The following is a 60,948-nucleotide window of genomic DNA, read 5'->3' on the forward strand; positions in this document are numbered from 1 at the left end:
GTATTGAATCTATGCTATATGCCTATGATTTATAATGTTCAATGCATGATTTGATAAATGCTTGCTTTTATATGTGCAAAAATGAGATATTGTGTTTGAATTTGTGAACACTTTGCACAAATTAATCACCAAGCTACTTGATAGAATGTGTCTTAAATTTGTTAAAAATACTTGGAATCATTAATATTCATGCTTAGTTCTTGATTGCTTTGATTAAAGTTTTAATGCATGAATATTTGGTCAATGTATGAATTCTTGAACATGAATATGAGTTAAATTGATTGATTTCTTTGAACATGTTCATCGATTAAGAATATTGAAATAGCATAGGCCACATTATGTCTAAATGTTTGTATCTTTATTGGTATATTGCTATATGTGATTTGGAATATTTTTACATATGCTTGTATGATTTTGATTGAAATATATATTTAGATACTTGCATATGTTAGATTAAGTTCATTGCTATGCATTGAAATAATTTGAAATATATTTGAATAATTATACTTTTATTATTTCTTTACTATAGCTTATATGCTCATCATGTTTGGAAAATCATGCTTATATAGTCTTTGTTATGACATGATGATAATCGAACCTTATTGCTCATTAGTATTCATGCTTTCTTAAATCCATATGAGCTTTTGGGTTTTTGTTTGGATAGGATAGCTTATGAAAGATTACTATTATCATTTATGTATGTATTAAATGAATCTCTCATATGCTTGAAGTATATGTCCTCTATGAAAGTTGTTGAATAAAATTGCTAACAATTGGTAACAATTAATATAAAAATTGCTAAATATTTTTTTAAAAAAAACTTTCATAGATGCTTATTTATGTATCTATCCTTAATATAGCTTGTACATTTCATACAAAATTGTGTGTGCCTTATATTGATCAATCCTTATTTTGAAAATGAGGAAAAATTTTAGAATACAATTTTGTTTGATTTGCTTTGTGATAACAATTGGTATCTTTGTGATAACATATCTTTAACAATTGGTATCCTTAACAATTGATATGAGCTTGTTTACATGTGCTTGAATTTATGGTTAATTGCTATTGATGTTTTAGGTTCTAAGCACATCTTATCCTAATATGATTTATGAGTAGATTGCATATTATTCATTATCCTTTGTTCATAAATTTCATGTAGTGCATTTAATGACTTGTGCTAAAATATTAAATTTTGGATACACTTATACTTTTGTGCTTGAATACATGTATATGAACTTCATTGTGCATATTATACTTGATTACATGTATTCAAAATACTCTTGATATTATTGGTATCAAGCATTTTGTCCCATGCCTTGAATTGATCTCTCTTTCTTTTGAAATGACAAAAAGGGGGAGAGAGTTTAGAGATATTTCTTCTTATATGCTTATAGCAATTGATATAGGAGCTTAAACATTTGGTATAAAGAACATAAACAAAATGGAGGAGAAATATTTCATGAATATATTTGTTAATGATGCATCTTTGTGTTTATTTGCTTATTAATATGCTCATACATTTTTACTATGACAAAAAAAGGGAGCAATATCATATGGACAAATTTGCTTGTGCTTGACATGCATATATTTGATTATGCTTATTTGATATATATGGTCTAACATATGTTTGGTGAGTTGTGTTAGATTAGGATGCATAAATTAAGGGGGAGTTTTGCCATGCGTTGTTTAAGGGGAAGTTTTCCAAAATGTCTTTCAAAATCTTAAATGTTTCAAAGAAAGTTTTTCATCAAGCAAATTTATCTTTAAGTTTTGTCATATCAAAAAGGGAGAGATTGTTAGCCTTGAATTGATACTTATTTTGAAATGACAAAACATTAAGCTAAATAAACTTGATCAAGATTTTGAAAAAGATTTATTTAGTACATGTTCTTAAGTTTTATATTTTGGTACTAAATAAATAATATGATTTTCAAAGCTTAAAGAAACCTTTCTTTGTTTTCGTATTTCTCATACCAAATCTACCTTTAAAGATTATTTATTTGAGCTTAAATGAAATTTCAATTGTTGTTTTTAAAGTGAACTTATTCATTTTGGACTTAATACAATTTTGATAATATTGGTTTTGAAAAAAAGATTAACTTAAGAAAGTTGTTTTACAAGAACAAAGTTTTTCAACATTGAACTTATTTTATTTTTTTGTATTAATTCACAAAGTTTTAATATTTGAATTTTATATGGTTGGAAAGCTCTTTGAGTCTACTTTCTAATGGATTAAACAAAATTAAAATCCAAATTTTCTAAGAAAAGATTTTGAATTTTTACTAGACATTCTGCAGTTGTCAGAAAAACTGCACATGAGGTAAATTTGAAAATTCACTATAATTCTTACTTAATGAATTAGGTAATGAATTTTATATGGATAGAAAGCCCTTTAAGTCTAGTTTCTAAATCTTGAAACGATTTGTGATTTAGATTTATATAACTCAAGATATGATCAAATTAGTGAGTAGAGTGCAAAATAGGAGATAACTACTAGCCACTGACAGGATTGATCCCCTCATGGAAGGGATCAATCGGGTTTGGGCAAATACATCTCCAACGGCTATTTTATCAACCATTCAATGGCTACTTTCATTTTTTAAGCATTCCCAATGGCTATTTCCTTAATTTCTCTATAAATTAGGCATTCCAGCACACTAAAAAAATTGATGAAGCAAGAAAGCAAGTACTAACAAGTTATATTTTCATTTTTTCTTAGAATCAAGAGTTTTTAGAGCTTAAATTCAATATCCTTTGTATTTCTTGTATCCAAAATATTGTTGTGTTTCATTCATCATTTTCTTTGTACTTCATTAGGCAAACACTCAACCTTGAAAGGTATTTTAGTTTGCAAAAATTATTTTAGTTATCTTGTAAGCAAGAGGTGAGGTATCCTCTTGATATTATAAGGGTAGAAGTTACTATCTAAGCCTTGAGAAAAAAATAGAGATTTAGTACAAGATATGTTTGTATCCTATAAGAGTTTTTTTTTTAATAGTGGATTAAAGCCGACAACCAAGAAGAAAAGACGTAGGTGCCTTATGGAGAAAGATCGAATCTCTATAAATCATTGTATTTAATTTCTCTATCCCTATCTCCTTATAATTCATTGTTGTTTATATTTGATTTTATGTTCATTAATTATTATTGTTTATATTATATTTTTATCAAAAGTGCTTATTGTTTTAATTTTTATTCAATTATATTGAAATCATTTGTTTAAGAAGAATTTGGAGAGATCCAATTTACCCCTCTCTTAGATCACTATCTCACCTAAAAAGCTAACAGAAAATTATTTATAAAATTTATTTTAAGAAAACTCATTAAATCTTCCCATAGTTTGGTAAAATTTAATTCAAGATATAAATTTTCTAATAGTTTAGTAAGATTTAAAAAATAATTTATTTTTTTATAAAAATTAGGTTATGAAATTCTCTAATAATTTAATATGATTCATAAAAAAATTCTAAACTTATCAAAATCTTCCAATAATTTGGTAAGACTCATGAGTTTATTTTAAAAATAAAATTGTTATTATCATCTTATATATTTTAAAACATTTTATATATTTTAAAACTTCCATGATCAAAATAAATAATAAATAAAAAAATAAGATAAAAAATTGTACTAATTGTTGGTCCAAGTCAAAGTTGAAGTCCAAAAAAAAAATTAAACTTGAAATGGGTCCATGTAAACTCTTAATCCAAGCTTAAATGAGGCCTTGATGACTTGGGTTCGCAAATGGGCCTAAGCTTATTCAAGATGGTACACGGGCTTAAGCAATTGGGCTGACACCAGGTTGGGTGAGCTAAATGCAGGTTATTGCAACTGGGCCAAAATGGGTCAAATGCACTTGGGCCGGGTCTATTCAAAAGTAAAGCAAGTTTTAAACGGGTTAAAGGAACCAAGTTCCTTGGTGCTAAAAATTGTGCCGTTTTTAGCTTACTGTGAAACCCCTATTTTCAACCTCATTTTTCATTTCTGCCCATTAGCTTTCTCTCTTTAAAAGGCATCCTCTTCTTTTTCTCTAGCCAAAACCCATTCAAAAACCAGAAATTGGTGATCATCGGCCCTTCCTACCATTAATCAATGCCAGAAACCATCGTCGATCACCAGGGATTTCTTCTATCTTTATCCCTTTTTTCAGCCAAACCTCAACAACTTATCCCAGAAACCTCCGTCAGTTAGCCATCCGTCGCCTCTCACCGTTCAAGATAACCAACGATTTCACTAGGTTCCTTCAACTTTTTGTCACCTTGCAGAGACAAAATCCACGTCGTATTTGAAATCTTATGTGGAAACCTTTCTAATTTTCTGCCCAAAATTGAAACCTAGCTGCAACCCAAAAAATAAAAGACCTGAATATTGTCACCTATTTTCTAGAATCAGGCGAGCTCACTGTCACCTCCACAACATTCCTTTGCACTTGTTCCTTCCCTTTAACTTCTTTCTTTTGTGTTTTCTCTACACACGAAGAATGAACTCCTTCAATCACAAGTCAGAATCCAACTGAACAAATCCTTACCCAAAATTTCCTTTTCCCTTTTTACTTTTTGTATTTGGTTGCTGCTATTCTTGTTGATTGTGTCCACTATAGATTGTGGTTGTTCTCTATTTATGGATGGGTAAGGGTTCTAGGCATGGGTTGATTTTCAGCTTGCTAGTTCTGTCTGAAGTTTTGGGTTGTTTGGTTGTATTGCTTTTGTATGAAATTCGGGAATTACTTCCTACTATGTGATTTTCTAGATTGATGGATTTTGTTTCTGTCTTGGGGCTTGAAATTGGCTTTGGAGTTTTCTGGGTTTATTGCTGGATAATTGAGATTTCTCTATGTCTGGGCTTTGCCAAACCAAAAAAATTGCATGAATGTCTACGGCTGAATTACTTCCTTGTGATTGCTTGTTGATTCTATAATTGCTTGATTTAATTGAACTTTGCTACGCAAAATGCCATTTGCTGGAAATGGCCAATTCTATTTTGATGCTCGTCTGATTGCTCTTTATGCTGAATTCCTTGCTGCGTCTTTTTGTGTATTGTTTTATGATTTTTGTCAATCAAGCTTTTCCTCTAGAAATTGAGCTTGTAATTGCTTGATGCTGAAAACTACTAATTTGCCCCTTTGAAACTTTGCCTGAAACTGTCTCTTCTACTGATTGTCTATTTTCTATGAGGCCTCGCCATATGTGTTTTATGTTCAGGAATTAATCTCTTTTTATTTGGAAAGACTTTAATTCAACCAAGGATTTTCTGCATTTGATTTTATTTGATTTGGTTGCACGAATTAAGCCCAAAAATAATCAAATCATTGATTCTTTTTGACCGTATCCATGATCATTAAGCTAATTCTCAATGTTTTTCTAATTTTTTTTATTGACTTTTGACTAGAAATGATAAAACTAAAATTAAAGACCAAAAATCAAAATTAGAACTAAAATCAAATTAAAAGCAAAATTAAAGCTAAAATCAAAATTAAAAATTTTCAAGCCTTTAATTCTTTTGCGCTCAAAAAATTTTCAATCGGGCCCATTTTATGGTTGAAGGTTTAATTTTTATTTCAAAAAAAGTTTTAGATAAAATGGGATATTTATATTATTTAAACATAATTATTTAAAATATGAATAAAATTAATATAAAAATTAATTTTACTCATTAATAATTAAATTTTTCTATTCAATGTGGGATGCATCACATTTTAAATTACCAATAATGTTTTACTAGTTTGAAATGTTAGTGTTTAATCTTTAATTTTTCACACAAATAAATATTATAAATACAAGAAAATATATCTTGATTTAAATTTTCAATTAGTGTATATATTTTAAAAATCTAATGAACTTAATAGTGTCCATAGATTAAACTTCAACTATTAGTATTAAAATTGAAGATATATCACACATAATACTTATTTATTCTTTTATCCAAGGTTTATAATTGCTTTAACACTATTATGATAATGTGTTTATCTTATTTATAAATATTTATAAGAGACCACAATTCTTCTTATTAAAGCGAAATCACTTTTATGTTTATTTAGATAAAGTTTTCATTATGTCTCTATTATTTTAGACATTTAAAACTCCATTAAGAGTATAAAAACTCACTCTCCTCATGCAATGGATCACATCAGTTTTTAAAATTTAAATGGATTTTACTAGTGCTTAACAGACACATAATAATAACTTGTTTTTACTTGTTAAACTTTACAATTAGAGGTTACTAATTTAAAGTTGAGTTCTTATTATTAGTGTTTAATAGTAAGGGTTTAAATCCATTCAACTTATAGTACTTCTAACCAAATATCTTAGAATTCAATTTTTTTTATCGTAATTATCCCCACTTGAGATTGAATATATAATATAATAATTTCAGGTTAATATGTCTAAACTTTTTATTTTACATATCATTTATATGCTCTAGACATTATTGCTTTATTCTTATCTTTTTAAGAAATCGTTAGTATTAGTTGTGGTTACAACTCTATGTTTGTAAATTTTAACCATTTTATTTTCATATTTTTATACATCTTTAATACAATTATATTTCTAGTATAATTGGATAAACTCAATGAATAAATCAGATTATTTTAGTCCTTTTAAGATTTTTAAGGACTTTTTTATCATTTTAATTTAATAGGTGCATTAAACTTATTAGCTTATATAATTTGCTCATAAAATTATACTAAAATCTTATAACACTATGGTGGTAATTTTTATTTCTTTTGATTCTTATCACCCCCATCATGTGCAAATATGCATTTTTTTATTAAAGAATGTCTCATTCAATTATCAAGATATCATATATATTTAATCAAGTTTCCATTTCATTTATCTTTTCACAATTTGGTGGTTTTTTTTTTTTAAGTAAAACGCCTCCAAATCCACTCTTAGTGAAAAATAACTAGCAAGTATCTTAATATTTCTATAAAAGTTTCAAAATTTTTATATTTTAACTCAATATAAGAGTTTATATCAATAAGCAGATTTTAAATATAATCATGCTTCTATAGTCTCCTTTGAAGACTTTTTATGTCAATTCATAAATACTTATATGAATATATTTCATCATGGATACTATTAACAATTTTTATTACTATCAACAAAATCATTTTCATCACCCAAATGCATCAAATAGCATTTTTTTTGCTAATACAAAAGTTTTGATATTCACAAGAACTTTGAATCACTCATGGCTTTCAAAGTAAATATACTTTAAAATTTTCACTATATAAAGCCATAAATGATAAATCATTTGTACAATTCATAAATTAAATCATATATATAAAAAAAAATTACCACAACGTGATTAAGATTGTAGCATCAATTTTGGTTATGGCTATTCTAAGCTAACCATAATAATCCACATCATACCTACAAATCATGTAAATTTGGCTATTGAAATTATCTTATTTATAGTGATGGCTTTTAGTGAAAATCAACTATCTCAAATGTTATCATGAGTTTCCAATACATATATTAATTGCTCAATGGCCAATTTCAAATTCATGACTATTGAAACTTCTAAACTTGATTTTAAAATTTTATAAGAACTTTATTTCTCCACCATTGTGCAGCCTAAGTATATATCTCTATTATTTATCACTTTTAATTGGTCATAACATTTTTCGATTATAATAAATTAAACTTTACTCATATGATCAATATGCCTATGTACAATAAGAGTCCATAGTATATTTAACTCCAATTTTAAATACTTTCACAATCATTTTGTGATCAATATGTTCATATTTAGATCACCATATAAACGCAAGTCATGAAACACGAATTGAAAGAATCATTTTCATAAAATAGCATAAATAATAATTATAATATGAATTATACTCATATTTCATGCAAAAACTTATAATAAATTTGCATTAATTAAATCATTGATTGGCTAACTCTAAGTCTTACAATTTTCACAAGCTAATATTATTATCTAAGCTAATATGTTAATATAGTGTATAACCAGTCACACACTTGCCATTGTCATGAAACTATTGAAAACCATGGAAACTTGTGCAATTTTCATTTTAACAGCCTATAAAAGGTTATTTTTTTGGGTACAAAGAGAAAAAATGTCTTCAATGTCTTTAACGAATAATTTATTAATTGAATGATGACATTTTATCTCCATAGTCCATATCTTTCTTAACATATAGGAAAGAAAATTCTATCCCAGTCATTTCATTTTCGTAATATTTGGCAAACTGTACCAATGTTCTCTATGTCATCACAAGATGGCATTAAATACATGTATGTACTGGTGCCTTTGGAACATTGAACTTGCATGTTCTTCTCTAATTTATAAACATGGTTAATTTAGACATTGATGAGCATCCTTCAAAATGCTAATAATTGATAAATACTTCAATATTTTTAATGACATGCCTTTTCTTTTAATCAGTCATCTAATTATTACAAATTGTTGGCCAAAATTTAGTTAGTGATACTAAAATAAAATTTACAAAATATAGGGATGCTATAAATATATATACTTAATATATTTTACATTACCACCAGCCCCAATTCTTTATGAAATTATATATTCATTGCATATTACAAACTTGCATTAACTTATTACATTATAAATTCAAACAATTTATAAATGCTATCATCAATGAGAATAATATTTCAAAACCTAAACCTTTATAAACATTATAGTTCTAATGTTTGATATTTTCTTTTTAAACAAGCATCTCTTTAATCTCTTACTTTTTGTAAGCCAGTTTCATCAATTATAGCTATACAGTAGGAACATTATTATTCCAAATTCTTGAGTTTATCTGTCTTACTTGTTTTGGCCAGCAAACACAAATTAAGTTGTATTTTAAACTTTTTTTTTTATGATTGTTTACAATGAAATTTTATTTTGTAAAATCACATCTAGTATAATACACCCAACAAGTAAAATACATGTTATATTGTCCATGTTTCTAATAATAACAATTATTTGGTTTATTATCCACCAATTAATTCATAAAACACTAAATCTTAATAATAATTATTCACATATATCAATTTAATTTTAATTGGTTTTCATGAAAATTAAACACTGGTCAAAATTTGAACTAATAATAAATTAAAAAAAACCAACCTTTGATTTATAAATGATCAAAAAATATAAAACCATGCAAATAGCTTGACTTAACTTATTATCTCAATTTTGGTATAATGATTTAAAAATAAAACTAATATTGCAGCCAAATCTTATTTTTTACATATATTCTCTATTTATATCTAACTTTTCATGGTAAATTTCTGTACCAATTTTCGATTATTTTCATAAGAACCATGGGACAATTTGCCTGTTCTATATATAACATATAACCAATACATGACAATTAAACAACCAATCATTCCATTAGAGTCCAATTTAATTCGTTACTTAATAACAAGTGATAATTCTTTTGATCATAGATTAATTCATGTCTTTCTCTTTTATGTTTTCAGACTATTTCCCATCCCAGTGTTTATAAGCATTGATTTTAAAATAGATATAATACAATTTATTAAACCCAATCATGGAGCCAATTTCAAAATATGTATAAACTTATACTATGTAATCAATATTTTGCATATTGTATTTTGATTTGACACACTAATGAAATTAATTGTTAACGTATTTATCTCATTCAATCAATCTTCTTACCAACAATTATGCAAAAATAAAATGCATACCTCTAATGAAGATCTTTATGAAAATTAACATTTTGATTCATGAAAATATTAATCCTTTGACACATTGAGCCTCCTATAATATTGATCTCCAAATCATACCAATTTTTTTCTTATATATTCCTCATGTAAAATATAAATTTCTTGTAATTGCATTTAAATTGCTAGAAAAAATAAATAAGAGAATAAAAAAATATAAAAGAATTTTGGCTTTGAAGGGCAAAAAAACACTTTTTTAAAGGCAATTATGCTTTTAGGATACAACAAAACCTCAAAACTCTCTAAGAAGAAGTAATGAAAATGGTTATACTAAAAGATTTATTTATAATGAATGAATAGACATAAACTTCTATTCAAATGGTTATGTGTTTTTGTATAATAATGACTTTTATGAATAATAATCTATTTATATTCAAATAATTATAACCATTTATTATATGATCACTACAAGAAAATGGAAGATTAGTGACAGTTTTGTAATAGCGTTTCACTTACAAACATCGTTAACTTCTGTGTTTTTATAAAACTTAAGGCATTTATTATCAAAACACCACTAAATATTCAAATAGGATGTTGTTACTTATAAACGTCACCCAAGACTTGATATTAGCGGCGTTTATTGATAGAAACGCCATGCATAATCTTGTTTTAAATTTTTGAGTGAAAACTAAAGACATTTTTGGCAGAAAACGGCTTGAATAATCCATTAAAAAAATTGATAGGAAATTACTGAAGGCATTTTTGGAAGACAACGCCTTTAATAATCCCCTCATAAAAAAATGTATGTGATTATTGAATGCGTTTCTACAAGAAATGTCTTTAATAATTCCACGAAAAAATTTCATAGGCATATTGAAGGCATTTTTGGAAAAAAAATGACTTCAATAAATATCCTATCAAAATTTTAGGATTGTACAGATGTTAACCATAAGGTGTTAGGTTCGATCCCTCCCTTTAGCCCTTTTTGGATTTTTACAGAGATTATTTGTAATTGATTATTCAATGTATTTTCTGGGCAAAAATGCCTTCACCAATTGATTTAAAAAATTTTGGAGAGAATATTGAAGGCATTTTTGGCTTCAAGAATCAGTTTCATATTTTTCTTATAAATTATTAAGGGCATTTTTGGCAAAAAAATGCCCTTAATAATTTATAAGAAAAATATGAAACTGATTCTTGAAGGTGTTTTTGGTCGAACTCACCTTCAATAATCTAATTAATAAATTTTTAGTTTGGATTATTAAAGGTGATTTTTGTCAAAAATGCCTTCAATAATCCATACACAAAAGTTGGAACAGATTCTTAAAGGCGTTTTTGACTCAAAACGCCTTTAATATTTCACACAAAAAATTTGAATGGTCAAATTATTGAAGGCAATTTTTGTCAAAAAAGCCTTCAATAACATTTTGTTAGGGATTATTCAAGGTGTTTTAAAAAAAAAAAAAACGCATTTAATAATCCATAGGAAAAATGCCCTTCAATAATCCATTCAATTAATTTTTAGTTGATATTATTGAAAGCGATTTTTTTTTAAAAATGTACTCAATAATCCATACAAAAAGTTAGAACAGATTCTTAAAGGCGTTTTTTGGTCCAAAACGCCTTTAATATTCCACACAATAAAGTTTTTAGGTGGAATTATTGAAGGTGATTTTGGTAAAAAAACACCTTCAATAGCATTTTGTTATGAATTATTCAAGGCATTTTCTTACCAAATATGCCATTAATAATCCATAGAAAAAATATATAACGGATTCTTGAAGGCATTTTTAGGTGAAAGAGCCTTCAATAATCCAATCAATAAAATTTTAACATAGATTATTGAAGGCAGTTTTTGTCAAAAATACCTTCAATAATCCATACACAATATTTGAAATGGATTTTTGAATGTGTTTTTGTCCTAAAATGCCTTTAATATTCCACACAATATATTTTTAGGTGAGATTATTGAAGGCGAATTTGGTTAAAAATGCCTTCAATAATTTTTTTTAAGGATGATTCAAGGTATTTTCTTGCTAAAAATACCTTCATTAATCCCATCAAATAAACATTTTTGATATTGTATATGTCAAGTCAGTTGTACGTTTATGCCCAGAAAATATTTGAAGTTAGTTGTATATTTATGCCCAAAAAATATTTGGTTTATATATGTGATACCATGAATTACATTTTGAAATTTACATAATAAATATTATTGTTTTTCAATAAATTGACCATACATTTGAATTTAAAACTGATAACGTTGCTATATTAATATACTTTTCTAAAATAATCGTACTCAATAATATATTAAGTACACATAGTGTATTTATATAAAACAAATATATACCAATAATATTAAACCAATATCCCAATCTACAAACTTAAATTTTCCATTCAACATGGCATGTTAAAAATATTATAACAATTTGTTCCTCATATATTTACATTCAACCAACAATGTCTAACCTCAAGGTTTATTAGTATTGATAAATGATAATACATATTCACACCATTCTTTATGGACTTTATCTAATTCCTCTACTGTGAAGCTTTCTTTACTCTTCCACTAAAAAAAATATCAGAAGTAAATGTTAATAAATGAGAACATAATTTAGCTTTTTATTTTTTTGAAGATATAATGAGTTTATGAAATTTATACTGACCTTGAATGGTGTGGTCATAAAATCATATAAAACTATCTCCCGCATAAAATGAATGACATAATATCCACATTCAGTATTACAGGGTTGACGAGGTACCTAAAAATTAAATTGAATGGGTTTAGGAAACATTTATCTACACAAACTCAGCATAAAAAAATAAATTTCACATTTACCGATAACGACACCATTTTCTATTTCTTTACTTTCTTATCAAATGCAAATATTATCCTGTATTGATAAGAAAAAAATTACTTAATATATAAATAAAATTACTTATGAAGAAATAGAAGATATATAATATAGTAAAGTGTAATACCTCTTTATAAAAGTTTGAATTTCAGGGTTTGACATCGCCATTGGATTAACTAAATTAAGTATGTATGGCGTGAAGGATTTGGTGTCAATCACGATAAACACCCAATGATGACTGCAAAATAAAAACAATAATGTATCCAGATTACGCATCATATCAAATTTGGGTAAGGTTGGAATAATTATTTGTATGAATATAATTTATTGCGCATTATACGAGAGCAAATAATAATCAGTCAATCTTTCATGCATTCAGTCACATGATTAGAATGATAAGCGACAGTGTCACTTTGCTCACTAATAAAGTTGGGGTCAATGAATCTAAATCTGTTGGTCAATTGTTTCCCCTTGAGCTTTTCCTTTGAGCTCTCTATATAGGAAGCTACACGATAATAATCAATAATACTTGTTATTATAACACCGTAAGATACATTAATACATATTGAGTGTGCATATTTATATTTATAAGCTAACCTCATATAAGGAACAATATCAATAGCTGATAATTCATCCAGTTCACAAAATTCTTTAACCTCCTCCACACCAATGTAAGAAAATGATGGTTTATCTAATACCCTTCCTCAGACTCAATGGTTATGAAGTTTCCTCTGAATAAATGCTCCAGCAAATAATTAGATAACTCATCCATGGTAGCCTGAGCAAGGGTCATATTCTGAGTCCTAACATCCTGCTAAAATATTTAATGAAATATAAGTATTAAAACCAAATCAATAAAATATAATAAACAAATTAATATTAAACTTATAAACAAAATCATACTTCATGGGTGGTATCAGAGGTTGGCTTCACTGCCTGACTTGCAATGGAAGCTTGTTTTACGTGGACGATGCTATCCGATTGGCCTACTGGCATGCTATGCTGCATTGCTACCAACATGGCATATAAAGCAGCGAGTCTTTGTTGTTGCTCATTAAAGTGTTGCTCTTGGTCATCAATTCATTGCTATTGTTGCTCAATGATTGCTTCATATTGTGTATTTCTCATTCACGGGATTTTGGGTTGATTACTAAAGAACTTGATGGTAAGACAAATATACCAACCTCACGAACCTGACTAGGCCTTTCTTTAACGCCTAATAATAAAGACAGTGGCTCTTCATCATATTGGGTTGTCAGTTCACCATATTTGACTTTGACAGCATAATCATTTTGAAAGATAATAATAATAACAAATCTATACAAGTTAGTATACAGTCATGCATACAATCACAATGCCAATCATACATGATATTAAAAAAAGAGTTATACATACAATCTTTTTTACCATTTCTTCATTTACTTCATCTATAAATAAGCCATCCTTCCGTAGATGTCCTTGTTTCCAAACATCCCATCTGAAACTTCGATGATGGAGCTTGCTAATTCCTATTAAATTACCATAATATAAGAATCAGAATGTATGAAATGAATGCTCATAAATATTCATTAATGAGTATAAAATAAGTGTACGAATGCATATAAGCTCATACTTCACATTTGCATATCCCTTTCTCACTATCCGATGGTGATATTATTGTTTGGCCCAAATGTTCCGTTGGTTTTCTTTGATTTTCTACAAAAGAAAGAAATTATGTCAATCACATATGAAGATCATAAGATATACTACAAAAATACTTATAAACAATTTTTTTGGTAATAGGTTTGCGTACTGAGAAATATTTTAAAAGTCGATATCAAATATAATTTGTCCAATCTTCAACACTTATTACATCTACATATGACGCAGGTGGAACAGCCAATACATCACCTTGATCAACCAGCGGTAAAATATATTAGGTTGTCAATCTATTTTTGAAGTCTCTAAATACTTTCCCAGTAAATTGCAACATAATCTTTTTACAGTTAATTGAGATGTCAAACCGTTCCTAAAGAATTTAACACAATTAGTATGAATTTTAATTAAATGATCATTTAACAAATTTTACGAAATAGTTGAACAAACATATCACAACCGACTGCCATATATCATCCTTGAGATTATCAAGAACTTGTCACCAATTGGTGTACGTAATTGAAATCCTACGATGAACAATTGCTCTAATATAAGTAGCTAACTTGGCAGTGCCTTCAGACACAGATTGCCCACTTTGATTAAAGTCAACGTGAATTTTTATATCACTTACTTTAATTTATTTATTTAGGCCCATTCCTTTTTTTTTTGTGGCCTACAAGTATGTCTGGTGCATGTTCAGGAGAAAGAGAATTATGTTGTTCAGAGTTCATAATACCTACGATTTTGATCATAATTATACGAATTACACAAAATGATCGTCTAAATTTAACATTGTACGTAATTAAATACAACCAATACCATACTACGTACAGAAACACCATTCAGCAAACTAATCAGCAATGTGTTTAGAAACACCTTTCAGCAAACCATTCAAAAATACTATTTAGCAAACCATTCAGAAACACCATTTAGCAAACCATTCAACATACGATTCAACATACCAATATCATACAATATCATTCAGTAAAATAATATCACACAATATTATTAAGCAAAGCACAATATTTAAAGAAAACTACATAGAAATGTATACATGTAATGAAAGGTGATTGGATGACTATGCTTATAGTGAAATTAATAAAAATATATATGCATATGTAAATAGTAAGGAACAAAAAAAAAATCTCTATCAAATAATATAAATAATACAGTAAATAAAAAAAATAAAGGCATATCGATAAACGCAGAGGTGCGCTATTGATTTGTTGAAGGTCAGTGGTGACGATAGGGATAAAAAACCAAAAGTCTGATAGAAATGTGTTTACGATTTGGTTTGGTTGATTAATACAGGTTTTAATCGTTCTCTGTACTAAAAGTTTGTGATTCTGATGTTTAAGACAGGAGAATGAATATAAAAATTATTAAGGAAGGCATTTTTTTGGAAAAAAATGCCTTCAATAATCTCGTTAAATTTTAGTTGGAGATTATTGAAGGCATTTTTCACTAAAAGACGTATTTAGTAATCCAAAAATTAATTTTCAAAGAAAATTATTAAAGGTATTTTTTCACAAAAAACACCTTTGGTAATACTAAATAAAAATTATTAAAAGGTGTTTATAGTAGAAAACAGCCTTCACTAATATTCTCATGATAAAAATGGAAGAAATTATTAAAGATGTATTATGCAAAAAACGCCTTCAATAATTATGAACAAAAATTATAAGGAATTAGTAAAGGCATTTTCCTATTATAAACGTCTTTACTAACTATCATAAAATTTGAGTAGTGAAATATTTAAGGCATTTTTCACTAGAAGATACATTTAATAATCCCAAAAATTTTTAAAAGAAAATTATTGAAGGCATTTATTTTCAAAAAACACCTTTAATAATTATGAACAAAAATTAAAAAGAATTAGTAAAGGCATTTTCCTAGAATAAACACCTTCACTAATCATCTTAAAATTTGAATAGTAAAATATTGAAAGCGTTTTTTACTAGAAGACGCCTTTAATGATCCTAAATAACTTTTAAAAGGAAATTATTGAAGACACTTGTTCTAAAAAAACGCCTTCACTAATTATGTACATAAGTTAAAAGCAATTAATAAAGGCATTTTCCTGGAATAAATGCCTTCACTAACCATCTTAAATTTTGAAAAATGGAATATTGAAGGTGTTTTTCACTTGAAGATGCCTTTAATAATGCCAAAAAATTTTTAAAAAAATTTATTAAAGGCATTTTTCTAGAATAAATACATTCACTAATTATGTACATAAATTAAAAGGAATTAGTAAAGGCGTTTTCCTTAATAAATGCCTTTACTAACCATTTTAAAATTTGAGTAGTAGAATATTTAAGGTATTTTTCACTACAAAATACCTTTAATAATCTCAAAAATTTTTAAAAGAAAATTATTGAAGTCATTTGTTCTTAAAAAACGCTTGCAGTAATTAGGTACATAAATTAAAAGGAAATTTTAAAGGCATTTTCCTAGAATCAATGCCTTCATTAACTGTCTTAACATTTGAGTAGTGAAATATTGAAGGTATTTTTTACTAGAAGACGCCTTTAATAATCCCAAACAATTTTTTAAAAAAAATTATTGAAGGTGTTTGTTCTAAAAAAATGCCTTCAATAATTAGGTACAAAATTAAAAGAAATTTTTAAAAGCATTTTTCTGAAATAAACGCATTCACTAACTGTTTTAAAATTTGAGTGTTGGGATATTAAAGGCATTTTTCACTAGAAGACGCCTTTAATAATCTCAAATAATTTTTAAAAAAAATTATTGAAGCCATTTATTTTCAAAAACGCCTTCAATAAATACACCATAAATTCAAAGGAATTAGTGAAGGTATTTTTCTAGAATAAATGCCTTCACTAATTGTTTTAAAATTTGAGTAGTGAAATATAGAAGGTGTTTTTCACTAGAAGACACCTTTAATAATCCTAAAATTTTTTTAAAGGAAGTTAGTGAAGGTGTTTTTCTGTAATAAGCGCCTTCAATAACCCCTTAAAATTTTAGTAGTGTAATATTAAAGGTGTTTTCTACAGAAGACGCCTTTGATAATCCCAAAAAAAAATTTTAAAAAAATTATTGAAGATGTTTTCTAGTAAAAAACTGCCTTCACTGATATTCACAGATAAAAATAAGAGAATTATTGAAGGGGTATTATGCAAAAAATATCTTCAATAAATACAAATAAAATGAAATTAGTGAAGGAATTTTTGGGCTGTAAACGTCTTTAATAATCCCAAATAATTCTACTGAGACTCTGTTAAAAGAGCCTATAATATATTCAAAAAATATTTTAAAAAAATTATTGAAAGTGTTTTTCTTAGTAAACGCCTTTAATAATCTGGTCCAATAAAATTGTCCCCAAACTTAGCGCATCTAATCACCAACTTCAAGCTTCATCTTCATTATTTTACTGTTTCTCTTTTCATACTAACTACAATTTACTTTCCCTTTCCTTCAGCTTTTAGTATTCGAGCATTGTTTTTTAGAACCCTATTTCGACTATTCATTAGTTATTTACTGTTGCTTTTACTTCATTCGACTATTCCTTCAGCTTTTGCAATTCGTGATTTTTTTTGTTTAAACAATTTTCTCCAAAACCCACCTTTTTCAAATACCCATTTGTAACCCATCATCCACTTCCTTTTCCCTTTTATTTTTTTTTTTTTGGTTTTCTCTTTACCTATTTTACCTTATTTCAACTCGAACTACAAATACTCTTGGGTACTGTCTACATTAGCAGTAGAGTTTTAACATTCATAATATCAGGTAGCTAAAAAATATTTCACAACAATGAGTTTTGGTATTCTGTAAGTACTAGTCTTGTTATTATCTTTTGTTTAAAATATAGTAAACTTAAGTATTTTACATGTTCATTTTCATATAAATTATTTATATACATTTGGTCTGATAATGTAGTAAGTACTAAATGGATAAGAGTTAGATGCAAAAGTCAAGATTAAGTCAAGAGTACAGAGATAGAGTAAAAAAAATTTTTAATTTTGTATTTGAGAATACAAGTGAAGATAATATGATATTATGCCCATGTGTGAATGTGCTAATATCGATTGGCAAATACGTGAAGTTGTTTTTGAACATTTAATTTGTATTAGATTTCTCTTGGGATATGTTAATTGATATTTTTATGGAGAGTCTATACCGTTAAAGGCTTCCACTAAAGTTCCTTCAACTTCAAGGGCTCTCCAACACCAATATCATCATTTTCTAGCAGATAACATTAAAGGCATGTTGCGATATACTTTAACATTCATAACCAACATTTTCGTATCCTTCTCTCCAAAATGATGAATTTAATCAGTCCAATATTGAAATGAATGAATTTAGTGAACCTTGGATAGGTGTAGGTGACCAACAACTTAAAAGAGAAGCATTAAAGTTTTATAGGTTGCTTGGAGATATGAATGAAAAACTTTATGAGGGATCGAAGCATTCAAAGTTATCTTTCTGTGTTCATCTTTTTCACTTGAAATGCTTATGTGGATGGATAAGAAACTCTCTGACTTTATTATTAGAGTTTATAAAATAAATGTTTCCTTTTGCAAAAATCCCTAAATCTTGTAACGAATCAAAGAAGATGATCAAGGATTTAGGTCTTGGATATGAAAAAATTCATAGTTGTCCCAATGATTGCATGTTGTATTGGGGTGATAGAAAAAATCAAGATCTTGTCATTTTTGTGGTATGTCTTGTTGGGTGGACAAAAACTTCGATGAAAGGTTAAATGAGGATGGTGATGAGGTCTGTGTAAAAAAAAAGTTTGTTAAGGTTTTACACTATTTTTCATTAATACCAATACTTTAACGACTCTTTATATCTTCCAAAATTATAGATTCAATAAGGTGGCATCATGAGAAATGGATGGTGATAGATTATTGAGACATTCTATAGATTCTTTGGCATAGAAATCATTTCATTCTAGGTTTTTAGACTTTGCATTCGATCCTCGAAATGTTATGCTTTGACTAGTATCTAATGGATTCAATCTGTTCAAAATAATGAGTACTTCTTATAGTATTTAGCCAGTTGTATTGATTTCTTACAATATACCACCATAGATTGCTATGAAGCAATAGTCAATAATTCGTGAGGAAAAAAGTTTGAGTAACAATATAAACATCTATTTAAAACCTCTTATTAAAAAGTTAAAGCAATTATGGGAAGGAAGACCTATGATGCATCAAAAAAAGATAACTTCAATATGCGTGTTGCTTTATTATGGACTATCAATGATTTTTTTGCTTATGCAAATTTATTTGGTTGGAGTACAAAAGGTCGTTATGCTTGTCTATGTTATACTGCACAAATATGTTTGAAATGGTTACCTAATGGTAGAAAATTTTGTTATATGAGACATCGTTAATGGTTAGATAATAATTATCAATTTAGATTTTAAAAACATCTTTTTGATGAAATTGAAGAGTCGAAGAGATCGTCTTTACCAATTAGTGGGTCTAATATCTTGTCAAAATTAAAAGATATCAATTTCACTTATGAAAAAATGACTCTATCAAGGATAAGAGTAAGGGACACCTTTAAAGGTGTCTAGCCTCATATTACGTAAGTTAGTGATATTGATACTCAAGTTGGTGATCTTGATGTTCAAAGTGATGAAAAAGATGATGAAGAAGGTGACCCCAATGAGTTTGAGTTGTGAAAAAAAAGAAGTATCTTTTTTAAGTTACATTATTAGGAATATAATTTATTATGCCATAACCTTGATTTGATGCACATAGAGAAAAATGTTTGTAAAAATTTTATTGGGACAATTCTTAATATGAATAAAAGATCAAAGGATGACTTAAAGAGTCGGCTTGACCTAGTTGATGTGAGGATTCAACCTAACCTTCATCCGAAGTTGCTTTCTAATGGCAAATATTGATTGTCTACTACTTGTTTTGGGATTTCTAAAGCTAAAAAAGATGTGTTTTGCAAGGTTTTGAAAAATGTCAAAGTTTTGAATGGCTATGCATCAAATATATTGAGATATGTGAATTTGAAGGAGCGAAAACTTTCTTCATTGAAGTCACATGATTATCACATTTTGATGCAAGACTTACTTCCAATTGCTTTACGTTCATCAATGTCAAAGCAAGTCACTTCTATGGTAATTGAATTGAGTAACATATTTAAATCTCTATGTTGGAAATGTATGAATGTGGAAAAGCTTGACAAACTTCAAGATCGAGCCGCAATTACTTTATCCCATTTGGAGAAGATTTTTCCTTCAAACTTCTTCACTATTATGATGCATTTAGTTATTCACCTTCTATATGAAGCAAAAATTAGTGGGCCAGTTTATTAGCAATGGATGTATCATATCGAAAAGTATTATTTGTTAATAGATTGATTAGGATTTTATTGATGATCATACCACTCTATTTAAAAAGATATATGACTAATGTTTTATATAATAGGTTTTTGGGGAGGTTAAAGTCTTATTGTTGCAACAAACACTATCCGAAAGCTTCTATTGTTGAAATATATTTAGCATAAAGTGTATGACATTTTGTTCTCGTTATTTGAAAGACATTGAAACAAGATTTAATAGACCATCGAAAAATGTTGGTATGCAGCATACTGACTCTGCCTACAGTTATCTTTTTCAAAGTTTTGGACAACTAATAGGCAAAGCTTAAATGATGGAGTTAGATGATAAATCTTGGGCACAAGCACATCGATATGTTCTTTGTCATCATGGCTTAATTGAATCGTTTCACACGTAAGTTTTTTAGCAAGGAAATTATCCATTACATTAAGCATAATTTATTGTCTTTTTTATTGTTAATACTTTATCATGATGCTTTATAGTGAGTATAAAAATAATTTGAGAGCTCTTGCACATTATCGACGATCAAACCCTCGAGAGCTTGATAAGTTGTTTGCTAAAAACTTTCATGAATGGTTAGGAGCAACTGTAAGTAATGCCAAACTTCCCATTATCAGAAATCTACATAAAATGCTTACAGTATAACTAATATTAATAACATATATATATTTATTTCACTTTTATAGGTTTGGAGTGGAAAGCTTGTTAGTGATGAGATGAAGTATCTTTCACAAGGTCTGAATAAGATTGTGAAACGATACAAAAGTTTCATCATCAATGGATTTAGATTTCATATTAAATCCTGTGAGAGATTTAGAAGTACACAAAATTTAAGAGTTATTGTTACTTCATCAACTACTAGCTATGCTAGTGTTAGGGATGTAAACCCTTTAGAGGAAAATGTTAACTATTATGGCATGATTAATGACATCATTGAGTTGGATTATTATGGCAAGTGGAAAGTTGTCTTATTTTGGTGTGATTGGACTAATGTGAATAATATGAGGGGTATTAAGAAATATCAGTATGGATTTACACTTACGAATTTTTCTCGATTAATTCATACTATACGGTAATTCATCGATGTACCTTATATTTTTTCATCTCAAGTCAAACAAGTTTTTTATTCTAAAGATCCTAAAGAATTGGGTTGGTTTGTTGTTCTTTGAAACACACCTAGAGACTTATTTGATATGGGGTTAAATACCAGAAATGATGTTGAACGTGGAACTGAATGTTATCATTTTGCTGAATAAAACTTGGATGAAAATATCTCCAGTACATATGCTCAATGGGTCCACAAAGATGTTACTGAAGACATTTATGAACCATGATGGATCATTTATATTTTTGTAATTCAAGTATTTAAGACATAATATAGTAAATGATTGTATATAATTAATGTCGCATTCGCTATTGTATATTTATTGTAATGTAAATCATACATTATCTTTTGATTTAATTAAATCGATATGTTATTTATATAGGGTAGGTTATGATTTATTAACTTCTCAATGTCTTTGTATATGTTCTAAACTAATATCTTTTATATATTCACTTTTATGATGCGGGTAATTTACAATGCAAAAGAGTAGATTGAAAAGAATACATATCAAAGATATTAGTTCATAACTGTCTACGGTACCTATTGATATTGGCTATGGACCGAATCCTTTGGAAGGGATTAGAGGGGAATGAACGTACTATCAAATCTAACTCAATTACTTCTAACCCTTCAACTGATATTAGATCTAGCAATACGAAAGGTCCAGGCTTAGATAGTATCCTGTCAATTGATTATGCTTTAAATTTGAATGTAGGTATCATATACCCCATATTTAGAATTCGATTATAATGATAAAAATATTATCATTTTACAAATTTATATTTTATTTTTTGCAATTGATAACAATAGTCAACGGAGGACTAGAGGTTAGACAACTTTAAAAGAATTATTTGCACTACCTTCAAACGAGTGTATTGTAGTGTCTGCAATTAGTAGGCAACCAATTGGTGAAGAGGCTCAACTATTGGCTAGATTTCTAGGCATACTTGCTCGTGATAGAATGAAATTGCCTATTTATTATGAATCATGGCATAAAGTTCCAGCAAAAGTTAAGGCCGATGCTTTAAACTTTATTAAGGTATTAGTATAATTAATTACATATAAAAATATAATTATTTTACATTTTGTTTACTTATTCAAACTTTTCTTATTGTATTATTACAAATTTGAAATACCAACTTCATTTGTGCTTAAATAATTGGGAAAGAAATGGAAAGATTATAAGCATAATTTGAAGAATAAAAATTTCAATCGAAATACTACTGTAAAGGCAACAATGAAAAATCTACTCCGTAATGTGATTAGGTGATAATATGAACAATTAGTTAGATTTTGATTTTCAAAAAAATGAGAGGTACTAATTTATAACTTTATATAGTATAATGAAATAATGAAGGTGTTTTATGCTTTAAGTTGGTAACATTTATATTTCTATCATATACACAATTATTTTTTATGACAAGAAAAAAAATAGATTGGGATTGGTAGCAGAAAGTAACAGAAATATAGCCACACAAGTGGATCAAAAAATTTTACCAGAAAACAAAAAGAAATAGTAAGTTTATGATTTTAAACTTATTTCAATAAATGAATTTTTTTTATCGTTACAAGCTAAATATGCAAATTAACAATTATTATTCTATTTTAATAGTTTTGATAGTTTCAATACATGATATTAAGTTTATCGAAAGTTTTGAACTTAGTTGACACAGATGATATGTATGAAAAAGTTATTGTTTATGTCTATTTAGGTAAAAATACAAATTTGTTGTTATTATTATATTTAAACAGTTTGTATAGCTTCAATACTTTGATATTAAACCTATCCGATTGATTGAACTTAGTTTTTACGATTGATATGAGTGAAGAAGTTGTCGTTTATGTTTATTTTGGATTATTTTTGTTTTTAAAAGATAAAAATATAAATTAAACTTTTGGATGGCTTTCAAGAGTTTGAATGGCTTCAATATATTAAATTTGTCCAAATAATTGAATCGATAATTGTTTTTATTCAAATATAATTATTTAAAATATAAATAATATTAATATAAAAATTAACTTTTTTAATTAATAATTAATCTTTCTATTCAATATGGGATACATCATATTTTAAACTACTAATAATTATACATGTCAAATATATTATAAAATACGATATAGAAATACAAACAAATTGTCAGGTATATCAACCATTGTGATTCGACAACCAAATATCAACCATCTAATCTGTCTACGTCTAAATTCTAAAGAACCCTATTCAAATATTATATATTGGCCAGCAGGTGCAACGAGGTGAGGTCCTGCCAATCATGCCACCACGGTTAAGACTGCCTATCTCAAAAATTTCATTCGTCTATTAAGAAAGAAAAGTTTCACTCAAATATTGACTAGTTTATTGCATTTGAGTTGTAACATGGGACAACTCTTGGCTTTTCATGTTTTCTCCCCAACTCCATTTGTTTAGTTAAAAATAATTCTTAAAAAAATATTTTTATATTTATTTAATAAAAAATTGATTGGTTAATAGAAAATAACTTATTAATTAATTGAAAGTAAAGTCATATTTCTAAAATTTATCCTTTTTTTAAACAAAAAGATATTTAAAAAAAAGAATTATTTATAAGCAAAATTACTTATTAAGCTCATGACTATAATTTTACTCAAGTTAGACCTTAGACATGATTTTTTAAGCTCATATATACCAAAATATTATAATATTAATTACAAAGTGATTTTATTTAATTTTACTTAAAAATTTTCAAATATTAATGTTAAAATGTTTCTAATATTTTTATTTTAAATATTTATAATTCTACTCAAGTCAAGCCTAGGACATGATATTTAAATTATTCAACTTTAATTTGATCTGATCAAAAATATTATTATATTAATAAAAAATTATTATATTTTAATTAAAAATTAAAATATTAATATTAAAAAAGTCTTTTGGTATTTTTATTTTAAATATTTCTATTTTCTATATTAATAATATAAAAATTTTTTATATTTAGATAAAAATAGTTTTATATTATTATTGTAATTATATAAATAATATTTTATTATTTTAATAATTAATATTATTTAATATACTATAATATTATTTTAATAATATGAATATTTTTAGTCATTTTTAATTTTTCAAATTGAAATATATTATTTTATATTTTATTGACTAATGTACTTATATTACTGTTTTAATAATAAATAAATAAAATTTTTTATGATTTAAAATAGATACTTTTAATATAAATTATTTTAATAGTATAAATATTTTTAATATTTTAATATTAAATATTAGTATTTTAATACTATTATATTAATAAAAATAATAGTTTAATAATAGTAGTAATATTTAAAATATTTTAAAATATTAATATAAATAATAAATAGTTTTATTATGAGTGTTTAATTTTTTTTTTTTTTTTGCAAACTGCAAATATCAAATATATCTAGACATAAAATAAAAATAACAAAGCTTAAAAATCCAAGGCCAATAAAATTCAGCTGACTCCAATTGTTGAGCAAATTACTAAGAACAAAACGAAAGCCGCACAAACTTAGGCTCGATTTGGATGCAATCGCACCCACGGTGAGTGCCGATTGCATCCTTTAAACTCATTGAAAAATTGTTTGGAAAAAGTGGCCGAAACCTTAAAAAAAATTTTTCCTTTTTTTGCCCTTTACATTTGTATTATATTACAAAGACAATAATATTTTTATAATTTAACTTTTCTTTTTTCTTTTGATTTTTATTTAAAAATTATAAAATATTTTTATTAGTTTACAATATTTTTTGTTTTTAATTTTTATTAACAAAACTGTTAATTTATTTAAAAATAATTTATTAATTTATTAATTTTATAAATATTAAATAATTTAATTTTTTTAATATAATTTTTACTCTATTATCTTTAATAATATTTTTTATTTTTAATATAATTTATTTTACCATCGTTACTATTTTTATATCTAAATATATATTTTACTATTAATTTTATTTTTATTATTATATTATTTAATTTTATCATAATTAATTTTAATTTTATTATTATTTTTAATTTCACCGAAATTATCTTCACTGTCCGTCAAAGTGAAACTCTTTAAGCTCCATTTTGTTTTGAATGCACTAGAGGGGAGGTGCACTTTCCCTGCAATTTTGTGCCAAATGGCACAAAAGCTGCATTCGACTGCAACTCAAGTTTCAACGGAATGAATAAATTGTGTGGTGGAAGACTGGTTATTTTTGGACCAATGGCCTCTCGGCCATTATTTTTTTTAATTCTTAAATTTATATTATAAACAAACAAATATCCTTATAATTTTATTTTTTTAATTTTTTTAATTTTTTTAATATTTTTATTATTTATTAATTAACAAAATTATTATTTAATATTAAAATAATTTATTAAATTTTTAATTATTTATTAATTTTATAAATGTTAAATCATTTAAATTTTTATTACATATAAATTTTAATTTAATGTACTTAATAATTTTTTTAATACAATTCACTCCATTACCTTCGCTTTTTTCATATTCAAAAAATATGTCTCACCATTAATTTTAATCTAATTGTTATAGCAATTAATTTCATAACTATTGTTATTTTTAAGGTTAAATATAAAAATGACTTATGTATTTATATTTTTGTCAATTTAATACTTAAAAAAAATAAATTTCAGTTTGATACTCTAATTTTCATTTTATTATCAACTTTGATAATGTTACAGTTAACTTGTTGGCATGACATGAATATTCAATAATATATTGATACGTGTCAACAAAATCCAATCAATATTACATCAATAATTATCACGTCAATATTAAAAGAAATTTTCTAAAAAATTTTAAAAAATTTTAAATGTTTGGAATATTTTAAAAATTATAAAAATGAAATATTTAAAAAAATTAAAAAATTATGAAAACTTAAAATTTTTTAAAAATCTCATAATTTTAATAAAAAATTAAAACTTCACAAAAATTCGCAAAAGTGAAAATTTCAACAAAAATAATTTTTTCTTAAAATTAAAAAATTATAAATAAATAAATCTAAAATATATTTTAAAAATATAAAATTTTTTAAAAATTATGATAAATTTTCATATTTTTAATCTTAAAATTTTAAATTTTTTTATATTTATAGAATTTTTTTATATTTTAATTTTTTAGATTTAAATTAAAATTAAAAATTTTCAAATTTTCAAATTTTTTAAAAATTTTTGAGAAATTTTTTTTTATAAATTTATAGATTTTTTTTAAAATTTTTAAGATTTCTTTAATTTGTAAAAATTTTCAAAAAGTTTTAGATTTTTTAATTTTTTTATGAATTTTTAAAAATTTTTATTTTCATTAAAATTTTCAATTTCTTTGAATTTAAGAAAATTTTCAATTTTTTTTAGTTTTTTATTAAAATTTTGAGATTTTTTTAGGTTTAACTTTTTATAATTTTTTAAATTTTTATAATTTTCAAAAATAGTTCATATTTTTTATTTTTTTTATATTTTTTGAAAATATTTCATATTTTATTTTAAAATTTTTTAAGTTTTTAAAATATTTTAAAATTTTTTAATTCTAACTAATAATGCAATATTAATTAAATTTTTTAACATGTGTTAGTATTTTATTAAATATTCAAATTACGTAAATAATTTTTCATTAATTTAAAATATTAAAATATTTAATGAAATAAAAATTAAAATATTAAATAATAATTTTATTTTTAAAATATTAAACTAATAAAAAATATTTTTATATTTAACCCTTATTTTTAAATTAGTGATGGAAATTGGAAAGATAACGTGGTAGCTGTAGCAGTATTTAAGAAAGAAAAACATGATGAATGTGATAGGCTGTAGGTTGTAATGAAGAAAACAAAGCACTAGCGCGCGATCTAAAGTTGCTTTCACAGTCAGAATCAATATTTGAAAGTCAAGCCGCCCATGCCCACCCCAAACTTAGAAAATATATACTAGCATCAGACAATTGCAAGACATCAAAGAGAACGGGGAAGCTAAGTGAGATCCGGTTCATCTGAATTTAAGCTCAGCCATTGGTGTTTAGGGATATTGGCCCAAAGGAGATTTTGGGCCAGAAGATAAGAGAAACTACGGTTGGCAGTGAGGTTTTCAGCCAGGGCACAGATAACTAGGACCTTTTCATCTTCCCTTCTACTTCTGTTTCTGTTTTCTTTTCTTTTCTTTCTTTCGTCATACCGTGTCTGTCTGTTTGTTCCCGTTCCTAATATTCTCTCTCTCTCTCTCTCTCTCTCTCTCTCTGTATATGTGTGTGTATATATATATATATATATATATATTTCGTGCATTGCATCGCATCGACTTCGTCGATCACACACACATATACATTTATAGCATATAGAAGAGAGAGCCCAAGACCCAATTGCCAGCCAACTGCCCCGGAATTCGGACAATTGTGCAGCTGTTTCCTTCTCAGTTGCAGCTGGTAAAGTAAGTCTATTTGATTCTCTGCCTGCTGAATTTGTGATTTACTGTTGGATTTAGAGGTGTTAGCTCAGCTGTCTGGCTCTTCTCCTTCTCATCAATATTACGGTATACTACCACTAGTTCTTTAGATAGCTGCTGACTGCAAGCTGACCCGTAGTAAAGTAGTTTATGTTTTGTTGTTTATTTACTAATGCTTTTTTTTTCTTTACATAGAATTAAAGTTTTTTAAGTAAAGTTTGCATGGTTGTTACTCTTTAAATGATCAAATAGAAGTTAAAATTGAAAAACCAAACCGATCGTTTATTGATAAAGTTCAATGACACAATTTGACACATATTAGTTGAATAGTGATCGAAACGTCTTCGCAAATTTCAATAAACATGAATTTTCAAATAAAGTATCAAAAATTATTTAAATGACTTCAGATCTGTATACTTAATCTAATATATAATTTCTGTCTTTTTTCCTTTCCTGGCAAAGGATTTTTCTCTTTCCTATCAAACGGCCTCCTTATTGTTTTTGCTTCCTGAGTTTATCTACTTGCTTTAGAAAGCAAATGCATATTATTCAAATCAATATCATAATGGATCAAAAAGTTATAAATGACTAAAAGCAATACTAAAATAAAAATAAATCAAAATCCTGCATTTTGTTTTTCGGAAAATATCATATTTTTAATTTTTCAAAATTTTGTTTACTTTTTTTTTTGTTTTTGAAATATTCATTTTAGTTTTATATCTTGAAAGGAAAACACCATAAATACAAAACAATGACCAATCCCCGTACCTAAGTGACCTATCTTTTCTTTTTGGCAAACAGAACACTTATGCCTTTCTGGCAGCTCAGTTATTTTTGAGATAATTTTGGGATGAGGGCTAAATCGTTATTCTAGAATCTAATGTTTACCCCATTTTTCCTTTCAAAACTCCACTTATTTCTTCTTTTAACTTAGGATGAAACCTTTTTTATTTTATCCATTTAAAGTAAATTGATGAAAAAAAAGTTGGTGATTACAGATAATGCAAATAATGAATGCAAATCTATATTACCCCAACAAGGCAACTTTTAATCCCATTACTGTATTCACTTACTTTTTAGTTAATTTTTCTTCAATGGATAAAATTGAAAAGGTTGCATCCTAATTTAAAACAAATAATGTAATGAGTCCTGAATAAGGAATTTGGTAAATGTTAGATCCTAAAATAAGTATTTTGCCTGAATGAGCTCATAAATAATCGATTGTTAATTTCATATAATGATATTTGCTAAAATAGATATTTGAACTTACCTAGCTTGTCCCTTCCTTTCTGCCCAAAACTTTGATAATCTTAATGAATTCCTTATGTGATTTTACTTACAATATAACAGACAGATGTATAATGTATAGGGAAAATGTACTTCTTAATGCTTCCTTGCGTAGGGAGGAAGTGGAAAGTCAAGGGTCAAATGAGTGGACACTTTTTCAAACTGGTTCAAATCGTCATATAAACTTTGTTTGAAGCTTGTTTCTGAAACCAGAATTTATTAGAACACTCGGGTTTCTGATTATTAAAACATATAAAATCTTTATAGTATACTTTATCTCATTGATTTTAAAGTGTATTTTACTTGAAGATTTGCACACAGGTGTGTCATGTTTTTGTCACATGTTTTCTGCGGAATCTGCTTTGGTAATGTTGATCCTGGATCTTGCAAATTCTCAAATCTAGGACAGAGTATAGAAATTAGGACTTAAACCATTCATATAATTTTTCTTCTCTATTGAATTTTGAGCTCTTGTTGCTTATTTCTTTGCAACTTTTTTATAATGTTAGATTGGCACCATTCCTGACCAGTGAAAATAAGATTCACGTTCATGGCATTAATGTTGTGAAGGGTCGGGTTAACTGATACCGTTCTAGGCCCTTAGTTTTGCAATTGCTAGGTCAGTTCATCCAGCAACATTAGCTATAGTAGACATGCAACTATTCATTGTTGAAGCCAACACAAAGCATATATATGGGATCATCACTACATATGACGGCCACCTGTTTTTATTAGTGCTTTAAAAACCAAATGCTTTAACATCTGGACGTTATCAGTAGGGTGACTTAGCTACTAATTATAGATGAAAGGGAAGAAAGATGGGTGGTTACTTGGGGGGGGAGATTTTTGAGAGGAGCAACAATTACGTTTTGACAACTTCACTTTCTAACTTAGTTGGTAATATGCTCACCGACAGCACTGTAAATTGTTTGAAGGATATGCTCTACTATATGGTTTACTTATGTATCAGTTATGATTCTTCATTGCCAGCATTTTTTATGAATGCTTGTTTTAGTCTACAAATTAACTGAATATGCTCTAAAATATGTATTTATTATTTGAATGAGCAGAAAAATCTAGATGAGCTTATTATTTTGCAGTTGTTATTCATGATAGCAATCCCTGTAGGAAAACGAATGGCTGCCTTTGCAACTGCCGAGGCTTGTGATTCAAACGCAGCACTTTTGGTGAGTGGTGACTTGAGCGCTCTAGAACCAATCTTCAAGATATATGGCCAGCGTCGTTCATTCTCAGGACCCATTGTAACACTAAAGGTGTTTGAGGACAATGTGCTGGTCAGGCAGCTTCTGGAAACCAGAGGTGAAGGAAGAGTTCTGGTTATAGATGGTGGGGGAAGCACTAGATGTGCTTTGGTTGGAGGAAATTTGGCACAGTCAGCTCAAAACATGGGGTGGGCTGGTATTGTTGTCAATGGCTGCATCAGAGATGTGGATGAGATTAATGCATGTGATATTGGGGTGCGAGCACTTGGATCTAATCCCCTGAAGTCAAATAAAAAGGCTGTTGGGGACAAGCATGTCCCAATTTACTTTGCAGGAACTTTGATTCGTGATGGGGAATGGTTGTATGCTGATAGTGATGGCATTCTTATCTCAAAAATGGAACTGTCTATCTAAAGCAGTAGGTACCAAGCGAATAAGGGGACTGAGTTCTTTGTTACTGGCATCATCCTAAATGTCAGTTGTGAAATGGATGGGTTATTTAGTTGGATACGATGATTTTTCTTGTTCAACTTATTTTAGCTTTGGGATACTATTACAGTCGTATTGTTGAATCCGCAATGCTAATTGAAATTCGAAAGCTTCGAAGTCTTTCTTACTCTGCAGTTAAAAATTACAGATTCCCCACATTTGGGACCAAGGATTATGCAAAATAAATGGAAAGCAGGATATATATAATATGTAGTAATATGTAATAAAAAAATGCCGTGTAATTGTGTTTGATGTTGACTGCAGCATTGTACATTCGTCAGTACTTTTCCCTTCTGAATTTACGAAGAGCTTTCCAAATTCTTTACTAATATAATCACGTATTCTTTTTTTAAGGTAATACTGTATATATCTGTACACTTTTAAGCACATAATAACATTTTCCTTTTGTGGCCAGGAGAAGATTTCAACCTTGAACCTTTGAAACCTTATTTGTATAAGGTGTAACTATAATTAGATTTATCTTGGATTGCTAGAAACAGCTGTTTATTTTCAATTACAAAATTTATTCAAAGAAAGTAATTTAATAAAATATGATTTTGAAATTATCAAAGTATATAATAAAAAATTCGATGCATAGTATATTATCAGTGTGCTATTGTGCTAAAGGCTCTTTGTATTAAGGTGAAAATAAATAGCAAGTGTCGTAAACAGATTACTAATAATGTGGCAAAACGTCGTCAATTAGAATGAGCTTGTAATTTTGTGATGCTTAAGGACGCCTAGCGAATTTGGGGAAAGATATATATATATATATATATATATATATATTAAAAAAAAAAAAAAAGATTAACAACGTGTCCAAGGAATTAAGAGCAGATTAGCTGCAATCATTTGCGGGATTGAAGCCCATTCATTGATATTTGTTGCGGTGTTGTGAGAATGTGAATGTGGGCTCAATATCCAACGGATCAGTCCAGTAGCAGCAGAGACCAAACAAAAAAAAAAAAATCGGAAATCGGCAACTACTAAAAAATAAACTAAAAAAAATCGCAGGAATCGTAGAAAGTCGAAAGACTATCAGAACTCCGAATCATCCTCTCGTAAAATCAAATTCAAAAAGCTAAGAATGGCATCATCGTCAAGCAGCGGCCTCACCTTCAAGCTGCATGCGCTGGTAATCGTAAACATATCGGACCACTACACTCGGGTGAAGTCCCAGATGAACCCTCCACTCACATCCACCTCTTCCACCTCCACCGTCAATAATAACAGCAGCAACGGCATGGAACACTATCAGCAAGCTCCTCGAGTCTACGGTTGCGTCATAGGGGTCCAGAGGGGTCGCACCGTCGAGATCTTCAACAGCTTCGAGCTTCTCTGCGATCCCTCCACCCACTCCCTCGACCGCTCCTTCCTCGAGAAGAAGCAAGAGCTCTGTATGATTCTATTTCATTGTTTTTTTAAAACATTTTATTGGTTTATTTACACCTCGAATTAAAATTTTTCTTTCAATTATTTTTCCCAGATAAGAAGGTTTTCCCTCACTTTTATATACTTGGATGGTACTCCACTGGGAGCGATGCCGAGGAATCCGATATGCACATCCATAAGGCCGTATGTTTTCTCAGCCGTTCCTCGCATCTTATTCTTTCTTTCTTTTTTTTTTAATTTCTTTCTTAGGCCTGTGACCTTATTAATTGTTTGTTAATTTTTCATTCATTAGCATTGCTGGAAAGCCAACCTTTTCTGCTTTCGTGGCTGTTGTTGCGATTCTGCAATACAAGCGTTGCAATTCTCCGTTGTCATTTCATTCCAATACTAGTAATTACTTTATAATTAATTTTGATTGATCTAATACAAAGTATTGTAATGGTGATCATGACGATGAAGGGATAGCTTCACAATACATTAATAATGCTTTACCAATCTCATATGCTTTTCTGTTTCTATTTATAACTTCTAACTACCGAAGGAACAATATTACTGTAATAATTGGTTGCCTCTTCTTTTTATGTAATGCATTTCAATACTAATAATTCCCTCTTGTTCTTTTGTTACAGTTGATGGATATTAATGAAAGCCCTCTCTATGTGCTTCTTAATCCTGCAATCAATCATGCCCAAAAGGATCTTCCAGTTACCATTTATGAAAGTGGTATGAAGTTCTTTTAGCTTTATTCCATTCTCTTATGTTAGTCTATATTTTTCCTCTCTTACTTCGTTTCCAACGTTTTGCATAAGGTTTAAAGCTTAGCTGACCTGAGTTGAGTTGAACTGCTGTCCATCTCCTTCATTATTGTCAGAACATGCTTTGTTCCGATCATGAGATTTTTATATGGTCTATATTTGCTAATTTGATCCATTTGTGTTAACTTTTTATTTTAATTTTTATCTTGGAATCATCAGTTCATGTTCTTGACTATAAGTAATTTCTGAGCAATTGTGCTGATTAGAAAGGGGTGTCGATATCAATAATACTTATCTCCTAGAAGGACGTCAATGACCATGTTGTGTATTATAATAAATTGCATTTGATAAGGAAAACACACAGCTTCTTAGTTTAGTGTGATTTTGATAACATTTACAGTTCATGGTTATTCTTTGGCGATAACATTTTCTATTCTTCTTGTTTATCATCTTAACTTAAAAGAGCTGCACGTCATAGATGGGATTCCACAGCTTATTTTTGTTCGCTCAAGCTACACAATTGAGGTTCATACTTTAATTCGTATCTACTCAGTTTTCTTTTAAATTTTACCAACTGGGATTGCTAAGATTGCTTTTTCTTTTTTGGGCTTTACAGACTGTTGAAGCAGAGAGGATATCTGTGGATCATGTCGCCCATCTAAAGCCATCTGATGGAGGGTCAGCAGCAACTCAATGTAAGCCTGCTTGCTTCTTTTCCTTGTTCCTAGTATTTTCTAAAAGTGATAATCCTATTTGATGGAAGCCTTTTATTTTCTGTATTTGATGATTATCAGTGAATTCTTTTGTTTGTGTTTGTGTATTTTCCCTGCATGCAGTAGCTGCTCATCTTACTGGTATACATAGTGCCATCAAGATGTTGAATAGCAGAATCAGGGTGCTTCATCACTATCTTGTTGGAATGCAAAAAGGTATATGCACATTCCTTATGAATGTAGTACAAATTAAATTTTTTGGAATGCATGAGAACATTTGAAAGGTTGTTTGACATTTCTTTAAGAAAAGGAACCTATATTTGTAGTGTAGAGTGTGGATAAAAGCTCTAGACATGGAAAATACTTCAAAATAAGTTATAACTTCTCATTTTGTTAATAAGTTTTGAAGACTAGATTTGACAAAATGTCCTGCATTTTTTAAAGTTTTAGATGTCAACATCTTTGATCGTCCTTATGACTTTTGATCAGTCATTTCTGATTTCCTATTGATATTGTATATATTACTTTTAGAGGATAGGCTGTGACAAAGTTTCACTGTTATTTGGGCTATTGTGGATCAGACGGCCATGAATTAGTTGTAATAGAATTCGTTCTCCATTTCAGGTGACATTCCTTGTGAAAATTCACTATTAAGGCAAGTATCAAGCCTCCTCCGAAGGTTACCTGCCATTGAATCAGAAAAATTTCAAGATGACTTTCTGATGGTGAGCCCTTTTTTTTTTATCTGTTTGAGCAAGTGAAGGACTGTTAACTGTAGTAAGAAGGTAGAGTTGTTTTCTATCTATTGTTTTGGGGATGATTTGGCTTTTCTAGCCAATTTGTCATTATTACCATCAAAAGTCTGGCATTTTAAAATAGGCAACCATCAGCTCATCTCGGTTAATGCTGTAGTACCAGTTCTTGTGGCCACCAAATTCTGTATGTTAAGAATTGGAAAACGAAATTACCTCTAGAAAGTTCATTGGATTTTTGGTCATATCATGGTACTAGGATTTACTAAAACTGGTGATTGATGATAACTTGTTAGAAAGACTTTGAGAAGGTGGTACTTGTTACTTGTTTGATGCCACAGTGGAAAAAGAAAGATATTTGTCAATGCTAGTTAGCAAGGCTATGTTGGAAATAAAACTGTTGTAGGCCTCTACAATTCAAAAGTTCACATAATCGGCATAAAAAATATTGGCATAGGTATAATTGGTGCCTAGTTCAAACATTTATGTTTTTTTGGATTTGGTGACTGCTTTTTGAGGATTGGCCTAATTATTTTTATTCAGGAAATGAAGTAAATGACTAAGCTGCATTTTCATCCTTTGATCACTTACATGCTTTTTTTTTTTTTAATAATTCACAGGAATATAATGACACTTTATTGATTACTTATCTTGCAATGTTCACTAACTGTTCAAGGTAAGGTTTTGTACCTTTGTTAAGAATTTGATGTTTTTCATATGCCTTTTGTGAGAGGAAGTGATGGCTTGTTTTGTTCTATTTTGGGTGCTTTATTAGATAATATGCCTAATTTTGCTAAAATAATTCCACCCTCCCCTCTCCCCCTTTTTTATATATGTCTTTTGCAGCAAAATGAATGAGGTAGTTGACAAATTCAACACTGCATATGATAGACACAGTCGAAGGGGTGGACGGACTGCTTTCATCTGAATGTTGCTAACTTGATGACTATTTTGGGCCCTTTTCTTTGTGCACAGCACTTGGATGCTTAGGAGTTATGTTGGGAAGGGGTTGCTAGACAAATAGATATGAAAATTAGATGTTATCACTTTTGTTGTTATTATTTATTACTGGTTTGGATTTTTGAGCGGACAGATTGGTGATGCTGTTTCTGTTTGTGGTGATTTAAGGTGTAAGGGAATTTAATTAGTTCCAGCACTTAAATCTAATATTTCTATTATATTACAAAGATATTTTATATTATCAGATACATGATATCTGATAAGATTTGCCATGTACACTTACACTATATTTTTAATTAACTTGCAACTTGTGTAATAAACGATTTAATTAATTTATTTAAATACATGTATATATACACAAATTAGTATTATTTACAAAGTTATATTAAAGTCTTCAATATTTTAACATATAAAATTTATATATGCAATTGATATCTCATAAAAAAAAATAAACTTTTAAAATTAAAATTGAATGTTTTTCATTCTGAAAATAATCATAGTAATTTTTCATTTTAATGATTCTAAAAGATATAGATATCTCATCAGGATCTAAATCAAAATAATGAGAAAAGGAAAAAAAAGAAATGTGTATCAAAATACAAAAAATATTATTGAATAATGAATTACATATTAAAATAAATATTAACATAATCTGTGCTCTTGTTCTTAATTAATTTGTCGAACAAGATAATAAAACAATTAGTAAATGTCTACCAAAAGAGCAAACGAATTGAAAAAAATATTAGTTAAAAAAATAACTTATCATTACTGTTGTTTTGGGATTGTTAAAAGATTTTAAAAACATAAAACATTTATCATCGATTTTTTCTTATTACATTGGCTATTCAAGAAAATTTATTTTTTAAAATAATTTGAATTTGATAGTATGATTATGTGTGAAAAATTATTAGAACCTCCATAATATCAATTTTAAAAATAGTATTAATTAATCATGTATTATCCTTTAATATTAAAAAAAATATCTTAATTTTGATATTTAAAAATAATTTCTTTAAATTCATTTTATAGTCACAATTTTTGTTTTTCTACTTTATTTTTTCACAAAAATTCTCTTTTTTAATAAAAAAAATATTGTTATCATTTTTATTTGAAAAATAAAACTAAAATCTTATTATCTAAAAGTTTTCAAAATATTCCAATACGTTATTAATATTAAAAAAAAAATTTTACCTAAAAATTTTTTAAGAATCACTATTTAAATTTTTTTAAAATCTCATTCTTAGAAATTCGTATTTATTAATGTGAAGAATATGCAAATAATATCCATGTATTATTATATGTAACTTTATTTTTTTAAAAAAAACTTTTTTTAAAAATTTTCTTCCTTTTTTAAATTTAAAATGACAATAAGTAAACGAAAATCCTTTTTTATTGAAGTTTTTTCCTAAATATTCTAATACTTTAATTACATTTTAAAAAAATACCCTTACTTAAGGATTTTTAAGTAATTGCTATTTAGACTTTTTTAATATCCTATTCTTGAAAAGATTTTCCCTTACTATTATTTTTATTTATTTCAAAATTTCTTCAAATTACCATTTTAGATTTAAACTTTAAATATGCAAAAGAACCTATAAAATAAATTGAATAATAAATAAAAAATAATGAAAAATTACTGAATCAAGCCGATCGATGGCCCAATCAAAAGTGGTTAACTAACCAGTCAAATTTGGTCAAACAAATAGTCAACAAATTGGTCAACAGAAGCTAGGAACAAGTCAAACGTGCGACTCTCGAATTGGGCCAAGTTTATATACGGGTTAGCTCCTTTATTTTTTTTAACATTATAAATATCAACTTTTTCACTTCATTTTCATCTCTTCCAAAAAAAATATCTCTTCTCTAAACAACACTCCAATAGTTAGCCACCCATTCCTAGATTCTGATGATTTACCATCGTGTCAGCTGTTACCTCCAATCATCGGCCATCACTCGTTGTCATTGGTTTGAACCCAAATTTCATCAAAAATTTTCTCAATCTCCTAAGCATTTCTAACGGACCTAATTTTCCAAAATCTATAAATTTTCCTATATCTGGGCAAAAAGTTTAGGCTTCAAAACTTAAAACACCCCTCTTTTGTCACATTGGCTAACCCAATTTCCTCCTATGTCCCTTCCATGGTCTTAAACCTCATTTCTTTCGAAAATCACACCCTGAAACAACCCAAAACTTCCCTAAAACCAAAGCTCTCTTTCTTTCTCTATGTTTCAATGTGTTTTTTTTCTTTTTTTTTGCTTTACTAGCCTACTGTTTCCTACGGGGATGTATTGTTTTTTGTTGTTAAGTTTTTTGGTTGCTTGAAGGGAAAGTCTAGTTCGCAAGTTTTGAGTTTGGTTGGCAATAATTTGGTGCTAAGTTTTGTAGTAACTAGTGTAGGTAATGAGCTCAGAGATTGATCTGCACGATTGGGGGTTATGTTTTAGAAGCTAAAGGATGGCAATTTAATAGTGGTGGTAAGGGATTTAAGGGATTTTTTTTTTTACTTTTGGTAGTGTTTTTGTTGGTTTTGGCAGTTCAGAGGAAGGTTATGTGGGTTGTTTTAAATGGTGGTGATGTGAAGGGTATTGGTGTCTTATGGTGGTAAGGTTTTGACAGAGTTATTGGATGGAGGTGGTTATAGTTGTTCAACTAGAAGTAGGGGTGGTTAAAAAAATTTTTGGTAAAGTTTTTGCTTGACAAAATCACCCCCTCGTGTCTTGATTTTGCAAGTTTATAAAGGTTTTGGAATCCTTAGAGGTACTGAAAAGACAAGAAAGGAATAAAGGGGAAAAATATGAGTGATAGGGTAGAAGCAAGCTGGTAGTTGAAATTAAACTAGCATGACAATTGTAAAGTGATTGTGGCAAATGCTAGGGTGTGGCTGATTGATGCCATATATGGCACTCATTCCTTTTATTTTTGCCCTTTCTTTTTTTGTTGATTTTTCATTTTTAATTAATTTTTTTAATTAAACTAATTAATTAATTCTGATTAAAAGAATATGGGCCTTAAATTAAAAATAAATTTTGGGCTTTCAAACCTAATTGATTTGGGTTTTGGGCTTTCTAACCCAAATAACTCATACAAACTTAATTGGATTGAATTAGACCCATGCAATTAAGTCCATTCAAGCCTAAATGGATTAATTAGACAAAATCCATAAAAGATGTTCAAATGGACTTAAATCGAGTATAGAAATGTGATCCGTTTCAATCTATTAGGACAAAATTAGTGTTTATAATAGTTCTTCGTACTTTGCTAGAATTAAATATACGGCAAAGATGAAAATAACAATTTTGTAATCTCAAAGATCTTTTTAGTTTTTTTTTTGGACATTTTTTTATGTTTGTTTATTTTCTCAAAGGTTTTTTAGAACTCAAATATAATCATTGAAAATGTTAACGACAATCTAAACTTTGACCATAAAAAATTTGAATATCACAATTGAAAAAAACAAATAACTTCAGATATTACCGTTAGAAAACATAAATAACTCAGATATTACCGTAAAAAAAATGTAAATAACTTTAGATATCATTATTGATAAATACATATGACTTTGGATATTGTCACTGAAATTTTAAAAGAAAACTTGAATATCATTATTGAGAAAGTACAAATGACTCTTGATATTGCCAAAAAAAAAAAAACTTAGATATCACCATCAAAAATAAAAAGTTCGAACATTACCATTGAAAATTTAAAAAAAAAATTCAAATATCACTATCAAGAAGTCAAATATCGCTGCCAAAAACTGTGAAAACAATTTATATTATTGACTGATTCTAATTTCATTAAACTTAATACCCATTCATGCTAGCTATATTGGGTTTAGAATCTCTACCAGTTCCATGAGCTTAAAATCTCATCTTAAAAGTCTAAAAATTCTTAACATTTTCTTTTTTAGAAAGATTCTTTTACTATTCTTGTTTTTTGGATACCATATACATTTTCCATTTTCATTGGAAACTCTTTCCTTTTTTTGTTGGTAAATTTCTTCTTTTGTTTTTACAACAATGTTTATATTTTCTCTTTTTTTTTTTCACTTCAATATTTACAAAATTGACAAATGCTATTACGATACAAATGTCTACTCTTAAAATGATGGTGCAAATGCACATGTTTTTATGCAAATGCAAATGATATGTACAAATACTAAAATCCTTACCAACAATATAAATGCAAATGCCCTTTTATAATGCAAATACTTTTTACAAATATGCAAATGCATACATCTTTACCAATCATGAATATGCTAATTTCTTCCACGATGCAAAAATGAAATCAAAAGATGCAAATACTCATAATTTTCTTTTTTTTTTTAAATATTTTCAATTTTTTTTCAATTTCAAATCATTGGCTTTTCTTGCTATTCTTGTTTTTTGGATACCGTATACATTTCCATTTTCATTGGAAACTCTTTCCTTTTTTTATTGGTAACTTCATCAATCAATTCAAAAATGATATAATTGTTAAAGTAGGTTATCAAGCATCCAACTTAAAATCAATTGACAATAAGTAAAGTGATCCAATCTTAATATAAAACCAAAGAAAATTGGATATTCATTAGATATAAGATAAGCCATTTTAACAGGTTCTCATCACGTGTAAGCAAAGATGAAAGAAACTTTCTATGTGACAAACGAGAAAAGGGCAATAGAAGGAAAGTTCTGGCTATGATATCATGTTAAGCATCAAACTTAAAATCAATTGACAAAAAATGAAAGGACTCAACTTAAATATAAGATTACAGAATATTAGAAATTTATTATATATAAGATAACTTACTTTAACAATAATACATAGCCCCTAAATGAAATTAACAGATTAGGAATGAAATTTGAAAGCTTATGCCAATCAAAGCCACAACTACAAAGGAACTTTTGTTCTCTATAATACTCTATATGTGATATGAAGCAAAGCCGGATTGGGTGACTCTTGTATTGGCCAAGTTCTTTTATTTTGGCAAAAGAATCTCTAGTTTATCGCCTCCAACCCACCTGCACCCCCAAAAAGAAATACATGCAAATTCTAATGTATGTAAACTTACTTGCATTTGTAGTTGTACAAGAATATACTTCCATTTGTAGTTGTAAAATAATGGCCATTTGTAATTAAGTACCCCCAGGACAAACTCTTCAGGAAACTAAACTAAAATGCAGTACCTGCACTAACAATATCCAAGTCACATAGTTTTCAGTTTCTGCAGAGATTTCTTGTCTTCTCACCTTATAAATAAAATATATAAATGATCGGTTAAATGAATTTTGTTGTGCAGGTATTGTAACTTGGAGCTGTTTTATTAAACTTGAGAACAGTGTTCAATAAGAATAAAGAAAAAGGAAACTTGAGAATAGGGTTCACATTAGTCCATGGACTAATGTGAACAGCCAAAGTAACAAGCATTCTCATCAACAAGCAAAACTTTGCGCAAATTAAAACTTAACTAGAAATTGCAGACTTGAAAACTTGTAATAACACAAGCAGTATACCTGAAGCAATCCCAAATGCTGCTCCAGCTCCAACAAGAGCAATCTTCCTTTCTCTGTTGTTTTCCATCATTAATGAGAGTCCATTGGCATATGATTTTCCAATGTCTACACTGGGGCCTTAAGGACCCAAAGAACAAGAAGTACCTAAAGTTACGGCAGACTGGAAAGCCTTTAATGTGGGGAAGACTCCAGCAACCATATCGAAACCTTGTTGTTGAGAAGAACTGGATTGCCTTATTTGGTTCAATATCTCAAGTAAACCATGCATCATTCCAACAATGACACCCCAGTGACTGGTATCAAAAGAATTCAATGCCAAGTGTGAGTCAGTCTCTTAAACGAAGGGATGCAGCACCCTCATTTGGAGTCCCAACCCATGCCCATTCATGTATGACGTGAACCCGAATGAGTAATAGAAAACATCAATAGAAAGCAATTTGAGCACAAAAAATGAAGCAATATTGGACAAGAGAAATATTTATCCTGTATGGATTAGGCTACTTTGCCAAATACTGTAGTACTATTGAAGTAACAATAAAAAACCTGTAGTGGAAGCAGTTTACACTAGCACAATAAAGAGAAAAGCAACAAGGGAATCAACAAGAAAAGATTTATACAAAGTTTCATAGATGAAGTTCGTTAAAATTTTTTATTAAAAATGAGTAAATAAAAATTAAAATAAAAAATTTAAATCAATAAATTAAAAAATTAAAAAATCTCTTTACATATATTAACAGTGCAAAATTTGAAAATATCTTAATAAATTTTGATATATTTATTATGTAAATAATTTTAATAAAAATATTGACAAAATTTTTATAATTAAATAAATTTTGATCATTGAATTATAAATAATATTTCTGATAATTTTTTTCATATTATTATATTATAGATTTTCAAGTTAAATTTTTTATTAAAGTTTGAATTATCTATTAAAGTGTTTATCTACTTATTTTTAATAAAAAATTTTATTAACTCCATTTATAAAACTTTATGTAAGCTTTGTCTGAAGTAACATTGCGCTGAAAGAAAGGACAAACAAAGCTTTAATTCAAGAAATAGATGTATGGTTGAAAATTTAGTGTTACAATATGGGGACAAAACCGTCAATAAAAAAGAAAAAGAAAGAAAGAAAACTACATTTTTAGTCGCAGAAGAATAGTGAGAAGATGGACCATATTGCATGAATTGACTAATCATGCCCCCGGTCCAAATGCTTGAACGAATTGTTGCTGTTGCTGCTGCTGCTGCTCAGCTGAGTTCCACGTCATCCTGATCATCGTTATCATTATCGAGTTCATCTTTATGAGTTGTTGGATTTCAGCAGGTGCCTTTAGTTGCTGTATTCTCCGCCTCCCGTCATTTCCTCAATTCTTTCTCTCTCTCTCTTTCTAAATAGTAGTATTAGCATTCCCCCATCCAATTCCCAGCCCTTTAAAAATTTTATCTCTCTCTCTCTTTTTTTTTTTTTTTTTCCCTCCAAAATTTGTGTGTTGTTTCGCTGAGATCACAAGCAACATTGAAAACGAGAGTGTCTATTGCTCTTTGGTTACATGGAATTCACTCTTTCTATTTCCAACCGCTCGCTCTACAAATAACAGGAAACAGATTCATATCTAACACCAGCCAGACCCAACTTGCATATATGTTTAAATAATAGGGTCAATGTCATCCAATTGAATCTCGAATAAATAATGAAATTGAAATGTTATTAGTGAAAAAAAAAAATGTTTCTTCCACTGCTTAGGTCACAAACACTCACACCTTCACCTTGCTTAATTGTTTTTTATAATTATTATTAAGGTCTACTTTCTACGACACACACATCAGAATTCAGATCCAAAAAGAGTCTTGCTTTTACAACCGCATCCCTCCTATCCTAATCCTAATCCTAATCCCAATCCTCCAACAACAATCTAACCTTATTGACGGATTTATTAAAATTTTATGTAAAACTCGATAAAATTTTTATGATAAAACAATCATAAAATTTCAATAAAAAATGTTTATAATTGCAATAAAATAATTAAAAATTTCAATAAAAAAAAATTTATAAGCGAGATGGTGTTTTGCTTCCATGTCTCAACTTGACGAACAAAGAAAAACCTCAATTTTGACACACACCAAAGCCAAAAGCAAAAACAAAAATCATATTAGAAATAGGAGGAAATTTTTGGCTTAGCAAAAACAACAAGAAGAAGCGAAGCAAACAAAAACGCGGTTGGAATTTTTGTTGATTTCCAAATAAAAGGAGCCGTTAGTGGATGAAGGGATTATTGTTATTATTATTATTATTTTTCTTGACGGCGATCGAATGAGGTACATGTACTTGTTGGATCTGAAACCCTGAAACTAATTGGTTATCTACTTCTTCTTATTCTTCTTCTTCTTCCAAACACAGACATCATTCAATAAAAAGGTTAGATTTGCTGCTTCAGGCAACCAAGATTGCACCTTTGCCTATCATATCTCCAGTTCTTGGAATCCCAACAACAATAATTGTTCTCCTTTTCCACTTATCAAGCTGACTATTTAGATAAGTCTTGCTCCTCATTTCTCACTACCTGCTAGCCTTTTGGCTCAGCCCAATCCTTTTTTGTTTTCCCCTTCCCTGGGATTCTATTTTGTTCTATATGTCTAGCCAAAAATTGAAAAAGATATAAAGTAGATAGGGGAAAGATTTAATTTTGTGGACGCCCAGATCTTTATTACTATTTTCTAGGTGGTTGATAATTAATATTTGGGTCGTTGTTTTGTTCTGACTTTCCCAGCGAGCCAATAAAAAACCCAAAATTCTTCTAATTTCCTGTGTTTCTTGTTTGCCTTTCCCTTATGTATACAACTCCTCTCTAAGCTCTTACTTTCTTGGGTTTTACTTGATTTCTTGGAGTGCACTCTGTAGATTTTACTCACCTGCAAACATGCATGCTAGGCATAGAAGTCCTGGGAATGGATATAGGTCTAGTTCTACGGGAATTGGGCTTGCTGCCTCCCGGATATCCCCTGAAACTTCGGGTAGAGGCCATGGCTTTTATAATTCAGAGCACCGCAACTTCAAGCGTGGTTTAGGTCGTGGCCAGAGCCATCTGAAATCATTTCAACTACATCCACCAACACCACGCAAAGGCAGTGACATATTTATGGAAGCAGGCCGTCTTGCTGCGGAATATTTGGTCTCTCAGGGATTGTTACCCCCTAGTGTGCTACCTGCCAAATGGCAGAATGGTAGTTTAAAGAAGCAGATGGGCGATTATCAGGATTATATGTCACAAGAGGTTGATAACTTGCACCTTCCCCTGGATGGCCGAACATCAGTCCTTGCTCGTCTGGGAAATGCTACCTCTGATTTGGGTTTAGACAGAAGGAGATACCTTGATGATTATAACTCGACAGGGTCAAGAAATGTTTCTAAAGGAAGAAGGAAAGAGGGATCTTATCGAAGTTATAGGTCCGATTGGGGTCAAGAACAAGGGAGAAGCGGATCATGGTCAGATAGAATTAGGGCTTCTCCATATTTGGAGGTTGACGAGGATAGTATTTCTGGACATCATGAAGAGCCATTAGCTGGTAAAGATGTTGGTAATGGATTGCAGAAGCCTGTTTCAAGCGAGTTTGCACCAAAAAGTGAGGAATTAGATAACTCAGAATTTGATGATAAGTACAATCTACAGCATGAAATGGGTTCAAAGGCAAGTACTTTCGGTGCTGGGAAAGATCTAAAGTTGGAGAGTGATGGCGAACTCTTGAATGGATCTGATGATTCAACGAATTTTAGCTCAGAGGTTGGAGAGCTGAAGGATGGCAGAAATAATGTTGAAACTGAAGAGGATGGTACAATGAAGGATTTATCCTACCATCATTCTTCTACAGAGGATGATCCCTTGGTCAAGACTTGTGCAGATTTACTAGCAATGAGCAAATTTGCCAAGGTGCCTACCAAAACACGTTCTTCCTTGACATTGAAGAACTTAAAAGCTGACTCAGTTGCTATCAATGAACAGGAAAGTGTTTCTGATATTGGAACTACAAATGGTCCTCAAGTCTTACTTGAAGACAGTTCTCTGGGAGGTTCCTTTGGTGATATGCTACTAAATAAAAGTCAGGATCCAAAATGCTCTGATTCTGAATATTCTAAAGACTTGTCTTTTCATTCTTTTGGGGATGTGAGGTACTTGGATCACATTTATGATGTTGAGAAAGGTAAGTGTTCAAGGTCTCAGTCTTTCCCTAATAGAGCCCTTTTGCTTGACAATGAGCATGAATTAGTTCAGGGGATGCCTGGTCTCCAAAGATCCAGCCCTATGGTTGTGGTTAAAGAGAGGGGCGGAAAGCGGGGTTTGGAGTTGAGTGATTTGAGCAAGGGTGCCAAAAAGCCAAGAGAATGGCTTCGGCCTGTGACTAACAAGGTTGAGCTCTTGCCCTTTTCTGATTTTGGTGACGAGAAAGGACCTTCAGTAGAAGGGACAGCTTCACCTTCTGAGAAAGTCGGTGCGACTGTTGATAAAGAGATACAAGACAGTTTGGTCACTAATTCTCAATTCCCAGATGGAGATGGTGAATCAAGTGTCAATTATGCACAAGAAAAGCAACTTCTTCCAAATGCATTCAAGATCTGTGACCTTAATCTGATGGAAGCTTCTGATATAAATGAAAATCATCATAATGATCCAATTAATATGTACTCCACTGCTTCAGAAACCAAAAATGAAGCGGCAACAATTGATAGAGATTTGTCAATGAGAAATTCCAACAACTCTGGCGGTGGCAATAGGCATACAAGCAACTGTAAGGAGATTGAAGTAATTGATCTAAAGAATGATTCTACCCAAGAAGACAAGGGTGTTGATAATTTGGAAAGAAAGTAAGTTTCCTTTATCAGTATGCTTTATTCATAATTCAGCTCATCTTTGATTCACCTGTTTACTAATAGTGATCAAAAAATTTTCTCAACTTAGTTTTTGGTTTGTTTCCCCTGTTAAAGTGCAAAATGCCTCATGCAGCAGCTAATTCATCTAGGGCCTGTCTTCATGTTGAAATTGACTTGTTTATCATGTAGGTGTGAAACAATGTTTGTGAGCATGAATGGCGATATGACTGATGTACCGGATCATTATGATGGGCTTACGATTACAGAGTTCCTCAGAAATTTTTCCAATTGCCCTTCAGAGGATATCAATCCTTACCCTCAACAAAATGAAAACATTAATAGTCTGCAGATCGAGGACATCAATCCTCTACAGAATGGGATGTGTCTTCATAATGGAGAGGTACAACCCTAATTGCTGCGAGTAGGATGTCCATAATGTGTGCAAATCTTTACTTACTGGTCTTAATGTTACAGAAAATGTTGAGTGTTTCTAAAAGTTAAGTTTCTTAAAACATGATATTGTGGTGGTGACTCTTATTTGTTTAAAATAGCTATACTAATGCATTTCAGTTGAATAATTTAAGTATTTGCTTGATGAGTAATTTGTTGCTTTTTTTTAATTTGTTTCAGGGAACTCTTGGAGATGACGACTCGATATACATGTCCCTGGGAGAAATACCATTAAGTATGCTTCCTGTCTAATTTTATGGTTTGCTTTCTCGTAGATCTAGGCTGTATTTGATTGGTCTGATCTGGTGTTTTGCTGGACTAGTAATAAATACATGCGCATTCATGCATCAACTGAGTATTGCAGAAACATGATATATGTTTGACTTTGCTGCAACAACAACAACAAACTAAGCTTTATATCTCATAACTCTGGACTCGACTTAATGAAAAGCAAAAAAAAAAAAAGAATCATGTTAGGTTATAGTTTTGAATTTTCTTACACTACTTATTTTTATAAAAAAAAAAAAAACCTTTTCATCTACTTTCTTCACCTTCATATTATATCTTATTGCTTGCATTCACGTTTTTCTGTGGTTTACCTCTGGAAGCTTTGGTCTTTCCAAAGCTTGTTTCTCCTAACTGATACACATATAGGCTTACATTTCACATGTCCAAACCATCTCAAATGGCCTTTCTCATATTTTCCTCAATTCAGACTACCCTTAATTTTTTTCAAATCTCTGTAATTTTGATTTTGTCTCTTCTAGTCTTATCACAGATCCATCTAAGTATCCTTATCTCCATTATGTTCATGTTCTTCTCATGTTGTTTCTTAACGGCCAACACTCAATTTCATATAACAATATAGGCCTTACAGTTGTTTTATACAACCTAGCTCGAAAAAGATGTTGCGATTACACAATACACCCGACGCACTTTACCACTTCATCCATCCTGTTTCAATCCTATGATTTATATCTTTTTCTATCTCAGCACCACTCTAAATAAGTGATTCTAAATATCGAAAATGACTACTCTTTGATATTACAACACCATCCAACTTAGTCACTTGCTTCTCTATGACTACTAAACTTATATTCCATATATTCAGTTTAAGATCTACTCAATTTAAAGTCTCAAAACTTTAGCGTATGCCTTCATAATTTTAATTTCGCATCTTACATCACTAGTTTCAACAATTAAGATTATATCATCAACAAATAACATACACCATGGCACATTATCTTGGATATGTCCAGTGAGTTCCTCCATAACTAATGCAAAAAGAAATAGACTTAGTGCTGAGCTTTGATGCAATCTTGAGATAATGAAAAAGCTATCAGTCAAGCCCCAGACATCTTCACATTCATTACAATTCTTTTATATGTATTTTTAACTATATTAATATATTTAAAAGGAACACCGTTCTTCATTAAACCCACCAAAGCACCTCTTGTGGAACTTTATCATATGTTGTCGATAAATATCATATGTAGATTTTTTTTTTTTTTTACCCGAAAACCTTTCAACAAAAACCTCAATAAGTGAATTGCCTTTATTGTAAAGCGTCCTGACATAAACCCAAATATATCAGTCAAGCCCCACACGTCTTCACATTCATTACAATTCCTTCATATGTTTCTTTAACTATATTAATATATTTAAAAGGAACTCAGTTCTTCATTAAAACCCACCAAAACACCTCTTGTGGAACTTTATCATATGTTGTCGATAAATATCATATGTAGATTTTTTTTTCACCCGAAACCTTTCAACAAAAACTTCAATAAGTGAATTACCTTTATTGTAAAACGTCTTGACATAAATCCAAATTAATTTTCGAAAATAATAGCTCATGTTGCAACCTACATTCTATTACAACTCTCAAAGTTTGACAGCTGCTGCTAAATGAAAGAAATGAAAGTGCGAGGAAACTACTTTCTTTGTTAGGCATTTTAAAAAAATTCAGAGAATATACTTTTAATTTAAGTTTTCCTCTTTTGACTGTCACCATTTTCATACAATGCATCTGGTACAAGCGAAAAAATTGGCATTGGACCACCAAATTAGCCCAAGTCTACATGATGCTGGAGGAGAACACATGTTGAAAGAAATCTGCAATTACCATTAAATTGCTTGTAGAATCGGTTGTTGTGAGCTAAGGGAAGTATTAAGGAACAAATGTTTTTGCGTTTCAAGAATTGAAAGAATTATCATCCAGCAAAGAATTGGGCTATGAAACTTCTTGCATGTGCATGCAAGTGGCCTAGATGCTAGATAGTTTGTTTGGCAGTCCTAAATGGAAAGATTAGTAAGAATAAGCTTGACACTTAATAAAGGAAGGAAAAGTAGGAGGCTGAACAGTAAAAGCTAGCATCTTATGTTTGGTTTGTTGATGGAATAGAAGATTAAGGACAATTTAGAAAATTGTTGTTAGGTTATAAATCAATCATATAGTGACGAACTCATCAAATCCAATTTCTTTTCTCCTTAGGTTTGATTGGAAAAGAAAACTAAATAGTTTGTCAAGGAATACTTAAGCCTTTATTGTCTCTCCTGTGGTGACTTCTCTTCCTCTCCATTTTCCTCTTTCAGTCTGAACAGAGAAAAGTAATGTTTTCAAAAACCAGGGTTTTGCAATGACCCCAAGTTATGCTAAATTTGTATTTTCTTTTCCATTTCATGTCAATCAGGTGCTATGTGGTGAGGAAAGTTACCTGACCCCCCATATGGGTTTTCATTTTAGCTTGTGAATACTTATTTCTAATATCAAGAAGGTCCTAGGATGGTTGTAAACTTGTACAAGTATTATTGTAGTTCTGGTTTAGTTCTATTAGGCCAAAAAGCTTTTCCATGATTATTTTCCCTTGAGACTTTATTTTCCCCTTTCATAGTCCAAAAAATTATGCTTCAATCTACCATTGTTAATTCTGTATCACATTTTAATATATGCTTACTGCTAGTTTGTTACTTATTAATGGTAAAAATAAGTTAAAATTTCTGGTTACCTTGTAGATATGCTCTTCTAACTAAATATGGTTCTGCTGTGATTTCTTTTTCATCCTGTCCAACCCATTTATTTTCTACCCTGAGAATCCTTTGATAATTTGTTACAGGCTTTTTGCCAGCGTGGCCGCAACCACCAGTGCAGGAGTATGAAAAGCCCTTCTGATTCTACAATTGATTTGTAAAGTATCTTTCTTGTCCTTTTTTTCTTGAACTGAAGTGGGATCTAGAATGATATCAAGTAATTACTTAAGGTCTCTGTAGGCAACATATGTTAGCAATTTTTTGATGAAGGAATTTGAGGACAATGCAGATTGAGATCAATTTTGAGAGGGTTGTTATATATGACTACGTGCCACTTGTCAGAGCCGTCTGTAACACATTCTGATGAGCTATGATGCATTCATGGCAAGTCCTACTAAGCTGTAAAGGGCAGTGATAATTATATGTTGATTCAATATTCCGGGCTGTTTAGACGGGAAAATTTTATGGTTTTGGACTGTAGAGCTTGAGAGGTTATTGGATGCATTATGTGTAATAAATCAATACACAAAAGAGAAATAATTTCATAACATACTGGATATGGTGTTATGGATGCCATGCCGCAATGACATTTCGACCTTGGATTTGTGCATTACTTCTAAGCAAAGGAGTATACAGACTGGAGTGACTGTTGAGTTGAGTTAATGTTTTTGCTTGTTTTTTGTTGAGACTGTAATTGCTGCTTTTTTCTTGTGCTCAAAAACCAGCTTTTTGATTAGGATACTTTCAGTAATTGCAGTACGTAGCAGCTCTTCACAAGATTTTCTGATTGAAAAACTTATTGAAACCACAACGTTATCATTAAAAAGAAGAAAGAAAACAGGAAAGGAAGATTCAAATTTTGGGCATCAGATACATCAAGAAAACAAGGACAGGACCTTGAAATACCAAGACATCAAAGGCAGGACCTTACATGCCTGTCCGTAAGAGCAGATACTCATACAAAGGGATATTCCAATTTGATGAGATATATAGCAAAGACAGACTAGGCTTCTTTGGTTTCAATTGGAGCATCGGTCAAAGCTCACAACTTGACTGATGTGCTGTTTGGCATGTTAAGCTCAGTGGGTTTAGGGCTGTTTTCAGTGGCAATATTTCGCTCCCACTGTTGCCTTCTTTCTTTTTCTTTTTCTTTCTTTTTTTTTTTCAATCATGCTCATTCTATTTCTTTTTAACCTTTATGACTACAACACAAAGACGAAAATATTCTTATTACTTGCGCTTTTTTTTTTTAATCGTTTGAGAGTCGTTTATATATAAAAAATAATGAATAAAGATAATAAAACAAAAAGAACTTACCACATACAACGACAGATATTTCACTTTATTTTTGTTAAACTAAAATAATGTTGTATATCATTTTCAAAATTATTATAATTATATCATTATTGAAGAGTTTTTATTACTAACGTAATTTTATTATTTGGAATTTAAAATTATTTTGTTTGATTATCAATAATTATTAATAGGAATTAAATATGGTTATATTTTATATTATTATAAATCAAATATTATTTTATTTAAAATTACAAAAATAATTATTTATATTATAATAGTTTTACAAGTTAATGATTTTAATGTCGTTCAAAAATGATATAAAATATAATAATATTTGTTTATTTTATAATAAAGTATAATTAAATTCTTAAATTAATAAATATATTTATTTATTAGGTAAACCAATTTTTATAATACAAATTATGTAAAAAAAAATTTTTGAATTAAAAAATAAAAATAATCTATTAAAATCATAATAAAAAAAATGTAAAGATTATGTTAAATATAAAAAAATACAAAAATTATTTTTAAATTTATTACAAATATTAATTTGTATTATATAAAATAATTACAATTTTAAAAAGAAATAAATTTTTTATTCATATGAATAATATTGACTATTATTAATTTTACAAATCACTTCATTTTGATAATAAAAATTTTTTATTTTTATAAATGAGAATTAAATTATTTTTTAAAACAATAACATAATAACTCTCAATAATTTAAAATCATTATCATATAAAATATCAAATATTTATTAAACATGATAACCTAATCACAATTTTATAATTTTTAAAATAACCACTTCATGCCGAAACATCATCTAAAACTTACGATGTGTTTGGATTAAAGGGAGAGGAAGGAAAGAAAAGTAAACTTAAAGAATGCAAAGAAAATAAAACATTCATTTTTTTGTTGGGATAAATTTTTAATTTAAAAAAATGTGAAAATCAAATAACCTTTAGTTTTTTTTATAAACTCAAATTTTTTAATATTTCAATTTAGAGAAAAAGTTAAGGAAAGAAAAGTTGAAAAATATATTTTTTATAAAAAGATTATTATGTTCATTTTTTTATTAATATTAAAAACCTAATAAAAAAATTAAACAGATCGTAATCATCCTGTAATTTTTTTAAAGCCATCTCTTTTTTCAAATAAGTTTCTTACAATACAAAATTTTTTTATAATTTTTAGATGATTTAATTTTGATGAATGATTAAATATAAATAGATATATTTTTTGAGTTTATGAGATAATAGACTAGGTTAAAATTCATCAATGTATGTTTATAAAATATTTTTCTGTTTCACTTGATTAAAAATCATTAATATAACAGTAATTGTGAAGTTAAATAAGATAACAAACATATTATAATTTAAAAGTGTTATAAAATCATATGTAATAAAAAGTTATAATTGAAAAAAATTATTATAATGAATCATTTTTTTATTTTTTATCTAAACAATAATTATTAAAATATTTTTTATTAATTTTAATTATCTAAATAAAAATTATATGTATCTTTTTTAAATTTTTTTATTTTTTTTTATTTTTTTTATTAATATTTATTCAACGTTTTCTTTTGCGTTTCATAATCCTACTACCACGAGAGAACAGACGGAATATTGTCTGCCTTAAGCCTTAACTTAAAATAAAAAAAAAAAAAAGAAAGGCTCTTAAGCTTTAATTATTATTGGCTTGTTCTAGGCAAAAAGAAAAAAAAAAAAAAAAAAAAAAGAAAGGTGCATGGTGAAAATTTGATTAGAGGGTAAAAAAATATGATTTTTCATTCCAGTATGGATATTGGTTTTGGATGGTGATATTGCGATCCCTTATTAGTATAGAAATAATAATTGTTAAAAGAGGAGGATGAGCTTGTCCTGTAGCGGGCAACATTAGGGTTGGGATTGGAGAAAACAAGGAGACTAAAACCGACATTTCAGTAATTGATTGATAAAAATCAAGGATAAAAAAAAGGAAGAAAATGAAGGGTAGGACAGCTTTTTGTATTTCGCAATAAGAAAAAAAACAGTCGCCCTTGCTTTCTCTTTTCTTCTCTTTCTCTTTTTGTTGAGTCTTGAACGCATATTCACTGATGGGTTGGGGGGGTGAATCTTGGTGGGTAATGGTATAAACTCGCTTTTTTGTGGAGAGAACCTGATGCCCTTTTGATGTGTGAGTGGGTGGTGCTGTTTTTCTCTTATTCTCATCTCTCTCTCTCTCTTTTGCCTAGGCAGTACTCAAAATTACCTCAGTTTTCTCTCTTAGTTTCTCCTAAAAATTCTCTTTCAAAACTGCCTCAAAGTCAAATTCCAAAGGTTTGTATTTTCTCCTAAAAACTCTCTTTGATTTCATCCTTTCTGGATTTCTTCTACATTTACTACAGCCGCTGTTGTTAAAAGCATCCATCTTTTTTTACTGCGTCTCTTGTTGGACTTGTTCTTTTTCACTTGTGTTCAACGTTGAAACTTACTTATGACTATGATTTCACCATCTCTTTGTCTTCTGCGCTTCTGGGTTCCTTCAACTCTTGCTGTTTCTTAGCTCAAGGAGGAGGATAAAGATGTCCATGAATTTTACTAGATTTCTTTTATGGTCTTTCAACTAATTGGGATTTATGTTTTTTTTTTTTTTTTTGGGTTTGTCTCTACTTTCAACGGTCTTTTTTTAACCCTGTAAGTCTCTATCTTTGCTCCCTTTCCTAAAGCTTTCTTCATTCGCTGCATCGCTCAATTTCTTGCTCAGCTTCAAAATTTTATGTAATAACCTTACCTTTATTCTCTATATTACCCTATGATTTACCTTTTATGTGATTTGATCATTTCTTGAGACTTTGGTGGTGGATGGTGTTGCCACAAAGTCTCAAATTTCCGGACTTTTTTTTTTTTTCTGGGTTCGCCCACATAAAATAACGCTCCCCATGAACCTTAGACTTTATTGAGCAACATCTTTCCTTGCGGGTTATGTTCTTTGCTTGTTTTGTGCTTTACTTGATCAATCAAAGCAAATGCTTCAAATTCACTCCTTCCCTTCACATAAAATTACGTTCTACACTGCTCTAGAATCTCTGAGTACCTTCTACTTCTTGTGGGTCTTTCTGGAAACTCTTGATCTCATCTTCTTTCTCCTCTCTACTGCAGGCTAAACGGATTGTTTGATCTTGTGAATAGTACTGCTTTCTGTCGCCGCTGCTGATAGGTTTGGAATTATCAGAAGCTACTACTTCAGAGAAATAAGAGACAAGCAAAGAGGAAGAGAGAGGGGTACTGTTATGCTGAAGATCAGGGGCAGTCCTGGAGATAGAAGCAGTATCAGTGTGCTTGTGACTGTTGTAAAAACAGCACAAGAAGAGAGAAGCTTTTCATCAGATGTTATCCATTGAAAACCCTCCACCAGATCCCCCATGTCCTCGCCAATTTCTGCAGCTGAAAAGTGGTAGTGATGAGATTGAGAGACCACCTCATAAGCTTCCCTTGCCTGAGGTAGATCTGCTAAAACGGCCGTCTCTTGATAATCATCATTATCATCATCAAATCCCACTCCCCAGGTTCTCCATAAGGTAATTTAGTTTGATTTTCTTTTTCTCTATCTTGCTTTCTCTTCAGGTTGAGAATGAATAGCAGCTTTGATACATTTATTCATTGCCGTTCTAACAGCTTCTCTTTGATCTCGTCTTGAGACTTTTGTTGGGTCAGAACAGAGTTTGATGTTGCCTGGTGACTCAGTTCAACACGGGGGCCCTAATTATATATTGAAACACCCCCAATGTTGCCTCTATTTTGGTCTTTGGAGGGCTTTTGCTTATGAATTCCTTCACTGCTCTTAATACCTTCAGCCATAAGATGATGTTTAGTCAACGTGTACTTGGCTCTTATTTCTTGATTGTGCCTTCTTGATTTCACGTCACTTTATACATGGGGTTTTAGCTCGGAGCAAACTGCTGGACAGTTCTTGGTTTCTCTTTGCTACCTGTGTAGTTGTTCCACACTTTACAATATGACGCAGCAGGCTGGGAGCCTGGGAGTACTTTTCATTTTTCCTTTTGTGTGTGTGTGTGTGTGTGTGTGTGTGTGGATGTATGGGGGTTCGGTTTAATATATAGATCACTGAATCTTGGGTGTTGTTTTGCTTGGCTGTTTCTTTACTGTTGATATGTTACTCTCTTTTGAGTATTTTTATGGTCCATGTGTCCCCCACCTTCCTGAGTTAGCATACAATATCGGAGTCTTCTAAATTTTAACCTTTTATTCCCTACGAAAACTCTTTGACGAGTTATTGCTTCTTTTCTTCTTACCGCTTTGAGCATATGAAATGTTTCATAAATTTATCCTAGTCACTAACAACCAAGAACATCTTGTACTGTAGAGATTATGTATTCACTGCCCGAAGAAAGGATATCAAGAAGAATTGGCCGTTTTCTCCAAAAAATTTGCAACTTTGTACGAAGCATGGGTTGAAGGATCCATTGCCACCATTTCAGCCTCTTGATACAGTAAGAAACCAATCCATAAAGAGATATGTGGTTGAAACCAATCCAATTGAGAAGCAAAATACAAGGACATTCGATGAAGAGCTATCTGGGTCAACCGATCATGTGGTGGTAGAGTCATTCGATGATACTCGCTCGAACCATAACCTAGCGGGTACTTGCATAGCCAATAGCTCGTGCATATCCGGAGAACATGAAAATGATTTACCCTTTACAACAACAAGTGTTTCTCAATCTGATATAGACTCGGTTCTCATTGACAAGCAGTCCAACCTACCATTAGAAACTGATACATCTGTGGAAGGATCGGCAGAAGTTCAAGCTGCTGTTGCTTTTAAGTCCCAAAAGACTGAAAGCACAACCCGACCCTCCAGCAAGAAGTGCAGATTAATAGTGAAATTTGGTGCCCATTCTGATCGTAGCTTGACTGAAGACATTGCTTCAAATTGTATCATGGTATCAGAATTGATGGCTTCAAAAGTTTGCCCTGTTTGTAAAATTTTTTCTTCCTCTTCTAATACCACCTTGAATGCTCACATCGACCAGTGCCTTTCTGTTGAGTCAACTTCCAAATGGACAGTGGATTCTAGGCTGACAAGGCATAGAATTAAGCCTCGGAAAACAAGACTGATGGTAGAAGTCTATGCTACTGCCAAACCGTGCACATTAGAAGAACTTGACAGGAGGAATGGTACAAGCTGGTTCACTGCGTCAAACATTTGTGGACAGGATTTTAAGAGACTTGAAATATATGATGAAGGGAAAAATCAAAGAGTTTCCCCAATTAATCCTGAGGATACTGGCGATGTAGGTGCTGTTTATGTTGATGCCAATGGTACCAAACTTCGGATTTTATCAAAGTTTAATGATTTGCCATCAGTGTCAAAACTTGGAGATGATCTTGGAGCGCACCAATCTTTGAAAAGAGGTGTAGGAAACAAATTCTTTTCAACCAAAAAAAAGAGGCACCATGCCCCAAAACATCACAAGAATCTCAAACTTGTTCCTCAAAGCAGAAAATTTTTCTCGCATAAGACCTGTTCTTCAACGGTACACCTCTTTCTTTTCTGTATATGGGTCTTCTGCCCTCGTACCAGATTATTTTATATTTCTTTCTTTGGTGTTTTAATGAAATATTCAAAAAGAAGAAATTTTTGGCCTTTAACTAGCTGATTGGGTTGTCTTTCTAAATGCCTAGAAACATAAGTATTTTTGAAGTGAATATATTAAACAGCCTTATATGCCCTCAGTAGCAGAATCCCCTCCATGTTTTTGTAGTTTGCGATTACAAGTTTCACATTGACCTTCGTATCTACTTAGCAGCCAGAATAGGTATAAAAAATACATGTTTTCTTGACCTATTTGATGCAAATTTTCTGATCAAAGTATTAAGTGTTGGTAATTAGTTGCTATACTGTTCTGAAACAGATAGTTGGCGGCCAAGAAGGATATTGTGGAGTAGAAGAAAGTTCCAAAAGTGACAGACCTCATGTGCCAAAACAAATCAAATCAAGTAATTCTAGAAACTTTAAGGAAAGGGTGTGCTCTAAACAAGCAGGTCTTTCAAGGAAGCCTAATAAACGAGATAGAGATCGACCTTTGACATGTAACCAGCATGTTACTTGGCACTTGTGGCTTCAGAGTGACCAATCCCATCAAGGTGATCATCTTGTGGAAAGAAATTGTGTTCGCAAATTTAAAAATTCATCTGAAAATCCAATTTCTTCTCCTGAGAAATCTGAGAGGATAGAGAAGCCTGTTTATGAAGCCCCAGTTATTGATAAGAAGGAGCATTCTTTGGGAAGAAAGAGAGTTAGGAGTCCCTTGTTTGGAGCCAAAATCCATAACAAGGTGGAGAGGTCTTTTCACCAACTTAAGCAAAATGCAAATCAGTTCAGCAAAGACCATCCCCATCTAGATGACAATCATATGGTGAGATCTCTGAACTCTGGTGGAAATTGCCCATCTTCATTGAGCAAAATGATTGTTGATATTGATGCAAATAGTAATCCTGGTACTCATGTCACTGCTACTGCAACTATTAGTCATCAATTGTTTGCATCCAAATGCTTCAGATTTTCCTCACAAAAGAAAAATGTGCTGTCTGCTAGCAGCAGGTCAGCCATGGTTGAATCTAGGTCTAACTTGGTTAAGAAATATTCAACAAGGAAGAGTCGAATGCATTTTATGGCAGAAATAGATGAGGAGGCTGTGGCCTGCGGTCCTGAGGCAGATCAAGAATGTAACTTGGTTCATGATGGTGCTAAAAATCAGTGTGAGGGGATAGAGATAACTGAAGAATTATCATTTGGTGGAAGCTGTATCCAGGGAGCTGGAGAACAAAGAGGAAGAAGTATTTCTGAGAGGAAGGAAACCATGGCTTTGAAGAGCATACAACTGGAACCTCACTGTTATGATCATGATGAGAGGGAGAACACAGATTCTTCTGCAAGAGGCAGTGAGGATATTCTGGATAAAGTTGATGGTTTGGAATCTGTTGAGGAGACGGTTACTAGTTTGAGTCAGTCAGTAGAAACCAACTTTAACAAACTGAGTAATATTTCCAAGAATATATCCAATTCTTTACAGACTAACGAAGATTGCGGCACACCTTTGTGTGGGGGGGAAGGACTGGCAGACCCTAGTGGGTCTAGTCTTGTTGATAAACCAAAAATGTTTTGTGCTGAAGTTGGCCATGGTATAATTGGGCAAACTGCTAATATGGGAGGAGAATTAGATTTTGATTCGGCACAAGGGAACTCTTTTCCTGAGGTTGATCCGATACCTATTCCTGGTCCACCAGGATCATTTTTGCCTAGTCCTAGAGATATGGGTTCTGATGATTATCAAGGGAATTCATCATTGACTACCATCCAGATTCAATCCTCTCAAGATCATCAGCTTGATTTGTTAGATGGGGACTCATCTGATTCATCCATATCTGCAGTGTCAACAATCTCTAATTCTGTGGAAGCTAGGTTAGATTTGAAGTATGCAGAACCATTAGCATTTGTTGGTGCTCCTGCTGCTATAGACAAGGATAGGTCTGGCTACTCGACTGGCAAGTCTGACCACTTAGTTGAGAATGGTGCTGCAATTCATCAGAAAAGCGAAGGACCAGAAAGAACATTTGAAGGAGAGAAATTTAGAGTCCAAAGAATATCTGTTGAAAAGAGACCTTTCATTTTTAAAAATGATGATCAGCCATGCTGTTGCCAAAGAAAAGAGAGATCCTCTCAGGGTTTTGCCCTAAATTATCAGAAGTCACAACTATCAAGGCAACGAACAATGGCCTCAATGATGGTGCCTGCCATTCAAATGCAAAATGGTCCCATTCCCAGTTTGAATCCTAATAATTTGGATGCAAGACCAGAAACATTTTCTCTGACAAGCAGTTCAAGTTTAGGATCTGAACAAATAGTCCTCCCTGTCATGAAACCTCCTGCAGCTCCCATTCCTTTTAAAGGATGCCCTGATGCTGGTGTCAAGCTTTCCAGTTGCAGTGACCGTGATTCTGCTAGTCCATCTTCTTCTAATCCCATTCTCAGGCTGATGGGAAAGAACTTAATGGTGGTCAACAAAGAGGAAGATGCATCTGTGCCACTTATTCACGGCCAGTCATGTGCCCAGAGTAATTGTCTAACTCCTAACTTCCCAACTTTTTCTGGAATCTCTTCTAGCAATATCCAGAATCAAAGTGGCCTGCCCTTCAATCATGCAATACCTCTGGGTTCTTTAATCTTTTATCAGAATCCAAATTATTTGGTGGGGCAATCTTTTGATGTCCGATTGACAAATGGCTATAGAAACCATGCAAATCTTGCGACACCGCAAACACCTTTGCAATTTCCATCTGGCTTGTTTCTCGATGAACATATGGATTGTGGTTTAACTACCTCCATGGAGCTGTGCAAGTATGAAGGTAACTATAATTTGCCAACTCAACCGGATAGACCTAAGAACAAGCTAGGTCCAGCTGCAAAATATCGTATGGAGAAAGTTGCAACTCTAGATTGCCAACATAGGAATGAGGATTCTGCTCTTTCCAGTAAAGAAGTCATTGTCATTGATGATGCTCCTGAAAGTGAAACAAACAAGATAGCTGACATTGCCAAACACTTTGAAGACTTGAGGGAAAGCCAATTAATATCATCTGGCATTTCAATGCCATTAGTTCCTAATCATAGTGTAAGGAGCATGAATCCTTTTTCTCATTATCACTCAGAGGAGTCTTTATTAGGTGACCCAACAGTGTTGCAAAATAACAACTCTCATCCAATCCCTTCCAGACGAGCCAATACAAGTCCTGTTAGGTGGGATTGCACTGCAGAAGGTTCTGGTGTGCCGCAGCGGGGTCCTTTTAAGGCTGTATCGCCTTCAACATGCCGTCTCAGATCTGCACTTTGTTATGCTCCAAGTTTGTCGTAGCCGCATTGTTTGGGATGGGAAATTTTAGATTGTCTGTGCGTCGGCATGTTTCATATCAAACTTGGTACCGAATCTTGAGCTTCTCCGTGACTACTGACAGACAGAAAATTTTTGGGGTTCAAAAATGATTTTCTATGACGAAAATGATGGCAGTTTGATGATTTAATAGATTCGGTGCAAGCTTTGCAAGATCTCAGAGTTTTTATTTATTTATTTTATTCACATACTGTCGGGCAAACTTTATGCAGTTTTTGAGGCTTCTGCATAGGCAATTACAAAGTTATCCCAAAGACTAGATAATATATAGGCAATCCTCGAATAAAAATTGACAAAGGGACCTTTGGTTTAAAGCCAATGGAGGTAAGGTCTTCCAATATAGTAAAGAAGTATTTATCTTGTTTTTATAATTTTATTATATTTGTTGGAACTGTTTTCACATTTTGAAATCACTTGCATGTGAATCAAGGAAATGCTTTTGTCGATATCACTAATGAATGGTGAAGGCATTATGATCAGTGATAAGTATCGTTCATTAGTTGATGAACTCATGATCATTAAAAGTTGATAATGGTTCATTAGATGCTGAATTGTTGTTGTATATATATATATATATATATATAGATGTTAATAGTTCTGAGAGTGTGTGGTATATAGATGTTGAAGATGGATGGTAATAGAAGAGCTTTCAGATTATATCTTTCACAGCTGAGATAAGCCATTGATGAGAACTTGGGTTGAGAATCTTGCATGGCAGCATCAGCATGCATGGTCTGACACTATACTAGTTTTTCAGTGAGGAAAAAAAGAACACCGAAGATCCTTCTTTCTGATGATATAAATAGAAGATCCATTTATGTTAATGTAACGTTTTTACTTTCTTAGATTTTTAGATCAAAATTATTAAATTTAAAAGTATTATTTTAGTTCATACGCATAATGAATTTAATTTTAATCAAAGGTTTCAAAAAAGAGTAAGAATTATATTAATAGAAATGGATTCTTACTCGTATATATAATATATTTTTTTAGAAAAACTAATTTAAAAAGGAAGTGGACATGTTTTACCGTATTAATTTCATTTATAAAGTTAAAAAAAAAAAATTCATTAATAGTGTATCAAATAATTTCATTAAGTGTTACATAAAATACAAAATCTCTGTGCAAATTAAGGATAACACTAATACTTAGCTGCAATGCTTGCCATTTAATTAATCCAAAGAAGGATGGTTTAGTAATTAGAAGAATTGTGAGTAAATAAGTAAGTTAAACATGTAACAGATGGATCCTAATCTATAATTGGATGTG

At 30.1% G+C, this 60,948-nt stretch overlaps 4 protein-coding genes across 22 annotated transcripts; all 4 read left to right on the top strand.

Annotated features, from left to right (window-relative positions):
- The first annotated feature begins 27,484 nt into the window (after positions 1-27,484).
- LOC111301500 (putative 4-hydroxy-4-methyl-2-oxoglutarate aldolase 3) lies at positions 27,485-31,265 on the top strand. Of its 4 annotated transcripts, none has more exons than XM_022897202.2 (2): positions 27,485-28,001; positions 30,374-31,265. In XM_022897202.2, the coding sequence occupies exon 2, from the start codon at positions 30,413-30,415 to the stop codon at positions 30,938-30,940; it is 528 nt and encodes a 175-aa protein (XP_022752937.2). In that variant the 5' UTR covers positions 27,485-28,001; positions 30,374-30,412; the 3' UTR covers positions 30,941-31,265. The 4 variants fall into 4 exon arrangements, with proteins under 4 accessions (XP_022752937.2, XP_022752939.2, XP_022752938.2 ...); XM_022897204.2 differs by having other exon boundaries at positions 30,420-31,265; XM_022897203.2 differs by having other exon boundaries at positions 27,486-28,001; positions 30,404-31,265.
- A 747-nt stretch (positions 31,266-32,012) lies between these two features.
- LOC111301501 (COP9 signalosome complex subunit 6a-like) lies at positions 32,013-35,863 on the top strand. Its single transcript, XM_022897206.2, has 9 exons — positions 32,013-32,412; positions 32,502-32,590; positions 33,037-33,130; positions 33,626-33,687; positions 33,779-33,857; positions 33,999-34,091; positions 34,500-34,600; positions 35,248-35,303; positions 35,474-35,863. Exons 1-9 carry the CDS (start codon positions 32,103-32,105, stop codon positions 35,553-35,555), a joined length of 966 nt encoding a protein of 321 aa, XP_022752941.2. The 5' UTR covers positions 32,013-32,102; the 3' UTR covers positions 35,556-35,863.
- Positions 35,864-43,084: 7,221 nt separating this feature from the next.
- LOC111301502 (uncharacterized protein At4g26450-like) lies at positions 43,085-50,660 on the top strand. 11 transcript variants are annotated; one of them, XR_002691530.2, is made up of 5 exons: positions 43,085-45,941; positions 46,137-46,347; positions 46,578-46,632; positions 49,514-50,080; positions 50,176-50,660. XR_002691530.2 is itself a non-coding variant. In XM_089744322.1 (5 exons), exons 1-4 carry the CDS (start codon positions 44,002-44,004, stop codon positions 49,567-49,569), a joined length of 2,262 nt encoding a protein of 753 aa, XP_089600448.1. In that variant the 5' UTR covers positions 43,157-44,001; the 3' UTR covers positions 49,570-49,589; positions 50,153-50,660. The 11 variants fall into 11 exon arrangements, 9 of the variants coding, with proteins under 9 accessions (XP_022752945.2, XP_089600448.1, XP_022752948.2 ...); XR_016328008.1 differs by having other exon boundaries at positions 50,185-50,660; XM_089744322.1 differs by having other exon boundaries at positions 43,157-45,941; positions 49,514-49,589; positions 50,153-50,660.
- A 2,052-nt stretch (positions 50,661-52,712) lies between these two features.
- On the top strand, positions 52,713-60,221 carry LOC111301504 (uncharacterized). Of its 6 annotated transcripts, XM_022897224.2 has the most exons (5): positions 52,904-53,044; positions 53,867-54,285; positions 55,092-55,671; positions 55,762-56,265; positions 56,644-60,221. In XM_022897224.2, exons 2-5 carry the CDS (start codon positions 54,095-54,097, stop codon positions 59,641-59,643), a joined length of 4,275 nt encoding a protein of 1,424 aa, XP_022752959.2. In that variant the 5' UTR covers positions 52,904-53,044; positions 53,867-54,094; the 3' UTR covers positions 59,644-60,221. The 6 variants fall into 6 exon arrangements, with proteins under 6 accessions (XP_022752953.2, XP_022752955.2, XP_089600449.1 ...); XM_022897218.2 differs by having other exon boundaries at positions 52,713-53,044; positions 55,092-56,265; XM_022897220.2 differs by lacking the exon at positions 52,904-53,044 and adding an exon at positions 52,721-52,901 and having other exon boundaries at positions 55,092-56,265.
- The last annotated feature ends 727 nt before the right edge of the window (positions 60,222-60,948 follow it).

This window comes from Durio zibethinus, chromosome 15 (genome assembly GCF_047325235.1).
Source record: "Durio zibethinus cultivar Kanyao isolate XHJ-2024 chromosome 15, ASM4732523v1, whole genome shotgun sequence".
NCBI classification, from domain to species: domain Eukaryota; kingdom Viridiplantae; phylum Streptophyta; class Magnoliopsida; order Malvales; family Malvaceae; genus Durio; species Durio zibethinus.

What these genes read in the sequence shown, in the direction of transcription:
- LOC111301500 (XM_022897202.2), top strand. Translation starts at nt 30,413, where the DNA reads ATGATAGCAATCCCTGTAGGAAAACGAATGGCTGCCTTTGCAACTGCC.
- LOC111301502 (XM_022897210.2), top strand. Translation starts at nt 44,002, where the DNA reads ATGCATGCTAGGCATAGAAGTCCTGGGAATGGATATAGGTCTAGTTCT. An exon ending in GTTGATAATTTGGAAAGAAA is followed by an intron (nt 45,942 to 46,136) that starts GTAAGTTTCCTT and finishes TTTATCATGTAG; the next exon opens with GTGTGAAACAATGTTTGTGA. An exon ending in CCTGGGAGAAATACCATTAA is followed by an intron (nt 46,633 to 49,513) that starts GTATGCTTCCTG and finishes AATTTGTTACAG; the next exon opens with GCTTTTTGCCAGCGTGGCCG.
- LOC111301501 (XM_022897206.2), top strand. Translation starts at nt 32,103, where the DNA reads ATGGCATCATCGTCAAGCAGCGGCCTCACCTTCAAGCTGCATGCGCTG. An exon ending in ATATGCACATCCATAAGGCC is followed by an intron (nt 32,591 to 33,036) that starts GTATGTTTTCTC and finishes CTTTTGTTACAG; the next exon opens with TTGATGGATATTAATGAAAG. An exon ending in TTCAAGATGACTTTCTGATG is followed by an intron (nt 34,601 to 35,247) that starts GTGAGCCCTTTT and finishes AATAATTCACAG; the next exon opens with GAATATAATGACACTTTATT.
- LOC111301504 (XM_022897218.2), top strand. Translation starts at nt 54,095, where the DNA reads ATGTTATCCATTGAAAACCCTCCACCAGATCCCCCATGTCCTCGCCAA. An exon ending in CTCCCCAGGTTCTCCATAAG is followed by an intron (nt 54,286 to 55,091) that starts GTAATTTAGTTT and finishes CTTGTACTGTAG; the next exon opens with AGATTATGTATTCACTGCCC. An exon ending in ATAAGACCTGTTCTTCAACG is followed by an intron (nt 56,266 to 56,643) that starts GTACACCTCTTT and finishes GTTCTGAAACAG; the next exon opens with ATAGTTGGCGGCCAAGAAGG.